This window comes from Mobula hypostoma, chromosome 7 (assembly GCF_963921235.1).
Source record: "Mobula hypostoma chromosome 7, sMobHyp1.1, whole genome shotgun sequence".
Lineage (NCBI taxonomy): Eukaryota > Metazoa > Chordata > Chondrichthyes > Myliobatiformes > Myliobatidae > Mobula > Mobula hypostoma.
The window spans coordinates 56,258,130-56,330,218 of NC_086103.1; the positions used below are offsets into that span (position 1 = coordinate 56,258,130).

At 42.1% G+C, this 72,089-nt stretch overlaps 1 protein-coding gene across 2 annotated transcripts; it reads right to left on the reverse strand.

Moving 5' to 3' along the window:
• Positions 1-9,947: 9,947 nt before the first annotated feature.
• simc1 (SUMO interacting motifs containing 1) lies at positions 9,948-48,886 on the reverse strand. 2 transcript variants are annotated; one of them, XM_063053466.1, is made up of 10 exons: positions 48,556-48,886; positions 29,249-30,262; positions 20,126-20,391; positions 17,750-17,819; positions 16,724-16,884; positions 15,189-15,308; positions 14,357-14,485; positions 14,080-14,236; positions 12,061-12,148; positions 9,948-10,759 (listed from the first exon to the last, which is right to left on the reverse strand). In XM_063053466.1, the coding sequence occupies exons 1-10, from the start codon at positions 48,727-48,729 to the stop codon at positions 10,536-10,538; spliced, it is 2,403 nt and encodes an 800-aa protein (XP_062909536.1). In that variant the 5' UTR covers positions 48,730-48,886; the 3' UTR covers positions 9,948-10,535. The 2 variants fall into 2 exon arrangements, with proteins under 2 accessions (XP_062909536.1, XP_062909537.1); XM_063053467.1 differs by lacking the exon at positions 48,556-48,886 and adding an exon at positions 48,381-48,546.
• Positions 48,887-72,089: the final 23,203 nt, after the last annotated feature.

Below are 72,089 nucleotides of genomic sequence, written 5' to 3' on the forward strand. Positions count from 1 at the left end.
TCCTATATAGCTGCAACATTACCTCTTGGCTTCTCAAGTCAATCCCATGATTGATGAAGGCCAGTGCCTTCTTAACCAGAGAGTCAACCTGTGCAGCAGCCTTGAGTGTCCTATGAACTTGGACCCCAAGATCCCTACACACTGCCAAGAGTCTTACCATTAAATCTATATTCTGCCATCATATTTGACCTACCAAAATAAATCACCTCACACTTACCTAAGTTGAACTCTGCCACTTCTCAGCCCATTTTTGCATCCTATCAATGACCTGCTGTAACCTCTGACAACCCTCCACACTATCAACAACACCTCCAACCTTTGTGTCAGCAGCAAATTTACTAACTCATCCCTCCACTTCTTCATCCAGGTCATTTATAAAAATCACAAAGGGTAGAGGTCCCAGAATAGATCCCCGAGGCACACAACTGGTCACCGACTTCCATGCAGAATATGACCCATCTACAACCACTCTTTGCCTTCTGCGGGCAAGCCAGTTCTGGACCCACAAAGCAATTTCCCCTTGGATCCCATGCCTCCTTACTTTCTCAATAAGTCTTGCATGGGGTACCTTGTCAAATGCCTTGCTGAAATCTACTACATCTACTGCTCTACCATCATCAATGTGTTTAGTCATATCCTCAAAAAATTCAATCAGGTTCGTAAGGATGACCTGCCTTTCACAAAGCCATGCTGACTATTCCTAATCATATTATGCTTCTCCAATTGTTCATAAATCCTGCCTCTCAGGATATTTTCTGATCCCACCCAGCTCTCCCAAATCTTCCATCACAACCCACTGGGAAGAAAGTTACAACACGTACCAAAACAATTCTGATTGGCTGACACAATATTGCTATGTTGGACAAAATGGCTCTCTATCTTTAGCTGAAGTCAAAACAGTCTTACTAACAGGAAACTGCAGAGAACTGCTAAAATAAAAATACCTCACAGCATAGCAGTAGAAATTTTAACCAGGGCATTACATTCTCTCCCAACCAAAAATTCTAATGTCCTCATGAATTTAGAACTTATTAAAAGCATTATTAATAACACAGTATTCAAATTAATCTTCTGATTTCAGGAGCCCCAATCTATTTGTAAATGGAAGTAACATATCTCACTATTGGGATGGACGTAACACTTTTTCCCCAGTGCAACATATGCCTGCCTACCAGGGGATATCCTGACTCTCTGACACCTTATCCTATCTTTAGGGTCAGGCACTCCTTGTGATTATTTCTGTTTACTTGGCGATGCCTCCCAGTGTTTCATTCATACCTTCTGGCAACTCAGTCCCCCTTGCCCCATGACTGAACTTAGCTTCCTTCAGTTTAAGCAGCCGAACATCTTCATCCTCTGTGGGTGCTAACCGGCAAGACCTCTCTTGGAAAGCAGTGTTCTCTGTTACTCTCCTTGCTCCTCCAGGATGTAATGTGACAGGTTTAGACTGGGTGTACCACACAGTTCCTCATTTATGCTTATCATTCTGCTTAGGAAGAACTCAACACCTTCTCAAAAGCAGCTCTGAACCCCCGGTGAATGGACAAGTTTTTCTCCATTTCTCTTCTTGCATGCTCCCATGAGCCTTCTTACAATGGGAGTACTTGTTCCCACAAGGATGGAAGCTTCACCCTTTTCAACCAGATCCGGGCAAACCAGAACTAGTGTATCAATGGTCTCAGTTACTCCAACATCTGCTTCTGAAATCTTCACTTTAAATGGCAAGCAACCATCGCATGAGTAATCAGCAGTACTAAGCCCCCAAATCTCAGGGGCACTGAGTGGTGTCAATGGTAAATGTGTCAAATAATCTTTGTTAAAGGATCTGTTAAGTAACTTGAGAACTGTGTCAAGTATGGCTGAAGCACAAACACCTTAGATCCATATGGCTACATCAGAGCTTGGTGATGTATTCCCACTAAACCCTTGGGAATAGTGATTTGCACTTTTGTGTTTCCCTTGATACACTGTTTGGAATATATTCTCTGAGATGCCAGCCTATTCCTTTACTGGGCCTCTTCATTGTTTTGCTTATTTTCTCTCTGTTTTATTAATGGCTGAGTTACTCTTCAAAGATTTTCCTGTCCCTCACAGTCTCACTTGAAACGTCCATCTTCTCCACAGTTGTAACAGAAAATACCAGTCGCCTCTCCAGACACAAGACCCATTTCAGCAGCATTCCTCTGCTTAGTAAGTCCTACAGGTGGGTTGGATTTCTCAGTGTAAGTGTTTATATTTAGCATCCATCGAGTCAGCTCAGCTAGAAGGCTTTTCACCTCATTCCTCAAAAGCTCTATCTCTGTGGCATCAGGTGTCACTTTAGCAACGAAGGGTACCACTGAGACATTAACTAGGCATTTGGAAATGTTCCACTTCCCAATCATGTTTTCCTCCTAACTTCTCCGAGTAACTCAGTAAAAGATGGAGGAAGATGCATCCTGCGCGTTATTTGAATATGTAGACCAATGATGTCACGTGATAGCACAACCTTCACAACTTGCTCCATCCTCATGCAATTTCAGACAGTTGATGGCCCCCTTTGTAGCAGTTTCTCCAACCTGAAAAGGTAGGCAGAATCTTCTCTCCTTCCTCCTGAAATGTGCGCCTAAACTTCATCACAAGATCGGCTGAACTTTCAGTAGTGACAAAAGCATCTTCCAGAGCTCGCATGTAGTTAGCTGACATGGACTGTCCTGGATAATGGACTACCTGACTGGCAGACCACAGTTTGTGTTGCTCCACAGCTGTGTGTCAGACATGGCTATAAGCAGCACTGGGGTCATATTGGCTCCCTTCCTGCTTACCCTGTATACCTCAGACTTTCGATACAACATTGAGCCATGTCATCTGCAGAAATTCTCTCAGCAATAGCTGGGTGTATAAAGGGAAAACATGAGGAAGAACATAATGCCCTGGTGGAGGACTTTGTTGAATGGTGCAAGCAGACTCATCTGCAGCTCAACATCAGTAAGACAAAGGAGATGGTGATGGACTTTAGGATAAATAAGCCTGCATTGCTTCCTTCTACTGTTGATGGTGAAGATGTGCATGTGGTGAGGATCTACAAGTACCTGGTGGAGAACCTAGATAGCAGACTTGAGCAGAGCACAAACTCAGAGGCCGTGTACAAGAAGGGCCAGAGCTGCTTCTATTTCTTGAGGAGACTGAGGTCCTTTGGAGTATGCAGGCCTCTCCTTCATATGTTCTACCAGTCTGTGGTTACCAGTACAGTCTTCTATGTGGTGGTGTGCTGAGATAATGGCATCAACACAGATGGTGCAAACAGGCTCAATAAGCTGAGTAGAAAGGCTGGCACTGTTATAGGAGTCAAACTGGACATACTGGAGGTGGACCCTATGGAAAATCCTGGCAATCCTGGACAATGTTTCTCACCCTCTGCTGCCACCTTGGTTGAACAGAGGAGCATTTTTAGCAATAGACTATGACAACTGCACTGCTCCAAAGAGCACTATATGAGATCATTCTTACCTTTGGCCATTAGGCTCTATAATGAGTCAACCTATAGCCAGGAGGACCATAAGACATAGGAGCAGAATTAGGCCATCTGGCCCATCGAGTCTGCTCCACCAGTCATGGCTGATCCTTTTTTCTCTCTCCTTCTCAACTCCAGTTCCCAGCCTTCTCCCCGTAACCTTTGATGCCATGTCCAATCAAGAACCTATCAATCTCTGTCTTAAATAGACCCAACGACCTGGCCTCTGCAGCTGCATGTGGCATCAAATTCCACAAATTCACCATTCTTTGGCTAGAGAATTTTTCTGCATCTGTTTTGTAAGGGTGCCCCTCTATCCTGAGCTGTGTCCTCTTGTCCCAGACTCTCCCACAATGGGAAACTTCCTTTTCACATCTACTCTGTCTAGGCCTTTCAACATTCAAAAGATTTCAATGAGATCCTCCCTTATCCTTCTGAATTCCAGTGAGTATAGACCCAGAGCCATCAAATGTTCCCCGTATGATAACCCTTTCATTCCTGGAATCATCCTTGTGAACCTCCTCTGGACCCTCTCCAATGCCAGCACATCTTTTCTAAGATGAGGGGCCCAAAACTGTTCACAATACTCAAGGTGAGGCTTCAATACCTTATAAAGCCTCAGCATCACATCCCTGCTCTTGTATTCTAGACCTCTTGAAATGAATGCTAACTTGGCATTTGCCTTCCTCACCACCAACTCAAACTACAAGTTAACCTTTAGGGTCTTCTGCACAAGGACTCCCAAGTCCCTTTGCATCTCAGATTTTTGGATTTTCTCCTCGCTTATAAAATAGTCCGCACATTTATTTCTAGTACCAATGTGCATGACTATGCATTTTCCAACATTGTATTTCATTTGCCACTTTCTTAGCTATATTCTCCTAATCTGTCTAAGTCCTTCTGCATCCTACCTGTTTCCTCAACACTACCTGCCCCTCCACCAATCTCCATATCATCTGCAAACTTGGCAACAAAGCCATCTATTCCATCGTCTAAATAATTTATATACAGCATAAAAAGAAGTGGTCCCAACACAGACCCCTGCGGAACACAACTGGTCACTGGCAGCCAACCAGAAAAGGATTCTTTTATTTCCACTTGCTGCCTCCTACCAATCAGCCAATGCCCTAATCATGTTAGTAACTTTCCTGTAATACCATGGGCTTTTAACTTAGTAAGCAGCCTCATGTGTGGCACCTTGTCAAAGGCCTTCCGAAAATCCAAATATACAACATCCACTGCATCCCCTTTATCTATCCTAATTGTAATAATCTCAAAGAATTCCAACAGGTTTCTCAGGCCAGAATTTTCCCTGAAGGAAACCATGCTGACTTTGTCCTATGTCACCAAGTACTCCATCACCTCATCCTTAGCAATTGACTCCAACATCTTCCCAACCACTGAGGAGAGACTAACTGGTTTATAATTTCCTTTCTGCTAACTTCCTCCTTTCTTAAAGAGTGGAGTGACATTTGCAATTTTCCAGTCCTCTGGAACCATGCCAGAGTCCAATGATTTTTGAAAGATTATCTCTAATGCTACCTCTTTCAGAACCCTAGGGTGAAGCTCATCTGGTCAGGGTGACTGATGTACCTTCAGGTCTTTTAGCTTTTTGAGCACCTTCTCTTTTGTAATAGTAACTGAACTCACTTCTCTTCCCTCACACACTACATCATCAGGCATACTGCTAGTATCTTCCACAGTGAAGACTGATGCAAAATACTCATTCAGTTCATCACCCATCTCCTTGTCGCCTGTTATTATTTCTTCTGCCTCATTTTCTAGCGGTCCTTTGTTCACTCTCATTTCTCTTTTATTTTTAACATACTTGAAAAAAAAACTATCCATTTTGATATATTCATATTTCATATTTTTCCTTCTAATGATTTTTTTTAGTTGCTCTCTGTAGGTTTTCCCAGTAACTTTTGCTTTGTTGTATGTCCTCTATTTTGCTTTTGCAATAGCTTTGACTTCCCTTGTCAGCCATGGTTGTACTATTTTACTATTTGAGTATTTCTTCACTTTTGGAATACATATTTCCTGCACCTTCATTTATCCCAGAAATGCACACCATTGCTGCTCTGCTGATATCTCTGCCAGCAGCTCCTTTCAAATTACTTTGGCCAACTCCTCTCTCATACCACTGTAATTTTTTCCCTTACTCTACTGAAATACTGCTACATCAGACTTGACTTTCTCCCCATCAAATTTCAAGTTGAACTCAATCATATTGTGATTACTTGTTCCTAATGTTTCTTTTACCTTAAGCTCCCTAATTGCCTCTGGTTCATTACATAACACCCAATCCAGTATAGCTGATCCCCTAGTAGGCTCAATGACAACTGCTCTAAAAAGCCATCTCTTGGGCATTCAACATACTCACTCTTGAGATCCCAATAGACCTGCATGTTAAAATCTCCCATGACTACCATAGCATTGCCCTTTTGACTTGCCTTTTCTATTTCCTGTCATAATCTGTGGTCCACCTCCCAGCCACTGTTGGGAGGCCTGTATATAACTCCTATCAACATCCTTTTAGCCTTGCAGTTTCTTAATTCAACTCACAAAGATTCAACATCTTCCAATCCTGTGTCACATCTTTCCAATGAATTGATGCCATTCTCTACCAGAAGAGCCATACCACCCACTCTGTCTACCTTCCTATCCCTCCGATATAATGTGTAGCCTTGGACATTCAGCCACGATTCAGTGATGGCCATAACATCATACCTGGCAGAGGATGCGATGACCCCCTTCCTGTTAGACTGTTTGAGGTAACTTTGTGTTTAAAAATTCTTTCTTACTTCTCTTCTAATATTTGTATATTTATATATCTGTGCACTTGAAATGCTACTGTGACACAGTAATTTCCTTTGGGATCAATAAAGTATCTATCCATTCAATGGGTTTTCTGCCTTGAGGAACCTCACTATATCAGTTGCTGGATCCTCGAAACTCTCTACCAGTCTGTTTGTTTATATTATCTGAGTACTGTCATTCATCCAGTAACTGAGGTGTCTGCTCAGCCGAAGACTCGGATTCTTCTTCCCCATTCAGTGTTGGCTTGACTCCAAAGAACATTCTCAGCCTACGATAACTTTGGCTCTCTGCTTTTATCAATCAGTAATAGCCAAAACCAGCTCAGAACTTAAATCAACAGCTGAAGGACTTATTAGACTTCTCACAGCAGACAACTCTTTTCTACACTTTGCAGAAATGAGAACAACAAGTCCTTAAAGTCTTCACCCTCAGCTATGTTTCCCCCTTCTCTATAGATGTGGACAGGCCATAGCTCTGCCTCTCCAGGTGCCCTTATCCTATCGGGCAGCATGACTTCAGTCACATCACTGGTAGTCTGGACCAACACAACATCTGTACCAGCTGATAGGCAAAAATGGTGTTCTTCAGGAATTCGGACATCAGAACATAAGCATTACCTGTGGATACCCTCTTTGTATCTCACCAGACCTTAATCCCTGCAGCAGCCATAATAAAGTACCTTAATTATGGACCACACTTTCCGCAAACACTAGTTTAAGCATTGGCTTAAACACACAAATAAACTGCTTAATCAATTCTTATACGGCATTCAAGACCAGGGGAGCCCCCACAAATGCAATCCACTCACTGGGTTTCGTACACAAACTTGGCTGGTTAGTTAGCTCTAACAACCACATGACTCAGTGGTGAGGACATTGTCGATAAGTAACACACAGTTAGGCTCGGTATCATATGGGTGTAAGCAAACAGGAAAGTTAGGATGTTCCAATTAAGGAACACTGACTGTAGCAAATGCAGTGTAAATACTGCAACATACACAACTATCGGTTGCCAAGAAATGTCAGATCATACGCTGGCATAAAATTATAAAGGAAATTATTTACAATTTTTTCAACTTCATCAGTTAACAGGAAAAGAAAAAAGATAAATTACAGTTAAACCAGTCCAATGTGTACATAAGTGTTAGAGCTCATTTCTGAAATAGTTGGGTGTATCGCTGTACTCAGGCACCGACCTCACGCTCTGCATGAAGGACACTAGCCAAGAGTTCAAACTTCCCTCAAAGACCATCTTGAATGAACCGGCTAACTCAGGAATGTAGGCACTTCTTCCTTGGAACCATTCATCTTCACAATCCACTTCTTACAACAGGGCCTCTCCTTCGAGCAGCATTCTGCAGGTAACTTCCCTTGTGCCCCAGTCTGCAGCTCCTGACAGAAGACCCCAAACCAGACTACTGTCTTCTGGAAATCTGATCCCGCCCAGCTCTCCCAAAACTTCCCTCGTATCCCACTGCAAGGAAAGTTACAACACATACAAGACAATCCTGATTGACTGACACTACAATCCTAAATTGTACAAAATGACTATTATCTTTACCCAAAGCCAAAACACTCTTACTAATGGGACACACTGCTTTTGTAGAAAGCTGCTAAAATAAAAATACCTTACAGCATTCTAACCAGGGCATTACATATAAAAAGTATGAGAAATACTTTTATTCAGAATTTTTGTATTCAATGAATAACAAAGAAGCTCTTAATCCATACATGTTCAGCTAACTTTAAAATATTGTAGTGCAATATTATCTTACAGTAGAACCTTCATCATCTGCCATTGCAGGGGTTCCACCTACCCCATCATACAATGGAAACTAGTGGATGAATAATGAATATTTGACTTTTACGGACATTAATATTCATGTACATTGGCTTGAATACAAGTAATATTTCGAACTTGTTGACGATTATGAAAAGAACCCTTAAAATATAAATAAATTATCTGGATGAAAGTAAGTATGCCAATAATAGTGTGGTTTTATACACAGAAGACCGGACGAAGGACACAATGGGATATAGATCAGTTGCAAATATAGCTGGAAAAAAGGAAGATGGGAGTTAAACCTGGCCAAATGCGAGGTGTCGCACTTTGAGAAATTTATATGTGAAGAGACAGTACACTGTTAAGGGATTTTGTGCCCAAGTGCGTAGCTGGGTGAGTGGGCAGATGCAGTTTAATGTGGATAAATGTGAAGTTATCCACTTTGGTGGTAAGAACAGGAAGGCAGATTATTATCTAAATGGAGTCAAGTTAGGAAAAGGGGAAGCACAACGAGATCCAGGTGTTCTTGTACATCAGTCACTGAAAGCAAGCATGCAAGTACAGCAGGCAGTGAAGAAAGCTAATGGCATGCTGGCCTACATATCAAGGGGAATTGAGTATAAGAGCAAAGAGGTCCTTCTGCAGTTGTACAGGGCCCTGGTGAGACCACACCTGGAGTACTGTGTGCAGTTTTGGTCTCCAAATTTGAGGAAGGACATTCTTGCTATTGAGGGAGTGCAGCGGAGGTTCACAAGGTTAATTCCCGGGATGGCGGGACTGTCATATGTTGAAAGATTGGAGTGACTGGGCTTGTATACTGTGGAATTTAGAAGGCTGAGAGGGGATCTTATTGAAACATATAAGATTATTAAGGGATTGGACACGCTGGAGGCAGGAAGCATGTTCCCGCTGATGGGTGAGTTCAGAACCAGAGGCCATAGTTTAAGAATAAGGGGTCGGCCATTTAGAACGGAGCAGAGGAAAAACTTTTTCACCCAGTGAGTGGTGGATATATGGAATGCTGTGCCCCAGAAGGCTGTGGAGGCCAAGTCTGTGGATGATTTCAAGAAAGAGATGGATAGAGCTCTTAAAGATAGCGGAATCAAAGGTTATGGGGATAAGGCAGGAACTGGATACTGATTGCAGATGATCAGCCATGATCACAGTGAATGGCAGCGCTGGCTCGAAGGGCCAAATGGCCTACTCCTGCACCTATTGTCTATTGTCCCTGAAGGCAGCTACACATGTCGATTTTAGGGTGATAAAGAAGGCACAATGGCATGCTTGCTTTTACTTGCTGAGAAATTCAGTTCAAGCATTGGGAAGTTATGATGAAGCTTTATAAAATTCTAGTAGACTGCACGTGGGTTATTTCAGACAGCTGTTGTTGCCCCATCATAGGAAAGATGTGGCCGTTTTGGGGAGATTGCAGAGAAAGGTTTACTCGGAAGCTGCCTGGATTAAAAGGCATGTGCTATAGGGAGAGTTTGGGCAAACTTAGGTTGTTTGCTCCTACAGAGTGATTTTTCCCCTCCTGTTCCTGATTTGCACCCACACTACCTCAGTAGACAATCTGTCATGACGTCCTCCCTTTCTGCAGCTAGGCCACACTTTCAACACATCCCACTGACTGCAATTCTGACCTGTCAACTATCTTTCGCACAGCCTCTCTACATGCTGCATCTACCTGTGTACCAACTGCCCCATCCTCTGACCTACCTGTGGTTCGCACCTCCTGCCAAACTAGTTTAAACTTGTACAATTATCTCACAGTTATCAATTTTTAAAAGAGACATGGTGGAATATCAATAAATCACTTTTGCATTCATAAAAATTAGACAATATAAACACAGTAGGTATACAATTTTAACTGCATCAAACTTTCAATAAAATTCTTCCTTTAAAAAAGTAGAGAAACTCATTGAGCTACAGAAATAATCAGAGTCAAACAGAAAACCATAAATCCAAGCATCATATGATACATGATATGTAATAACCACTGTTTGAACAAATCAACCCTGAATTTGAGTTTCAGATCACGCAAACACAAAAGATCCCCTCTCACTATGACATTGCACATATAAATTCCGTTTTAATTTATTGAAGAAACCTGAAAATAACTGACAATTCTGTATGTCACCTGGATTTTAAAACACACAAGGGTAAAACCAGTAAGGCAAGTCAACTTTGGAGGTAATCCCAGTCTTTTGATTCTGAATAAAGTAAGGAAAATAAAGCCACAGTAGACATTTTTATAATATATTTAACAAATAGGTATGTGTCTCATTGGGAGAAACCTTAATGACATGTTTTGAAAATAAATTAAAAAATGGAGATCCAAAATTTCAGTGCATCATGTTGTGCAGGAAATGATAGCTGGTTAAAGGAAATCACAGTTTCTATTGTATAAAAAAGTCTTTTCAAAATCAATGTTAAAAAATTATGTTCTATTTGCTGCACAAAGCAGCAGACCCCTCAGTAGACCGATCTGTTCTTCTAACTGAGGTTTCAATGGTCTTCCCACATCACTGAATACTCGGCTGTAGAATTCCTCCATATCTTTCAAAACTTCTTTCTCAGTGATTACATCATGTGTTGTGAGCACTGGAGGAATATCAGATAGAACATATTTCAACCGCTCTGTGATTGAAATTCTCAGGTGACCTAAGGAACACATTCAAGATATATTACAGAAATATTTCAGCAGAACAATACTCAAGACAAACAATAATGGAGAATAAATACAAGTATCAAATATTAACTTTTTCTGGCTACTCACCACCCTTTCAAAATTGAACCACGTCCACAAAGAATTGAAATGAATTTAGAATGACTGGGAAGAATCATATGTAACATACCAATACATCATGATTGCCGTCTCAAATTATTCAGGGCACAATCAACATTTCCCATTGATTAATTGTTGGATATCATCCAAAAGGTCAATAGGAAAATATTAACTAAACCTCTCAGTTTCCTTTGCTGCCTCCAACACTTAAAGTTCAATGAATCAAATAAAAGATGCAAGGCTTATACATGAAGGAAGCACCCGTTTGTTGTTTTCTAAATAGGCACCATGCAAAATAATCTAAGCGAGTACTGGATAAAGAACCTACTACTTCACGGTGTAGTTGAGGAAGCTAGGTAGTTACATAGATGATAAGAAATATACTCTTGGTTTAAAGAAACTTCTTCTGAATTATTGGATTATAAGTAACTTATACTTTTTAACAATAGTTCTCATTTTCTCTGGAAGTAAAATATTATCCCCAACTACATTATCCCAGTTTTGGCTGATTGCCTCCAAATTCAGTGAGGGAATCTGAAAATGAGACATGGATGTTACTGGACTCTGCACTTACTTTATACTTTTACACAGAAAACAAAATATTTGTTTTACACATTCAAAAAAAGAGCCTAAATTCTAGTTCTGACCTATTGAATTTAAATACAAATTTGTTAAGCTACTGCTTGTTACACCACCATAAAATAGTTCTTATAAAAACTAATCTAAATTCTAGAAGTATTTTCCAGCCTACACAGGTGCAGAGATTTTGTGTCTTTGTCTTATTCTACCAATATGTATAACAATAGAGGCCCTTTGGCCCATCAGGTCCATGTTAGCTACTGGAAGCATTCAATTTATTTCCCCTACACTCACATATTATTCTCTTTCACATATTCTCATCCCTTTTGAGTATTTTTGCCATTTAGTTACACTAAGGGGTAATTTATAGTTGCTAACTAAATTAACATCTCACTGGAATTAGGAAGGAAATTAAAACGGACCTTGAGGGGAAAGTGTAATCTCCACAGAGAAAGCATTCAAGGTCAAGATTGAACCTGGTTACCCAAACCTGTGAAGCACTTCCTCTGTGCCACTGCCCCAAGACGCCAAGGGTTTAGTGTTTACATAAGTGTCAGCTACACAATAAATAGAAACTGTAAGAAACAAAACTACTTACGTTTTGTCACCTCTTGATAGCTTAGAAGCAATAAACAAAGAAGGTGGACAAATTCATCCCAATATTGCCATTTGCTTGAATGATGGTCCTGAGAAAATTAACATTAATGTTGAATACCCAAAGTTTGCTTTAGAATTATTTCTCACTTGTGTAACCTGAAGTTGTTTTTCCACATCACAGATCCAGGAAGAGGCCACTTATACCCAATAGCCTGCTTTTGCATTTAATTAGTCTTGCCTGTTTCTGTTATTTTCTATATTCCCTTCATATCCTCACTTAACAGAAACAATCTCATTCCTAAACACTCCAACTGCCCAGAATCTACACTATTTTAGAGAAAGGAAGTTCTCAATTTCTCCTATTGTTTTGTGTTTAAATGAGCTTCAAAAGTTCACTCATCTTCAGTATTGCATTTCACCATTACAGAAATCAGTCTGGCTATATCTCATCAATCATATCTTAAACACCAAAAACAAGTTAATCTTCTATCTCCTATATTCAATTAAGTTTATGCAACTAGTCTTTACATTTTCATCCTTTCAGTTCTGATACCTACTGAATGAACCAGTGTGGCACCCACTCTACTCTCAAGATATCTGAGGCACTTTGCTTCAAATGGCTATGAATTTTAATGTTCACAGAAATGTCAAACTGGTTAACAACGTGAGACTGTCAGAAACAAAACTCTATGTGATAGAGGTATTCATTATTCAACAAGAAAGAATACTTATATCAGCTTCAAAGGGAAATTTTGCGTAATTAAGCAAATGTTTCTAACATAAAGACAAACATTGTAGCTTTTTTGGTTGCTTTTTAGTACCTGTCCACTGGATGTTACAGCAAAGAAGAGAACCCCTTGGGCACAATGCAGCCATCCCGATGTAGTATTGAATTCAATAACTCAAGATAAATTATTTACTCTGTTTGTATCAGAATTGGGCAGTGCGACAAATAATGTTTTAATTTTCCTCCGTTTACTAGCTGCCTGAATTTATGTACATCTCCTATATTTGTTAGCACTTACATTCTTTTTCAGTGCCCCTTCTCTCTCTCTAATTATTCTTATTAATCCATCAACCAGAGATATACCCTTTATCCTATCTATCCCTCTCCAACATCTCTGTAACGTAAAACTATCTTAATTTCCATTTCTGGCAACATTTCTTGACCTGAAACATAACTCTGATTTTCATTCTGCAAATGATGTTTAGTTCATTAAGTGTTTCCAGCATTTTCAGGTATTGTTATTGGAATTTAATCACTAGTATGCTTTGTATCTGATTATGACTCTGCAATTCCTAGTTTCTATTTAGAAAATGCTCCATTTATTTTCTTGACTCCAAACTTGCTGAACTTACAATGAAATCTACATGCTACAGTTCTGGTTACCTTATCAACCTCTTTCCTTTTGCAACATTCTGGTCCCATCTGCACTATTTTCTGCCCCATCCAACGTAGAAAAATTAGGATTTACATGCAAACGTTAATTCCTCATCAAATGGTATACCAAAATAAGTAACAAAGGCTACACTTACAATGTAAGCACGATTTTTAAAACAGCAGCTTTTAACTAATTAAAAAGTACATACCACTTATTTAAAATTTGCATTAATACATAGATTGCTGTTACGTTGCTTATAAAACCATAGTCACACAGCATACAAACAGGTCTTCCAGCCCAACTCATCCACACCAACTGTGTTGCCCAGTAAACTAGTCCCATCTGGCTGCATTTGTCCATGTGGCCCAAGGTACCCCATGTGCTTTTTTAAAATCTCTCATCTCTGGTCCTAAACCTTTGCCCTTTTGTTTCTAGCACCCTCTCACTGGGAAAAAGACTGTTTTCACCCTGTCTATGCCCCTCATGATTTTACATACCTCAATCCCCTATTTTCCAGCGAATAAAATTCTAGTTTATGCAACCACTCCTTGTAAATTGGGCTGCCAAATATTAAGTGTTGTTTAAAAAAACAAACAAAATTAAAAAAAAAATAAAACTGAGGAAAAAAGTGTACTTACATCAGTGTCCAAGGGAAATTTTGCATATTTAAGAAAATGTAGCACTTTTCCCAGTGACATTGGCAGAGCATTTTGTTTTTTAGTGCAATGGTCGAAGAGAAATTCTAGCAACTTGCAGCGTAGGAGTTGGCTCTCCATACTTGTTAACAACGTTAATCTTCAAGGTGTAGGGAAAAATACAAGTTACATTTAAACAGTCAACAGATACAGCCTATAATGCTAACTGTTTGTATCATTTTCAAATTGTTAATTAATATAAATAAGTTTCTTTGTTTACCTGTGTGATCTTTCAGAAATATAAATGAAGTGTTGAAATATTGCTTCTGCAATTTTATTTGAGCTGCAGGTTGGTGACCTGTCTACTTCTACAGCCAAAGTAAGCATCTTCTGAAGAAGACAAATAACTCTGGAGATTCAAGCAGTACAAGTGACAAGCACTGATTAGATTCAGATAAGGTACAGAGCCACGTCACAATTTGTGTCCTTAAAATTTCTCATTAATTACATTGATATTTCAGTACTGAAGCCTTCATATAATAAACACATCTTTCAATGTGCTAGCAAAATTTCTGAGGTTTTAGTACATATTCTATGTAAATATGCAATTTGAATTCTTAACATATCACTTTATTAAATGAACCATGCACACATCAACTGCAGCACAAAATTAAAAGTGCTGCTGATTCCCACACATTCACATTCAAGGCACATCAAATGAAAGATGATTATTAAATGACTCAAGTAATGTCGGCTATACAACGAGAGTTCCAAATTACATATGAATAGAAGACATGCTAGTAATTGGGCAGAGTTACTGCTCCTTCAAATAATTGGAATCAGATATGTGTCTGCACTGAGAAGTACCAGAATTAGGAACCATTCAAACCGACCCCTTTCTTGCATCAACTATAACATAATTTAGTGAAGGTGTGATTTCAGACTTCCTTCAGATGCCACTTATTTCAATTTTTTTTCCATCATTTTGGTCCATATCTCATCAGCGGCTTAAGTTACTATAATGTCTAAAATTTTCTATTTTATGTCCATCACAAACCTACAAGCTCATTAATATGAGTAACAACATATTGAGACATTTTACTGAAATTTACTTTGGATTCCTAGTGTCCACCACCGGATGGTTATTAGATGCTGATGATGTGGGGCTATTTTCCTCTTGAATTTCTTCAGAGTCCTTGGAGATAGTATCAATAAGCCATTTAATGACACTCCTGCCATAGAAAACAACAATATTTTAATTTATCGTTATTCATTTGCTGAATATGAAAAACAGAACATTAACTTGTTAGGAAACCTGACTGAGATTAGATGCAGAATGTTTTAAGTAATTAATTCTCTTTCTCAAGTAAAGTAATCATAAACTCCCATTTTTAAAGGCAGGGTTCTAATTTCCTTTTATTGTTAATTGCCTAGCTTAGATTTCCTGAGGAAATGGAAAGGAACCATTTAGATAAGATATAGAGTTATTCAGCTCTACCTTCCTAAGAAGTTTTATGGATGACATCACGTTTTATGCTGATGGCCATGTTTGATATATTTTAATGAGCAGTACAGTTATAATCACAGATCTACAACTACTGCAACAACAGGGATTTTTAAAAACTCATTTTTAGGATTTACTGTCCATCGGTGGTTACACTGAGATGTTTCGATACAACTAAGAACTTTGTTTTAATGGATAGTAAGGATGTGTGAGTTGGAGTTACATATACAGATTTCCTTTTGTAAACAACAGGAGTAGCTGGATTTTAATGACAATCATATATGTTTTAAAATAGTTTGAGTAAACTATTTTATTCCAAACTCAATTTAAACATTCAAATTATCAGTGTGATAATCAATGCACATTTTCCTGATTATTAGTTCAGGTCTCTGAATTAATATCGCCTATGTTACTGCAACCTGACATGGATGTTTAGGTTTGACGCTAACCTTTTGTACTTGAAAGGAAAGACTTAAGGTGAAAATCTGAAAAGACAGGTTGGTATTCGGTAAAGTAAAATGAGTTTCTTAGTGTATTACAAAGGCTAGTTCTACTGAAAGATCATTATTCAAAATATTGACTCAATTTCTTTCTCTGTAGATGCTGCTGTATATTTTCAACATTTATTGCTTTTTTTTGTCCAGACTTCTAGTACATTTTTGTTTTTCAAACTATGAAAAGTTGCCTTTAAACTCACGAGAGAGCATAGGCCATCAACTTTTTGCTGTTGATGTTTCTGTAGCAGGCAATTTTTTTTTTTACGAGGTCGAGTTGCTAGCTTGACACTCAACCCAGCACGGATGGAAAGTGGACACGGAAGCCAGCTGCATTTAAACTCGGGACCTTCCACCCCAAAGTCCAGCGCTGATGCCACTACGCCACCAGCCAGCCAAACTAAGGACTAACTTAAATAGATCATTTTTCTACATCTTCAGGATGCTGTAGTTCATTTTGAGAGTTAATTGACATCAATACATCCAAACTTCAGAAATGAATATGATGTGCAGATGCTATTATGTCATGCATTTAACACTTGCTGATGGATCTACCAATGTACTTAAAAATATGAGTCTGTCAACAAATTACTGTTTTCCTGGTAATAAAATGAATAACTGTAGATTTGAAGAGGCTAAGGGCAAATACCTTACATTCGAAAATTTATCATCACAGGATAGAACAGACTTGGCTATGGATTTTTGGGGCATGTCATGTTTCAGTTGAAAATCATCTTCAAGAGTTTGAACGACATACTGCAGAAACAACAGTTGATTACTTCTGGCCAGTGAATCATTCTTGTGATGGCCCTTGAAATGCACAGACACAGGATTAGATAAGGACAAAGTTAAATGCATTTATTTTTGTTCACTGGCTCAAAAATAGTACATTGTACTTATTTTTACTTTTGCCTTCAAACTAAAGAATGCTATCAACCTTGATAAATCAAATTGTAGCTCCCTCTATTATAGAATATAGAGATTTCTGTGAACAGTGGCCCTTCCATTCTCATGATACCACCCAGCAGGTAACTTTAATTTGAAAACCAGAATAACGAAGTCACTAATATAGTTGATTGCAAATGGGTATATTTTTTTGAGGAATTCTTTTTAGTATAAGTCAGAATTCCAAAGATTCAAAGTACATTTATTATCAAAATATGTATGTAGTATACAACCATGAAATCTGTCATTCTGCAGACTGCCACGGAACAAAGAAACACCATGGAACCCGTTCAGAGAAAACATCGAACACCCCATGTGAGGTCCATGCAGACCACAAGGCCCCGTTCAAGCTAACGCCATTTTTCAGCTTTCGACCTACAACCAAAACCTTTCCAGTCCACATACCTGTCCAAACATCTTTTAAAAGTTGTTATTGTATTTCCCTCATCTAATTTTTCTGGCAGCTTATTCCACATACATTGTCCCCTTTGTGTACCCTTTCCCCACTTACAATGGCAGAGATTTTACTCTTACTGAAGAAAGAAACATCTTCACTTCAATCTTAGCAGCAATTCAGCATCTCATCTATGTAACATCCAGAGGTTATAAAAATGAAGGAGGTATGAAGTGTACAAAAAATGTAAAATAAATTTAAAAATTGCTAAACTCTTCTTCTTTCTAACATTTTAACAATAATAATTGTCATTTTTAAAGAAGCTATCTAAATTACCTTATTCTCCACATGATAAGCCAGTAGTTCCCAATCCCACTGCACTGTGGAAATATTTGCAGGATGTAGCCTATTTAAATATAATGAAGCATTTATCAGATCTCATTTTATTAAACAGTCAATTGGTCAATCACTAAACACATACTTTGTAACTTGCAACAGCTCATGCAGTAAGCTCACAGCAGTCAATTGATTTTTTTCCCCCTCAGACGCTGAGGAAGAGACTAGTTTCAATATTTTTGCTGAATTTAGCTAGCTGATTTTGGGAAGCTGAAGACAAGGCACGGTTTTGCATTCTACCTTATAACCTTTGTGTAAGAAAAGGAATTCTGCTCATTATTGACACCCCAATGATGTTTGATGGAAAGCGACATTATGGCTGAAGTCAGAAGAGCACAAGACAATCTCCTGTTCAAAAACTGTCTTTGTAATGAGGGTCAGGAGACTGCTTGCCTTCTTAACCACTTTTTGGACTTGTCTGCTAACTTTTTTGAATCCTGCACAAGAATACCCAGATCTCTCTGAACTTCACTCATTTTCAATCTTTCTCATGTAGGTAACAATCTATCTCTTGATTCCTCTTAATGAATTGTATGATGCCACACTTGCCCACAGGTAAACTCCATTTGCCAAGTTTTTCCCCAACCATTTAATCTATCTATCTCCTGCTGTAAAAATAAAATCACAATGTTTTCGCAACATGTCCTTCAATCTACTTTCACATCATCAGCAAACTTGGAAACAGATGAAGCAAAATAAGTAAGAAAAGGTCCCTTTAGGCTGTTCTGCCATTCATCAAGATCAAGAGTTATAATTTGCCTCAATTGTATTTTCAGGGCACTCTCCATCTCCTTCATTCCTTTAGTATCATTCAAACATAAAAAGAGTACAGCACAGGAATAGGCTCTTTGATCCAGTATGCCTGCAATGGCCACAGTGCCAAATTAAACTAATCCTGCACGTGGTCAAGATCCATCTATCCGTGTCTGTTCATATACCTGTCTAAATTCCTCCTGCGTGTTGCTGTCTTATCAGTTTCTACCACCTCCCCCAGGCGCTGTGTTCCAAGTATCCGAAATGTTGACAGTTTACTCTTTTCCACAGAGAAGGGTCTCGGCCCAAAACGTTGACCGTTTACTCCTTTCCACAGATGCCTGACTTGCCGACTTTGTGTTTGTGATATTACCACTGATACTGTGGAGTTTCTTTGAGGGATGCCTACCATGAAGAAGTTCAAATCTTTCCTTCGGGGGCGGGGGACAGAAGGAAGGGTTCAGTGAAACCCTCTCTCACTGCTCCCCCTGTGATCTCTGCTGCCCTCTGACTCACCTATATCGTATCATCTTGCACTTCTTCCTCCTCTCCCCCCATCTTCTTACTCAGACTTCTCTTCCTTTCCAGTCCTGATGAAGGGTCTTGCCTGAAACATCGACTGTTTACTCTTTGCCATGGAAGGCATTGAGTTTATCTGGAAGCGAAGCCCTGTTGTCGTCTATGTTGAAATGAGAGGGGATGGACTGCTTCTTGTTTGGTGTCGTTATCATGCAGTATCTCAGACACTTGAATATGATTGGCCGTTGGTGGTATGTAAACTGCAGTCAAGATCGCAGATGAGAACTCCCTTGGTAAATAGAATGGACTGCATTTTATCATTAGGTGTTCAAGGTCAGGGGACCATGAGTGTCACAAAACTGCCACATCAGAGCGCCACATCAGAGCACCACGGAGTGTTTATCATGAAACACACACCTCCACCTTTTGCCCTTAAAGAATCAGTAGTTCGGCCCAACCTGTGTATTGAGCAGCCGATGATTGTCATATCTGGCATGCTGGCAGTAAGCCATATCTTGGTAAAACACAGAACACAGCAAGTTCTCATTTCCCTTTGATACATCAATCTTGCACTCAGGTCCTCAATTTTGTTCTCTAGTGACTACACATTTGCCAACAAGATGCTGGGTGGGGCGGGGAGGGGGGTTCTCATTCCGGTGTTTCAGCCAAGTTTGTCCAACCTTTTATTACAGCTAATACAATTTACTTAAGGTAATATTCTAGTGATCCTTCTCTTAGTGTGGTGAACAAAACTCTCATTATAAAATGATGGCCCTAGTTGTAGACACATCAGGCAGGAGCCTGTACGAATTTTCAAATTTTCAGTGAGTTCTTCTATCATTTTTCTGAACTCCAGAGAATACAGAATAAAAAATATGCTTTAATACTGGTACCTTTTTTTGGTAACTTCCAACTTGGTCAGAAAACACTACATTATTAGTGAATCAACCAGTGCCAATGTGTAAACAATGCTGGACATCTGTTCACAAACAACAGAATGATACTACATAAACTTTGATCTAAAAAAAACAAATTAGTACATACTGTTGGATCTTCATTAAGGTCATATAAGCAGACATAATAGTGCTGGAGGATTCATTGCTCAGTAGTATCTTCTTGATTGTATACTGCACAACTTTATGAGGCGGATAATGGTGAGGGGATACAAAATCCATCAGAAACTGAAGGGTCCCTTGGGAAAAGTTTTCATCAATGGTGCTGTTTATCATACTGCACTGTCTCTGAGAGATCAACTCTGGTTCCTTTGAATTATTTAGACAAGCTGTCGATGAATGAGAATTTTGATTTACCTGGTGTAGAGGAAAAACAAACATTGAACTAATTCATCAAGAAAAGCATGGTAGTTGCCAAGTTAATTTGAACTATTTGAAGCACCGACCTTCTGGTTTGTGGTATTGCTGCATTGTGCTGATTAGGGTGGTGATACTGACTAGGAAGGTCAAAAAGGCCACAAAGTCTATGCAAAACATAAAGACTACATATCACAGTTGGTAATGAGTCAGCTGATCTCACTAGGAGTGCTCTGATAGACCACAAGTTAGGCAAGCAAATCAGCCAGAGTTCATTTATCCTCTAGGCTGCCTTTTTGACACTGAGGCGAGGAGAAAAAAGGGGTTTGGCTTGGAGGCCTGAATTTTCAAACAGAAGCTGGTCTATAATTAAGGTTTATATTTGAGTGGTGGACGTAGGGGGAAAGTACCAGATTGTGTCAGGATGGAAGGATAACCCAAGCCAGGCATCAGTGCTTTCAGGAACAGCCTAAACTAGTAAGAAAAATTTTGAAATATTAAAATTAAGAAAAAATTCTGCAAATTGCCATTTACACTAGAAAATTCAGTGTTAATTATAGCAAAGATTGATAATCTAGTATCCTCAAGACTTTGGTGGTGATGGAGAAGCAGATTTTCTAGACTATTGGATACTACTCCAATTATACCTCATCACACTTTTACTATTATATGTAGAAAAAATGTTCTGTAGAGCCTGGTAAGTTTAAAGAAAGCAAACAAAATGGGGCCCCAGTGAATTTAGAGGGAGCATAGGAAACAGCCTGGTGAGCCAAACGCCAAACCAATGGAATTTTCTAACAGTTATGTAGTGGATTACTAGCATTTTTCTGTATAAATACTTCTACCTCTTCTCATTATCTTCTTCTCTTTACATTACTTCGGCTACATGGGCCAGAAATTACTCCTAAATCTCTGTCAACTCTGTGACCAGTTTAGTTGTTTAGAGGCTGGTCAGCTACATATTGATTTTCTGTATTAATATTTCTCCTGCTACAAACCCAAGAGCATACAATGTCTGCTAAAGGCAACCCTGGACAGAATGGGAACTCAGTATGTGTTATATTGTGTGAACAGAGAAGCTGACCTTAAGTCAATAGTCAGTCAGCCATTCTAACTGTCTCAAGCTTTGATATATAAGTGCAAAGCTTTCATGTATGCATTACAATATACATTACAATGCTCTGGTTTTGCAAAGAACACTACAATTTAAAAATGTAGCAAATCTTTAAAGACATTTTACTTAGCATTCATTGATCTGCAATGGCAATATCACACTCCATGATAATCTAAAATAATGAAGAAAAAAAATAATTTAGGTTGTATCTCAAGTACTCTCCAAGAGCACAACTAATACCTTGTCAGGAGGTGAATGCAGGGTGGCAAATCTGTGCAATGCATTGCCACAGACAGCTGAGGAAGCTATGTCACTGGGTATATTTAAAGTGGAAGTTGATAGGTTTTTGATTAGTAAAGGCATCAAAGGTTACGGGCAGAAGACAGGAGAGGGATAATAAATTAGCCATGATGGACTGGTGGAGCAGACTTGACGGATTGATTGGCCTAATTCTGCTCCTGTGTCCTCTGGCCTCGTGGTCCACCTATGTTGATAAGTACCAATACATCATACCTCAAAAATAAATGACAGAGCTCTTACTTAAAATATATAGACCCAGAAATTCATCTGTACAACTGCAGGAAAACCAATAATGAAAATTGCACATCCAATTTTACCTATGCTTCTGAGAGAGCTAACATCGATCATTCACATCAAATGGTATTCTTGATGTGAGATTTTCCTGCACGCAGTGCCATTTCTCTGCTGCTCAACTTACCCAAGTGATTTAAATGATAGTGTCCAACATTCACATCCAGTGACATTTTCAACCGTGTGACTGGTGCTGTTCGTGCAGAGGCAGACTCACGCTCAAACAGAACAGTATTAAAAGAGACATACACCCCTCTCCCACAGTTATAGGCAGATTGTTGTGTAAGTCTTATCTCAAGTAGAATGAACCAGACTAGAATTCCAGTCACCCCCAGGAGGTTTTGACAGGTTTCACCTCAAAATTAACTGAACAAAAATGCCTGAAGAAGTACTGCAAAAAGGAGTTGTGGTGGCGTGCTCATTAGATCAGGAATGAGGAGAGAAACTGGAAAGTCGCTTGACAAAAAAGTGGGACTAGATACTTTTTCCAGCTTTCCTTAAGAGCGCTGACCACTGTAGTTTTTAAAAGAAGTATAGCACAAAACAAACAACCCCTAGGGAGTGTTGACAAGGAATGAGTTTGAGCTTCAATACAATAATTGAAGAGCTATGGCACCAGGATGTGGTGCTGGAACGTGTGCTGACACATGTGGGCTGCCTCCAGCACTCGAGTCATAGAATACTGCAGCACTGAAGCAGGCCCTTTGCTCCATCTAGTCTATGCTGCAACATTAATCTGCCTGGACCCATTGACCTGCACCTGGACCTTAGCCCTCTACACCCTGCTCCTCCATGTCCCTATCCAAATTTCTCTTACATCTTGAAATTGACCCTGCACCCACCACTTCCACTGGCACTTGTTCCAAACTCATCACCCTTTGAGTGAAGAAGCTCCCCCTCATGTTCCCCTTAAACATTTCAACTTACACCCTTAACACATGACCTCTAGTTGTAGTCTCACCCAGCCTCAGTGTAAAAAGCTTACTTGCATTTTCCCTATCTATATCCTTATAATTTTGTATAGCTCTATCAAATCTCCCCTCAATCTTCCAAATTCTAGGGAAAAAAGTTCTAATCTATTTCACCTTTCCTATACCTCAGGTCTTTCCAACATCCTTGTGAATTTTCTCTGCACTCCTTCAATCTTATTTACAGTTTTCCCGTAGGTAGTTGACTAAAACTGCACACAAATACTCCAACACCAGGAATTCTGCAGATGCTGGAAATTCAAGCAACGCACATCAAAGTTGCTGGTGAACGCAGCAGGCCAGGCAGCATCTCTAGGAAGAGGTACAGTCCACTGGTCTTGGCCCGAAACGTCGACTGTACCTCTTCCTAGAGATGCTGCCTGGCCTGCTGCGTTCACCAGCAACTTTGATGTGTGTTGCACAAATACTCCAAATTAGGCATCACCAACATCTTAAACAATTTCAACATAACATCCTAACTCCTACACTCTGTGCGTTGATTTATGACCACTGCGTCAAAAGCTTTCCTTATGACCCCAGCTATCTGTGACGCCAATTTCAAGGAATTATGGATCTGTATTCCCAGAGCCTTCGGTTCTACCACACTCCTCAGTGCCCTACTGCTCACCGTGCAAGTCTTACCCTGGTTTGTACTCCCAAATTTCAACGTTTCACACTTGTCTGCATTAAATTCCATCTGCCATTTTTCAGGCTGGTCCAGTGCAACCTTTGATAGTCTTCCTCACTGTCCACTACACCCCTAAATCTTGGTGTCACCCATAAATTTGCTGACCCAGTTTACCAGACTATCATCCAGATTGCTGATATAGATGATAAGCAATGACAGACTCAGCACCAATTCCTGCGGCACTCTACTAGTCACAGGTTTCCAGTTGTAGTGAACTACAACTTCAGCTTTCTGGTTTCTCCCATAAAGCCTATGTTTAATCCAATTTACTACCTCGTCTTGAATGCCAAGCAACTGAACCTCCCTGACCAAACCCCATGCAGGACCTTGTCGAAAGCTTTGCTAAAGTCTATGCAGACAACATCCACTGTCTTACCTTCATCAACTTTCCTGGTAACTTCCTCAACTAACTATAAGATTGGTTGGACACAGTCCATGCACAAAGCCCTAAACAGATCCTGTCTATCCAAATACTTTTATATCCAGTCCCTTATAATTCCTTCCAATAACTTACCCACTACTGATGTCAGGCTCACCGGCCTATAATTTCCTGGCTTAATCTTGGAGCCCGTCCTACAATTCCACAGCACTGCAGCCGATGATTCAAATCCTTCTGCTACTGTCCGTGCAGTTTCTGCACTAGCCTCCCACAGGGTCCAAGGGAACACCTTGTCTGGCCCTGGGCATTTATCCACCCAAATTTGCCTCAGGACAGCAAACCTTCTCCTCTGAAATATGTATAGGGTTCATTACTTTGCTGCTGCTTTGCTTCCTTTCTATATACTCTGTGTCTGTCTCCCCAGTAAACACAGATGCAAAAAAATCCATTTATGATCTCCCCATCTCTTTCAGCTACATGCATATATTACTATTCTGATCTTCCAGAGTACCAATTCTGTTCCATGCAATCCTTTGGCTCTTAACATATCTGTAGAAACCCCTAGTATTCTCCTTCACCTTGTCTGATAGAGCAACCCTATTCCTCCTTTTAGCCTTCCTGATTTCCTTCCTAAGTGTTCTCTTGCATTTCTTATACTGTTCAAGTCCCTAATTTGTTCCTACCTGCCCACACCTGCAATGCAAACAAGAGAAAATCTGCAGATGCTGGAAATCTGAGCAACACACACAAAATGCAGGAGGAATTCAGCAGGTTAGGCAGCATCTATGGAAAAAAGTACAGTCGACATTTTGGGCCAAAACTCTGGCAGGACTGGAGAGAAAAAAGGGCTGAGGAGTAGACTTGAAAGGTGGGGGGGGGGGGGGGAGAGAAACACCAGGTGATAGGTGAAACTTGGAGGGGAAGGGATGAAGCAAAGAGCTAGGAAGTTGATTGGTGAAAGAGACAGAAGGCCATGGAAGAAAGAATAAAAGGTGTGGGGGGGGAGCAACATGGGTAGGCAAGGAGATAATATGAGAGAGGGACAAGGGGATGGGAAATAGTGAAGCGGGGGAGGCATGACTGGAAGTTCGAAAAATTGAAGTTCATGCCATCAGGTTGGAGGCTACCCAAATGGAATATAAGGTGTTGTTCCTCCAGCCTAAGTGTGGCCTTAACCCGACAGTGGAGGCGGCTATGGATGAACATATCAGAATGGGAATGGGAAGTGGAATTAAAATGGGAGGCCATTGGGAGATCCCAATTGTTCTGGCGGATGGAGCATAGATGCTTGGTGAAGCGGTCTCCCAATCTACATTGGGCCTCACTGATATACAAGAGGTTACACAGGGAGCACTGAACACAGTATATGATCCCAAAAGACTCACAGCTGAAGTGTCCGCAGGAATCGCTCCCGACGTGACTCCCTTGTCCATTTGTCCCCCCCACTGATCTCCCTCCTGGTACTTATCCTTGCAAACGGAACAAGTGCTACACCTGTCCCTACACCTCCTCTCTCACTACCATTCAGGACCCCGAACAGTCCTTCCAGGTGAGGCGACACTTCACTTGTGAGTCTGTTGAGGTCATATATTGCATTCGGTGCTCTCGGTGTGGGCTCTTGTACATCGGTGAGACCTGATGTAGATTCTGAGACCGCTTCGCCAAGCATCTACGCTCCATCTGCCAGAACAAACGGGATCCTCCCCCCGCCCCCATTTTTTATTTCTTCCATGGTCTTCTGCCTCCTTGACCAATCAACTTCCTAGCTCTTTGATTTATCTTTCCCCCTCCAAGTTTCACCTATCCTCTGGCGTTTTTCTCTTTCCCTTCCCCCCACCTTTCAAATCTACTCCTCAGCGTTTTTTCCTCCAGTCCTACTGATGGATTTTGGCCTGAAACGTCGACTGTACTTTTCTCCATAGATGCTACCTGGCCTGCTGAGTTCCTTTAGCATTTGTGTGTGTTACACCTGTTATGCGCCTCTTTTTTTTCTTAACCAGGGCCTCAATTATCTCTCAGAAGGTTCCTTAAACCTATTACCCTTGCTTTTCTTCTGATAGGAACATATAAACTGTACTCTCAAAATTTCATTTTGAAAGACTCCCTACTTACCAAGTACACCTTTGTCAGAAAACAACCCTGTCCCAATTCACACTTGCTAGATCCTTTCTGATACTTCAGAATGAGCCTTTCTCCATTTTCAAATCTCATCCCAAGTCCTAGACCGATCCTTTTTCATAACTACCTTGGAACTAATGGCATTGTAGATTAGTTATTAGTTATTACTAGATACAAGGTGTTCCTCTACACAAACTTCTGTCACTTGCCCTGTCTCATTTCCTAATAGAAGATTTAGTGCCATGCTCTCTCCAGTTCATTAGACTAATTTTCTGAGCTGCGTTTATTTCAATGCAAAGAATATTGTAGGAAAGGTGGATAAGCTTAGGGCATGAATCAGCATGTGGAATTATGATATTGTAGCTATTTGTGAGACTTGGTTGCAGGAGGGACAGGATTGGTAGCATAATGTTCTAGGGTTCCATTGTTTTAGATATGATAGAGCGGGTTGCGTGATATTACTAGTTAGGGAAAATGTCATGGCATTGCTCAGTCTGGACAGGCTAGAGCACTTGTCTGGTGAGGCTTTATGGATAGAATTGGGATGTAAGAAAGGTATGGCCACATTAATGGAATTATATTATAGATCACCTCCAACAGTCCGTGGGATTTAGGGGAGCAAATTTGTAGAGAGATTATAGACTATTACAAGAAGTATAAGTTTGTGATAGTAGGTGATTTTAACTTTCCACATATTGACTGGGACTCCCAAGCTGTAATAGGATGAGATAGAAAAGAGTTTGTCAGACGTGTTCAGGAGGTTTCCTCGATCAGTACTTAGAAGTTCTAAGTACTGATCGAGGAAACCTCCTGAACACGTCTGACAAACTCTTTTCTATCTCATCCTATTACAGCTTGGGAGTCCCAGTCAATATGTGGAAAGTTAAAATCACCTACTATCACAAACTTATACTTCTTGTAATAGTCTATAATCTCTCTACAAATTTGCTCCCCTAAATCCCACGGACTGTTGGAGGTGATCTATAATATAATTCCATTAATGTGGCCATACCTTTCTTACATCCCAATTCTATCCATAAAGCCTCACCAGACAAGTGCTCTAGCCTGTCCAGACTGAGCAATGCCATGACATTTTCCCTAACTAGTAATATCACGCAACCCGCTCTATCATATCTAAAACAATGGAACCCTAGAACATTATGCTACCAATCCTGTCCCTCCTGCAACCAAGTCTCACAAATAGCTACAATATCATAATTCCACATGCTGATTCATGCCCTAAGCTTATCCACCTTTCCTACAATATTCTTTGCATTGAAATAAACGCAGCTCAGAAAATTAGTCTAACCACGTTCAAACTTTTGATTGCTGACATGTACGTAATTTCACAGCATGTTTCTCCACAATCTGTTCTGGTGCTCTGGTTCCCATTCTTCGCTCAATTCTAGTTTAAACGCCCTCCCACCGCCCCCATCCCAGCAGCACTAGCAAACTTCCCCGGTAGGACATCAGTCCCCCTCCAGTTCGGGTGCAAACTGCCCCTTCTGTATGGATCCTACCTTCTCTGGAAGAGAGACCAATAATCCAGAAAGATGAAGCTCTTCCCCCTGCTCCATCTCCTTAGCCACGTGTTAGATGAATGATCTTCTTACTTCTGGCCTCACTAGCATGTGGCATGGGAAGCAATCCTGAGAACACAACCCTGGTATGTCCTGTCTTTTAATTTAGCATTTAACTCCCTCAACTCAAATTGAGGACCTCATCATCCTGCCTACCCATGTCATTGGAATCAATGTGGACCTTCACCCTCCCACTTAAGAATGGATGCTGTGGACTCAATCTGAGGTGTCCCTGATCCACATCCTTAGGTTGTGCTGGTTGTTAATGCAAACAACGTACTTCACTGAACATCTCAATTTACATGTGATAAATAAGTGCATCTGAAGGTTTCTTGGGAACTTGGGAGGATCTGATGAGTGCTGAGGTGGGTGTCTTGTGCAGGACGGTGGATAGGAGAGGTGTCTACAAGAGCATGAGTATTCGATATGAATGTCTGCACTGTTTTGGAGCCATACGATGCAGCTAATCGTTCATTCCAGGTGTAAATGCAAAAGCTACATTTGTGGAGTGATCCCTACTTTACTGTTGAAATGTTTTGGTTCTTCCGCAACGCAGGAGTGAGCTGCAAAGTGGCATATCCACTGTATGGCAGATTATGAAGCAATGTTTCTGATTATGAGACTGATTTTGATTCTGAGAACTGAGAAGGCACTTGTGTAATCACCTAATTCCAGCTTGGCCTCAGCTCAAGTAAACAATCATGCATGTTGTTGTTATCCAACTTAACTATTACATGCATGTCTTGCTCGCTACTCAAAACTAGAGGTCCTCAAAAGCCCAAGACCTAATCAGAGGTTAAAGGGTAGTACGGAGATGATTTGGAGTTACAGCAACATTCACATCTGAACTACTGATTTGATGCGTATACAGATTCACAGGAGAGTTCAAACGTAACCTAAATTCCAGGCCAAACCGCAGTCAAAAACCATCACCAATATAATTTACTGCCTGACTGAATGGGTCCAACAGCTTGGTGATATAAGTAAAGAAGATTAAACTTATTGAAATGACAATACTTTGACAGATCTCATCATGATCCACTTAGCAAAATTAAACCAGGTATGTTAGAAGGAGAGATGTCACTCTATCTTTTGTAAAGATATGCCGGGTAGATAAACTGGTCATTGTAAAGTGCCCCGTGATTAAATTAGGATTAAATCTGAGTCGTTGGGGGTGCTGGGCAGTGCAGCTTGAAAGGCTGGAAGGATCTATTCCACATTGTATCTCTAAATAAATAAATAAATAGTGTAATGGGGTTAGTGGCTCAAGTAATCAGATAGTCATAATCAAAAGGCTTGACTTACAAACCTCCTTTTGAATCTGTGCTTGCTTCTAAAACAATGCCATAAATGCATAGATTCATACACGTTATACTTTGTTTTATCCTTAGTGGTCATATTTTATCATACAGGTCTCACCTTGTGCCATTTTTCATTTCTAAGATGCCTAACAAACAAGTGCTGAACTGGTACTCCCATGAAATAGTGAAATTTTTTCAACAATTCTTTGTCCACAGAGCAATTTGGACTTGCTTCCTTAGCTTCATTTGAAGTCAGTAAATGGCTTTCAGATTTATTTGGTGATAGATCCTGATCATCACACTGATCCAAAGCCAAGGGACTGTCATGTGCTTTGTTTTCAATTGGTAAAGAACATAAATCACTTTCACTTTTTTGATCCTCACTTGGAGACTGCTGCCAAGATTTCATTGCTGGCATATTTAGATTGGAAGCAAAATGGTAAGTATTCACTTTAAGATCCTCAGTGTTCTGAGGTATCAATGGTGGTACATCTTCAATATCCACACTTAAGCTTGCTTCAAGTTCATCAACTGTGAGATCAGTTTCCTGAGGGCTGCTGTTAAGATCTTCCAAAAGACCTCCATTACTACTTGGTGATGAATATGGAACGACTACATCAGGGAAAAATGTTTCCAGAGATTCTACATCACTATTTATACTGGTGTCTGTAGCTGAATCTACACTGCAAACAGAGCTGCTACTTAATTGACTTGAAGTTCTACAGAAGTCCCCATCTTTTTCAGTGATGTGAGAATCCCAGATTTCATCAACACCAATGAAGTCTAGTTCTGGCAAAGGGTCTTCATTAGAAAGCTTACTGGAAATAGGTAACGATGAAATCTCTTCAGTTGTGAATTCAGCTGTTAGAAGGGGAGGAACTTTGAGGTCAGGTTTTTCCCTGTCCTTTATCGAATCAGTCTGTAACCCAGGGGACAGGTGTCCTCCATTACCATTCATCAGATCTTCATCAGAATCCAGCATAAAATGATTCAAGTTGTTGGAAACAGGAATCTGTGGGCTTTGCTCTGCTTGGTAATAGTTAGTTGAATCGACCCAAATACTCCCCATATCTTTAGTGCTGTTCACTTGATTCTGCACTTCATTCTCATCCCCTGTCAAATCGATATTTTCCTGAAAGCAGAGAAAACAAGAAATGTCCAATTATTTTACTTTGAATTTTAGAAATCTATTCTTTGAAGCAGGATTATCCTCAAAACAATATTTCCATATAGTCTGGAAATTTTTTGCACTGTGAACATCAGATAAAATTCTTTGAATCAATTACTCAGTGATGTGAGGCATCACAAATCCAATGAAGATATGGCTTACTGCGCCCACTGTGTCATTCTGAATTGAGCATGAAAAGAATCTAGATGCTAATTTTCTGTTGCTATTTGAGGAGAGGGGCATTATGACTGTGAGGGCAGTTTGCTGTTCTCGGTGTCGGATGTGGGAGGCCCTGGAGTCTCCAAGCCTCCCGGACGTCTACATCTGCGCCAAGTGCATCGAGATGCAGCTCCTAAGGGACCGCGTTACGGAACTGGAGCTGCAGCTCGATGACCTTCGTCTGGTCAGGGAGAGCGAGGAGGTGATAGAGAGGAGTGGAAAGCAGGTGGTCACACCGGGGCCACGGGAGGCAGACCAGTGGGCCACGGGTAGGAGGGGGAAGGGGAAGAGTCAGGTAATAGAGAGTACCCCGGTGGCTGTGCCCCTTAACAACAGGTACTCCTGTTTGAGTACTGTTGGGGGGGACAGCTTACCCGGGGGAAGTGACAGTGGCCGTGCCTCCGGCACAGAGTCTGGCCCTGTAGCTCAGAAGGGTAGGGCAAGGAAGAGGAGGGCAGTTGTGATAGGGGACTCGATAGTAAGGGGGTCAGATAGGCGATTCTGTGGACGCAGTCCAGAGACCCGGATGGTAGTTTGCCTCCCTGGTGCCAGGGTCCGGGATATTTCTGATCGTGTCCAAGATATCCTGAAGTGGGAGGGTGAGGAGCCAGAGGTTGTGGTACATATAGGTACCAATGACATAGGTAGGAAAAAGGGATGAGGTCCTGAAAGGAGAATATAGGGAGCTAGGAAGGGAGTTAAGAAAAAGGACCGCAAAGGTAGTAATCTCGGGATTACTGCCTGTGCCACGCGACAGTGAGAGTAGGAATGCGATGAGGTGGAGGATAAATGCGTGGCTGAGGGATTGGAGCAGGGGGCAGGGATTCAAGTTTTTGGATCATTGGGACCTCTTTTGGCGCAGGCGTGACCTGTACAAAAAGGACGGGTTACACTTGAATCCTAGGGGGACCAATATCCTGGCAGGGAGATCAGCGGGGGCTACTGAGGTGACTTTAAACTAGAATGGTTGGGGGGTGGGAATCAAATTAAAGAGGCTAGGCGTGAGGAGGTTAGTTCACAACAGAGGGATGGGAACCAGTGCAGAGAGACAGAGGGGTGTAAAGTGAGCGTAGAAGCAAAAAGTACAAAGGAGAAAAGTAAAAGTGGCAGGCCGACAAATCCAGGGCAAGCATTAAAAAGGGCCACTTTTCAACATAATTGTACAAGGGCTAAGAGAGTTGTAAAAGAGCGCCTGAAGGCTTTATGTGTCAATGCAAGGAGCATTCGTAATAAGGTGGATGAATTGAAAGTGCAGATTGTTATTAATGATTATGATATAGTTGGGATCACAGAGACATGGCTCCAGGGTGACCAGGGATGGGAGCTCAACGTTCAGGGATATTCAATATTCAGGAGGGATAGACATGAAGGAAGGGGAGGTGGGGTGGCGTTGCTGGTTAAAGAAGAGATTAACGCAATAGAAAGGAAGGACATAAGCCGGGAAGATGTGGAATCGATATGGGTAGAGCTGCGTAACACTAAGGGGCAGAAGACGCTGGTGGGAGTTGTGTACAGGCCACCTAACAGTAGTAGTGAGGTCGGAGATGGTATTAAACAGGAAATTAGAAATGTGTGCAATAAAGGAACAGCAGTTATAATGGGTGACTTCAATCTACATGTAGACTGGGTGAACCAAATTGGTAAAGGTGCTGAGGAAGAGGATTTCTTGGAATGTATGCGGGATGGTTTTTTGAACCAACATGTCGAGGAACCCCAACTAGAGAGCAGGCTATTCTGGACTGGGTTTTGAGCAATGAGGAAGGGTTAATTAGCGATCTTGTCGTGAGAGGCCCCTTGGGTAAGAGTGACCATAATATGGTGGAATTCTTCATTAATATGGAGAGTGACATAGTTAATTCAGAAACAAAGGTTCTGAACTTAAAGAGGGGTAACTTTGAAGGTATGAGACGTGAATTAGCTAAGATCGACTGGCAAATGACACTTAAAGGATTGACGGTGGATATGCAATGGCAAGCATTTAAAGGTTGCATGGATGAACTACAACAATTGTTCATCCCAGTTTGGCAAAAGAATAAATCAAGGAAGGTAGTGCACCCGTGGCTGACAAGAGAAATTAGGGATAGTATCAATTCCAAAGTAGCAGCATACAAATTAGCCAGAGAAAGTGGCTCACCTGAGGACTGGGAGAAATTCAGAGTTCAGCAGAGGAGGACAAAGGGCTTAATTAGGAAGGGGAAAAAAGATTATGAGAGAAAACTGGCAGAGAACATAAAAACGGACTGTAAAAGCTTTTATAGATATGTAAAAAGGAAAAGACTGGTAAAGACAAATGTAGGTCCCCTGCAGACAGAAACAGGTGAATTGATTATGGGGAGCAAGGACATGGCAGACCAATTGAATAATTACTTTGGTTCTGTCTTCACTAAGGAGGACATAAATAATCTTCCAGAAATAGTAAGGGACAGAGGGTCCAGTGAGATGGAGGAACTGAGTGAAATACATGTTAGTAGGGAAGTGGTGTTAGGTAAATTGAAGGGATTGAAGGCAGATAAATCCCCAGGGCCAGATGGTCTGCATCCTAGAGTGCTTAAGGAAGTAGCCCAAGAAATAGTGGATGCATTAGTGATAATTTTTCAAAACTCGTTAGATTCTGTAGTCCAGAATTTAACGAGTTTTGAAAAATTATCACTAATGCATCCACTATTTCTTGGGCTACTTCCTTAAGCACTCTAGGATGCAGACCAATGTAACCCCACTTTTTAAAAAAGGAGGGAGAGAGAAACCGGGGAATTATAGACCGGTTAGCCTAACGTCGGTGGTGGGGAAACTGCTGGAGTCAGTTATCAAGGATGTGATAACAGCACATTTGGAAAGCGGTGAAATGATCGGACAAAGTCAGCATGGATTTGTGAAAGGAAAATCATGTCTGGCGAATCTCATAGAATTTTTTGAGGATGTAACTAGTAGAGTGGATAGGGGAGAACCAGTGGATGTGGTATATTTGGATTTTCAAAAGGCTTTTGACAAGGTCCCACACAGGAGATTAGTGTGCAAACTTAAAGCACACGGTATTGGGGGTAAGGTATTGGTGTGGGTGGAGAATTGGTTAGCAGACAGGAAGCAAAGAGTGGGAATAAACGGGACCTTTTCAGAATGGCAGGCGGTGACTAGTGGGGTACCGCAAGGCTCAGTGCTGGGACCCCAGTTGTTTACAATATATATTAATGACTTGGATGAGGGAATTAAATGCAGCATCTCCAAGTTTGCGGATGACACGAAGCTGGGTGGCAGTGTTAGCAGTGAGGAGGATGCTAAGAGGATGCAGGGTGACTTGGATAGGTTGGGTGAGTGGGCAAACTCATGGCAGATGCAATTTAATGTGGATAAATGTGAAGTTATCCACTTTGGTGGCAAAAATAGGAAAACAGATTATTATCTGAATGGTGGCCGATTAGGAAAAGGGGAGGTGCAACGAGACCTGGGTGTCATTATACACCAGTCATTGAAAGTGGGCATGCAGGTACAGCAGGTGATGAAAAAGGCGAATGGTATGCTGGCATTTATAGCGAGAGGATTCGAGTACAGGAGCAGGGAGGTACTACTGCAGTTGTACAAGGCCTTGGTGAGACCACACCTGGAGTATTGTGTGCAGTTTTGGTCCCCTAATCTGAGGAAAGACATCTTTGCCATAGAGGGAGTACAAAGAAGGTTCACCAGATTGATTCCTGGGATGGCAGGACTTTCATATGAAGAAAGACTGGATGAACTGGGCTTGTACTCGTTGGAATTTAGAAGATTGAGGGGGGATCTGATTGAAACGTATAAGATCCTAAAGGGATTGGACAGGCTAGATGCAAGAAGATTGTTCCCGATGTTGGGGAAGTCCAGAACGAGGGGTCACAGTTTGAGGATAGAGGGGAAGCCTTTTAGGACCGAGATTAGGAAAAACTTCTTCACACAGAGAGTGGTGAATCTGTGGAATTCTCTGCCACAGCAAACTGTTGAGGCCAGTTCATTGGCTATGTTTAAGAGGGAGTTAGATATGGCCCTTGTGGCTACAGGGGTCAGGGGGTATGGAGGGAAGGCTGGGGCAGGGTTCTGAGTTGGATGATCAGCCATGATCATAATAAATGGCGGTGCAGGCTCGAAGGGCCGAATGGCCTACTCCTGCACCTATTTTCTATGTTTCTATGTTTCTAATTCCTCAGAATAACATTAACACAGCATTTTTGGTGATAGTATTTGTTATAAATGATTAGGAATATAAAGAAGTACAGGCAGTCCCAGGTTACTCAAGGGTTATTCCTTAGAATTATCTGTCTGCTATTTTCTCAGCAAGTTAGGAAAGTCCATTTTCAATAAGCCGTATCATATCATTCAGCATACACTTGCTATCTATATACTACTAAAATACTTGTGCTCTGTTTGTGACCTCCAATTAGCCCAAACGGTGCAGTACAGCGGCACTTTTTTAATGACTAAATTGACTTAAAATGCGCAAACTTACAGAATGCATGCAAAGTTCAAGGTTATATATTCGTATAAAATTGCTCACCCCTCAATCAACAGGCCCCGCTTTTCACAACCCGAGCTGATTCCAGCTTTAACGGAAACAGCGACGAGACACCACGACACATGCACACGGCCACCCTCAGCAGCGCCTCACGATGCTCACAGAGGCGATTCCACCTCTCACACAAACCGCGACGCGACAGGATGCACGTGCACTGCCAGCCTGAGCAGCGCCTCAGACTCATAGCAGCGACACCAACCGCAGCAAAAGGGCAGGGCTATCTATCATGTCCATCTAGGAGAGCACCAACCACAGCATCAAGAAAAATCAGCATCCTGGAGGCGCTTTGCTATGACTATAGTACAGCTACTAGGACTTGATATTTCAATCCCTATGGTAAGTTGGCACTCTCGATGTTGGCAGTGGGCTTGGAGTGGTGACAAGGAGGGAGGGTAGGTACGTCATTGGGGTCATCAGGTGGGCACTCTCCTTCTTTAACGTTTCATTGATAAGCCCACGACGTCTCCAGAGGGCTCAACGGTGCTACCTGGCAACCCAGATACACCCCCGTCAGTTACATACCCTCCCAAGGCCAAATCATGGAGAATGCATTGCTTTATTTGGAGAAACCACTATTCCAGCATGGTCAACTGTATATGGCTTTAAGCTGGGGAAAAAGAAATGAAAACGTTAAGAGTATTCTTGAAGGGTGGCAGATTAACCAGAAATGTTGCCATCAAAAGTGTCCTTCATTAAACGAGGAGGAGCTATATTTGTCTTGCTACGTGTCTTTCTTCTTTAATAAACTGAGTTTTTCTTCTTTAATTTCCAAAGCTCATCACATCAGACCGCACTAGCTTTCTCTGAGAGGGTGCCCCAACGGGTCACCGGGTTGTCTCATAATACTTCCGTTCAACTGATTATTCACTCTAACACGACCCATAAACTAATCCTGTCAGATGCATGTGTTTGTGTTCTAAAAATCAGTATTTTTGTCACAGATAGTTGGTGAGAAATAAGCAGTAAGACAATCCGAACTGCTTTGTTCTCTGCAGTTTCAAGCACTCAAGCTCGGAGATACCAGAAACAGCCAGGAGTGGAAATTAAATTATCTCATTACTTCAGCATGAAGAATTTGAAGACACCGACGATTACCATGAACGTTACAATGAAATGAAGAAACGGAGGATGCAATTGTTGAAAGCATTGTATGAAGACTGTCCACTGCTTAGGTGTCTGCACTGATTTTGTTCATTTACAGTCAAACAAAAGAACATGACAATGTACACAGGATGAATTCATCAATAACTATTTGGAACTAATACAAGCAACACACTCATAATGCTAGAGGAACTCAGCAGGCCAGGCAGCATCTATGGAAAAGAGTAAGGGCTGGAGAAGGGGGAATCTGACAGGAGAGGACAGAAGGCCATGGAAGAAAGAGAAGGGGGAGGAACATTAGAGGAGGTGATGGGCAGGTGAGGAGATAAGGTGAGAGAGGGAAATGGGGAATGGTAAAGTGTAGGGGATTACCGGAAGTTTGAGAAATCGATTTTCATGCCATCAGGTTGGAAAGCTACCCAGATGGAGCACAAGGTGTTGCTCCTCCAACCCGAGTGTGGCCTGATTGCAGCAATAGAGGAAGCCATGGACTGAAATGTTGGAATAGAGAGTGGAATTAAAATAGGTGGCCACTGGGAGATCCCACTTTTTTTTTGGCAGTTGGAGGGTAGGTGCTCGGAGACACGATCTCCCAATCAATATCGGGTTCCACTGATATACAGGAAGCCACACCAGGAGCACTAGCTACAGAACACGACGAAGAGAGATGACATGGATGCAATGAGAGATGAGGACATCAATACAATAGCTATCACTAAAGAAGAAGGGCTGAGCAAACTTGTGGGCCTAAAGATAGACAAGTCCCCTGGTCCTGACAGAGAACATGCCAGGGTACTGAAAGAAATGGTAGAGGTTATAGTTGAGACTTTGGTGATAATTTACCAAAATTCCCTGGACTCTGGGCAGATCCTGGTGGATTGGAAGAAGGCAAATGTTACACCACTGTTCAAAAAAGGATGCAGACAAAAGGCAGGTAACTATAGACCATTTAGTTCAACATCTGTCGTAGGGAAAATGCTTGATGCTATCATTAAAGAAGAAACAGCGGGGCATCTGGAAAGAAATGGATCCATCAGGCAGGTGCAGCATGGATTCAGCAAAGGCAGGTCCTGTTGACAAACTTACTGGAGTTCTTTGAGGATATAACAAGCGCAGTGGATGGAGGAGAACAGATGGACATTATTTACTTGGATTTCCAGAAGATGTTCCATAAGGTGCCATATAAAAGACTTATCCACAGGATAAGGATGCATAGAATTGGGAGTGATGTATTGGCATGGATAGAGGATTGGTTAACCAATACAAAGCAGAGAGTTGGGATACATGGGTGTTTCTCTGGTTGGCAATCAGTAGTGAGCGGTTTGCCACAGGGGTCAGTGCTGGGCCCGCAACTGTTCACGATATACATTAACGATCTGGAAGTGCAGTGTATCTAAGTTTGCTGATGACACTAAATGGAATAGAAAAGAAAATTGTGCAGATGATACAGAGAGTCTGCAGAGAGATATAGATAAGTGAATGAACAAGGGCCCGACAGATGGAATAAAATGTTGGTAAATGCGAGGTCATTTACTTTGAAAGGAAAAATGGAAGATCAGATTATTATTTAAGGGATTAAAAATTGCAGCATATTGCTGTGCAGAGGGACTTGGGAGTGCTTGTGCATGATTCACATGAGGTTGGTTTGCAGGTGCAGCTGGCTATCAAGAAGGCAAAAGGAATGTTGGCCTTCATTGCTAGAGGGATTGAACTTAAGAGCAGGGAGGTTATGCTGCAACTGTACAGGGTACTGGTGAGGCCACACTCTGGTCTCCATACTTGAGCAAGGATATACTGACTTTGGAGGCGATGCAGAGGAGGTTCACCAAGTTGATTCTAAAGATGAGGGGGTTAGACTATGAAGAGAGAGTCACCTGGAACTGTAGTCACTGAAATCCAGAGGAATGAAAGGAGATATTATAGACAATAGATGCAGGTGTAGGCCATTCAGCCCTTCAAGCCAGCACAGCCATTCACTATGATCATGGCTGATCATCCACAATTAGTACCCTTTTCCTGCCTTCTCCCCATATCCCTTGACTCCGCTATCTTTAAGAGCTCCATCTAACTCTTTCTTGAAAGAATCCAAAGAATTCGCCTCCACTGCCTTCTGAGGCAGAGCATTCCACAGAACCACAACCCTCTGTGTGAAAAAGTTTTTCCTCAACTCGGTTCTAAATGGTCTACCCCTTATTCTTAAACTGTGGCCTCTGGTTCTGGACTCCCCCAACATCGGGAACATCTATCCTGCCCCTAGCGTGTCCAATCTCTTAATAATCTTATATGTTTCAATCAGATCCCCTCTCATCCTTCTAAATTCCAGTGTATACAAGCCCATTCGCTCCAATCTTTCGACATATGACAGTCCTGCCATCCCGGGAATTAACCTCGTGAACCTACGCTGCACTCCCTCAACAGTTAGAATGTCCTTCCTCAAATTTGGAGACCAAAACTGTACACAATACTCCAGGTGTGGTCGCACCAGGGCCCTGTACAATTGCAGAAGGACCTCTTTGCTCCTATACTCAACTCCCCTTGTTATGAAGGCCAACATGCCATTAGCTTTCTTCACTGCCTGCTGTACCTGTATGCTTACTTTCAGTGACTGATGAACAAGGACACCTAGGTCTCGTTGTACTTCCCCTTTTCCTAACTTGACATCATTCAGATAGTAATCTGCCTTCCTGTTCTTCCCACCAAAGTGGATAACCTCACATTTATCCACATTAAACTGCATCTGCCATGCATCTGCCCACTCACCCAACCTGTCCAAGTCACCCTGCATTCTTGTAACATCCTCCTCACATTTCACACTGCCACCCAGCTTTGTGTCGTCTGCAAATTTGCTAATGTTACTTTTAGTCCCTTTATCTAAATCATTAATATATATTGTAAATAGCTGCGGTCCCAGCACCAAGCCTTGCGGTGCCCCAATAGTCACTGCCTGCCATTCTGAAAAGGACCAATTAATCTCTACTCTTTGTTTCCTGCCTGTCAATCAATTTTCTATCCATGTCAGTACCCTACCCCCAATATCATTTGCTCTAATTTAGCCCACTAACCTCCTATGCGGGACCTTATCAAAAGCTTTCTGAAAGTCCAGGTACACTACATCCACCGGCTCTCCATTGTCCATTTTCATAGTTACATTCTCAAAAAATTCCAGAAGATTAGTCAAGCATGATTTCCCCTTCGTAAATCCATGCTGACTCGGACCTATCCTGCTACTGCTATCCAAATATGTCGCTATTTCATCTTTTATAATTGATTCCAGCATCTTCCCCACCACTGATGTCAGACTAACTGGTCTATAATTGTCTGTTTTCTCCCTCCCTCCTTTCTTAAAAAGTAGAATAACATTAGCTACCCTCCAATCCGCAGGAACTGATCCTGAATCTATAGAACATTGGAAAATGATTACCAATGCGTCCACGATTTCTACAGCCACCTCCTTAAGTACCCTGGGATGCAGACCGTCAGGCCCTGGGGATTTATCAGCCTTCAGTCCTATCAGTTTACCCAACACCATTTTCTGCCTGATGCGAATTTCCTTCAGTTCCTCTGTTACCCTAGGTCCTCTGGCCACTATTACATCTGGGAGATCGTTTGTGTCTTCCCTAGTGATGACAGATCCAAAGTACCTGTTCAGCTCGTCTGCCATTTCCTGTTCCCCATAATAATTTCACCCGTTTCTGTCTTCAAGGGCCCAACTTTGGTCTTAACTAATTTTTTCCTCTTCACATATGTAAAGAAGCTTTATATTTTTGGCTAGCTTACCTTCGTACCTCATCTTTTCCCCCTGTATTGCCTTTTTAGTTATCTTCTGTTGCTCCTTAAAAGTCTCCCAATCCTCTGGCTTCCCGCTCATCCTTGCTATGTTATACTTCCTCTTTTTAATTTTTATACTGTCCTTGATTTCCCTTGGCATCCATGGTCACCCCTTACTCCCCTTAGAATCTTTCTTCTCTTTGGAATGAACTGATCCTGCACCTACTGTATTATTCCCAGAAATACCTGCCATTGTTGTTCCACTGTCATCCCTGCTAGGGTACCTTTCCAGTCAACTTTGGCCAGCTCCTCCCTCATGGGTCCATAGTCCCCTTTGTTCAACTATAATACTGACACTTCCGATCTTCCCTTCTCCCTCTCAAATTGTAGATTAAAACTTATCATATTATGGTCACTACCTCCTAATGGCTCCTTTACCTCGAGTTCCCTTATCAACTCTGGTTCATTACAATATAAATCGGATAGCTATATGGACAGGACAGAAAAGGAATGGAGGATTATGGGTTGAGTGCAGGTCAGTGGGACTAGGTGAGAGTAAGAGTTCGGCATGGACTAGAAGGGTCGAGATGGCCTGTTTCCGTGCTGTAATTGTGATATGGTTATTACACAACACTAATATTATTGAAACATATAAAATTAAGAAAGAGATAGATAAGATAGAGACAGGAAAGTTGTTTGCACTGGTAGGTGAGACTAGAACTAGGGGACATAGCCTCAAAATTCGGGGGGGGGGGGGGAGTTAAATTTAGGACAGAGATAAGGAGGAACTGCTTTTCCCAAAGAGAGGTAAATCTGTGGAATTCTCTGCCCAATGAAGCAGTGGAGGCTACCTCAGTAAATATATTTAAGACAAGGTTGGACATATTTTTGCATAGTAGGGGAATTAAGGGTTATGGGGAAAAGGCAGGGAGATGAAGAGGAGTCCATGGCCAGATCAGCCATGATCTTATTGAATGGCAGAGCAGGCTCGACAGTCCAGATGGTCTACTCCTCTCCTATTTCTTCTGTTCTTAACAGACTCACAGCTGAATATAGTTTTATAGTACTGCAAAGGTAATTTGTCCTGTTTTCATTTAAATACATACATTGCTACTCAGTTAAATGATAATGTCTTTTTTATACCTTAACTATTTCCAACAAACTTCAGCTATTTGAGGCAGCCGCTCAGTTGGGCCAAAATATACTGGTTCTGATGTGTCGCAGTTAACGGAAATCCACTGTATTTGGCTGCCCGTGGAGACACTCTTAAGCCTGATTTATACTTGTGTGTACAGGCTACGCTGTAGGCCTGATTTATACTTCTGCGTAGCCCTACGCCATAGTGAGCATGCATTGTTGAGCCTGTCTCGATCTGCAATTCACCGCCAAAATGCTAGTTGGCGGTGGGGTTTCTACGCCACTGTGCTGAGTTTCTTCGTGAGAGACATGGACAAGGAAATGTACTTCAAATATTTTCGGATGTTGGCAGGTAGATTTGACGATTTGTTTCATCGTCTCCAACCATTTATTTCACATCAGTGTACAGACATGGAGGAGAAAAGCAACTGGAAATGCGTAAGAGGAAATGCGATGCTACCAAGCGGACCAATCACAGATGTTGTGGTCTGCGTCGCCACGACGTGTCAGTTACTTTTTTGGGAGGTGCACGTCACCCTACGGCATAGGATACGCGGTACCTACAGCGTACATTTGACGTAGAAGTATAAATCAGGCTTTATTCTTAGCCAGAATTGCTGTATTTTCCTCTAATTTTACCCAGAGAGTATTCTGTAGTACATACCTAGCCAATATACAGTGGCATGCAAAAGTTTGGACACCCCTAGTCAAAATTCCTGTTACTGCGAATAGCTAAGCGAGTAAACGATAAACTGATTTCCAAAAGGCATAAAGTTAAAGATGACACATTTCTTTAATAGTTTAAGCAAGATTTCTATTTTATTTCCATCTTTTACAGTTTCAAAATAACAAAAAAGGAAAAGGGCCCGAAGCAAAAGCTTGGATGGCAGTACTTAGTAACACCCCTTTTGGCACGTAACACAGCTTGTAAACACTTTCTGTAGTCAGCTAAGAGTATTTCAATTCTTGTTTGGGGGATTTTCACCCAGTCTTTCTTGCAAAAGGCTTCTAGTTCTGTGAGATTCTTGGGCTGTCTTGCATGCACTGCTCTTTTGAGGTCTATCCACAGATTCTCAATGATGTATAGGTCGGGGGACCATGGCAAAACCTTCAGCTTGTATCTCTTGAGGTAGTCCATTGTGGATTTTGAGGTGTGTTTAGGATCATTATCCTGTTGGAGAAGCCATCCTCTTTTTATCATCGGGTTTTTTATAGACGGTGTGATGTTTGCTTCCAGAATTTGCTGGTATTTAATTGAATTCATTCTTCCCTCTACCAGTGAAATGTTCCCCATGCCACTGGCTGCAACACAAGCCCAAAGTATGATCGATCCATCCCCCATGCTTAACAGTTGGAGAGGGATTCTTTTCATGAAATTCTGCACCCTTTTTTCTCCAAACATAGCTTTGCTGATTGCGACCAAAAAGTTCTATTCAGAAGGTTCAAAGGAACATCTAAACAAGCCTGATGCATTTTGGAAACAAGTCCTGTGGACTGATGAAGTTAAAAGAGAACTCTTTGGCCTTTTGGAAATCAGTTCATCTTTTACTCGATTAGCTATTCACAGTAACAAATTTTGACCGGGGTGCCCAAACTTTTGCATGCCACTGTATCGCTGGCATCTTATTATAATTACAAATGGAATCAAAGAACTGTAACTCCATTTCATTCTAAATATAAATTACAATTGGCTTTTGTGAGGTCATAGCTTACAGTTTAAAACCAGTACTTTTTGTTTATATTCAACAACTTGAAGAGATAAAAATCAACTTCCCTGAAAGCTTGCGCAAACAAAACTATGTTTTCATGTGATCTTCATACAATCTGCATGAGTAATAAGAAAATATTGTTGATACTGAAAATAGGGAAATCGATCAGAAAATATCATTAATATTGACCAGTGATGTAAGAAATACTGTTTTAGGTTAATGACCTTCTTTCGCATCAGAACCGGAACGTGTTAATGATCAGATATCTGCATAGGTACTGAATCCTGTTCTCATTTTAGGTAAAAACAGTTCCACCAACTTTTGTTCTAATTTCCCTTGCTTTTGCATAGAAACACACAATTTAGGAATACAAATAGGCCATTCTGCCCTTCTGATGTGGCATATCATTTAATATGATCATGGCTGATCATCCACTTCAGTATCCAGTTCCCTTTTTTCTCACCAGGGTAACTATACTGCTATTTCCTAACTTTTGTTATTCCCTTACAGGGGATTGTGATTTCTCTGTATTTCTTTCAACCTGCTATCCTGTGTTTTGGGGCACAAAGTAACATCTGTTTTGGGATGCTAAGCACTGTATTATTGAAAACCTTCATTCAGGGCACAAGGGTAACCAATCTTCTAGTCACCAATAATTTCAGTTCTGTCCCAACCATACCTGGATTAAACTCAAAGAAGAGCAAGTCATCCTTCAGTAACACATCTTTCCAAGTTCAACAATGAGCTCATTAATATCAAAGCAAGTGATATATTTTATCAGCTGGCGACTACTGTTAATTGAGAACAACTTGGTTCCACTTCAGTTCAGTTGTTTCTGAGGTGATTGATGATGGGATGCGTTCTTTGGTTCCATCATTTGGCCTCATTCATCAGCTTCTAATGATCTTTTCGCAAATAGTTCAGACATGAGTAACATGCCTTTACCACCCATTGTCACACGAGAGCAACACCATCTTTGCCTTCGGGATTCTCATGGGTCAATGATAATCTTGTATTTCTCCCCATCCTCCTGTTCCCTACAAATAAATGCATTTCCAAGTTCTGATGAAAGACCAAGGAATAAAACATTAATCCTGTTTCTCTATGCATGGTGCCTAACCTACTAAATACTTGCAATAACTTGCGTTTCTGTTCATGCCATGTATGATGGTTGATCCAGCTCTTTGGAAAGGGCACAAAATTTCCACTGTGACTTCCGATGAAGGGAATCCATAATGATTCAGAGAGTTGTTTTGACAGGTACTGGGGGTTGGGGAGAACCCTGCAGAAAGGTTCTTCTACAAATCCCATTCATATCACCTCTTGACATCTTTTACTCATCTCTGTATGCCATCTTGCACCTACATCAACCTAGCTATTTAAATTTCCCTACTTTCTTTCAAAACAGTCACTTAATTTTCCTGTTCCTCTTCAACAGCTTTCTTTGACTTGTAGTTATCTGGAATGCTTCTAACCTAAATCTTTTCTAACCATGAGTTACATTGATATTGTCCAAAGGCAGTGCTGCAAAAAGGCGGCATCCATCATAAAGGACCCTCACCATCTCGGACATGCCCTCTTCTGGATACCACCGTCATGGTGGAGGTACAGGAGCTTGAAGACCCACTCTCAACGTTTTAGGTACAGCTTCTTCCCCTTTGCCTCTCCATGAACACCACCTTGTTATTTCTCTTTCGCAATATTGATCTTTCGTAACAGTTAGTAATTTTTGTGTATTACACTGTACCGCTGTTGCAAAACAACAAATTTCATGACATATATCAGTCATAATAAAGCTGATGCTGATGCTACCTCACATCACACTTGGAATGTATTCCTAGAAATTCTTGGAGTACCAGTTGAAAAGGGGACACAACGTATGGCGTTCTCAATAGTAGAGTGAGTATGAATAATTCAGTAAACTGGCAAATTGCAAAGTTTTAATGGCTTTTTTTGGAGTATATTTGAACACTTTATAGGAGAGCAGCATGTGAATACTATTGTATCAACTTTCACTCTAGAACTCACTGATTAAAACAAATGAATACAGATAAGACAATTTCATCTCTAGATTTTTTGAAACTCTTCTTCAAAGGGCAGTGGGAAAAGTCTTTGAATATTTTTAAGGCAGAAGTAGGAGGCGAAATGTACAGTGGGAAGGTGGAAAGCAGAATTGTGGAAATAAGTTGAAGTTATTTAATTGAACTTATCAATATAATATTTGATTTTCTTCTGCTTAATTATCTTTTAGGGCAACACAGTGCTGCAGTTGAAAGAGCCACTGCCTTATAGTACCAGAGTCTTGGTTCAGTCCTTATCTTGGGGCTGTCTATGTTCAGTTTGAGTTTTCACTGTGATCACATGCTCCAATTTCCTCCCACTTCCTAAATTTGATAGGTTAGTTGATCTCTGTAACTTGTACAGTGTGTTGGGTGAAGGACAGAATCATGCATGAGTTGTTCTGAGAGAATGGAGAATAAAAACAAATGGTACTAACATAGGATTAATTTAAATATGTGACCGACATTCAGCGCAAACTTGGTTGGCCAAAAGGCTTGTTTCTTTGCTGTCAACTTTTATGACCATCAACCACATGACTATCCATCAAACACCTCCACCATTTTCTCTCTCCGTTACCATCGGGTACGAGATACAGAAGCCTTAGAACCACACCTACAGGCTCAGGGACAGTTACTGCCCTACAATCACACCTACAGGTTCAGTGACAGTTACTGCCCTACAACCACACCTACAGGCTCAGGGCAGTTACTGCCCTACAACCACACCTACAGGCTCAGGGCAGTTATTGCCCTACAATCACACCTACAGGCGCAGGGCAGTTATTGCCCTACAATCACGCCAGCTGGTTCAGGGGCAGTTATTGCCCTACAATCACACCTGCAGGTTCAGGGGCAGTTATTGCCCTACAACCACACCTACAGGCTCAGGGCAGTTATTGCCCTACAATCACACCTACAGGCTCAGGGCAGTTATTGCCCTACAATCACACCTACAGGCTCAGGGCAGTTATTGCCCTACAATCACACCTACAGGCTCAGGGCAGTTATTGCCCTACAATCACACCTACAGGCTCAGGGCAGTTATTGCCCTACAATCACACCTACAGGCTCAGGGCAGTTATTGCCCTACAATCACACCTACAGGCTCAGGGCAGTTATTGCCCTACAACGACACCTACAGGGTCATGGACAGTTACTGCCCTACAATCACACCTACAGGTTCAGGGACAGTTACTGCCCTACAACCACACCTACAGGCTCAGGGCAGTTATTGCCCTACAATCACACCTATAGGCTCAGGGCAGTTATTGCCCTACAATCACACCTACAGGCTCAGGGCAGTTATTGCCCTACAACGACACCTACAGGGTCATGGACAGTTACTGCCCTACAACCACACCTGCAGGTTCAGGGACAGTTAGCGCCCTATAACCACAAGTCTCCTGTAGCGGTAAAAAAAATTATCCAAAATCAAAAGAAAACAATGGCGGCCAGCCTGCAACCCCAAACGGAGTTGTTATTCTTGTGCGGCATTCCCACAGCTCCAATAATTGCTTCAAAGAGTCAAAGTCTCTACTTCGATCCTTCATTGGCAACTAGTGAACATACAATTAAGTATTATTGAGCATTATCTCAGTGGTCAGCAACGATATGACCTCTGCTATCTCAAGCTACAAACTGCTGCGAAATAAGCATGAAAACACAGGTTATGCACTTTGCTTTTACCATGCCACACTCAGGTGATGAGTCACCACCTCCTGAACTGGCTCTGCTCTGAACTGATTCTATGACCTATAGACTCACTTTCAAGGACTGTTTACCACCCATATTCGCAGTATGATTTCTTCTTGCACAGGTTGTTTTCTCTTGCACGTTGGGTGTTTGTCAGTCTCTGTACTTTTCCTGTAAAATTCTATTGTATTTCATTTTCCCCTGTAAATGCCCGCAGAAAACTATCTCAAGGTAGTATATGAACTGTAATAATAAACTTAGTTTGAACCTTGACTATACAACCACAACTGGTTGTTTAACTCGGGTCTACTTGGTTTGTCCATTTATGACAACAATTCTGTTTATTTCAGGGCTCAGGAAGTTACAGTGACAGTGAAAAACAGAGAGTGAAGAACATAAAAGAAAGGCTGTGTCTAAGGCAAAAACAAAATTGATTAGGTAACAACAGAGATGATAGGACACGGGAAGAGGAATGCTGAGACCTGTCAAAGGGACTTCAATCTGTAACATTATTTCTCTTTCTCAGGCTCTCAGCCCCCTGCTCTACTCACTTTACACCCAGGACTGTGTGGCTAAGCACAGCTCCAAGGCCATGTTCAAGTTTGCTGATGACATCACTGTTGTTGGCTGAATCAAAGGGGGTGATGAATCGCCATTTGGGAGTGAGATTGAAAATCTGAGTGAGTGGTGCCACAACAACACCCTCTCACTCAATGTCAGGAAGACCAAGGGGCTGTTTACTGACTTCAGGAGGAGGAAACCAGAGAACCATGAGCCAGTCCTCATCAGAGGTGGGGAACATTAAATTCCTCTGTGTTACTATTTCAGAGGACCTATCTTGGGATCGGCACTTACAAAGAAAGCATGGCAGTGCCTCTACTTCCTTAGATTGGCGTGACATCTAAAACTCTGACAAACTTCTATACATGTGTAGTGGACAGTATATTGACTGGCTGCGTCATAGCCTGGTATGGAAACACTAATGCCCTTGAATGGAACATCCTACAAAAATTAGTGGATACGGCCCAGTCCATCATGAGTAAAGCTCTCCCTACCACTGAATACATCTACGTGAAACAGAATTTCAGGAAAGCAGCATCCGTCATCAGGGACCCCAACCACCCAGAATATGCTCTATTCTCGCTGCTGTCATCAGCAAGGTACAGGTGCTTCAGGACTCACACCAACAGGTCCAGGAACTGTTATTACCCCTCAACTATCAAGCTTTTGAGCCAAAAGGGGATTACTTCATTAGCCTCATCATTGAAATGTTCTCACAACCAATGGACTCACTTTCAAAGACATTCAATTCAAGTCAAGTCACTTTTTATTGTCATTTCGACCATAACTGCTGGTATAGCGCACAATAAAAACGAGACATTTTTCAGGACCATGATCCAGGACATTCATCTCGTGTTCTTGATACTTATTGCTTACTTATTTGTTACTATTACTCTATTTTTGTACTTGCACAGTTTTTTGTCTTTTCCACACTGGTTGAACATCCAACTTGGTGTGGTCTTTCAATTCCGTTATGGTTATCATTCAATGGATTTATAAGATACACCCACAAGAAAATAAATCTCAGGATTGAATATGGTGACACTTTGATAGTAAATTTACTTCGAACTCTACCTGACCTGCTGTGTTTCCAGCATTTTTTCTTTTTATTTCAAGATTCCCAGTGTCCGCAACTTTTTGAACTAAAGGATTGGCGATGGGTCTCAAAGATTTAAAAACAAAGGGTTAGAAAGATATGAGCAATTCTGTACTAATAAGTGCAACACAAAACAAACCAGTGACTGTATACCACAACTGGGGAATGCTAGGAATCCTCCAAAGCCTGGTCTCCATTGTCTGACCTTCTTCCCCGCTTCCTCGCCGGGTGGGTACTACTTTGTGACGTCACAAGCGCAGCAGACTGTTGCCAGCATCCAACATCGCGTCAAACTCCCCATCACAGCTACTAAACACAAACAGCCACTTCCGCTTTGTTTTTAATCCCTGGGTCAGTCACCAACCCCGGCTCACACTCACCCCGAAGGAGCAGCCTGGCTGCTGGAGCCCCTGATAGCGGCTTCCCTCCGAGCAGTCATGCTGGGAGCGGCATAATTCGCAGCTTTCGGTCTTCAAGTCCTGGGCCGGGGTTGTCACCCCGACTATTTCCACGTCCGAGTCCGAGTCTGAGGTGATCTCAATCACGTCCTCCATGACTCCTCCGTTCTGCCACTTCAAAAGTGCCGTCGGCAAGGTTCCATTCGAGCTTTGGCTGCGCGGTTTTTCCCCGATAGCGAGAGATACTTGCGAAATGGACGAGAAACGGTGACTCGGCCGTAGACTACCAAGAAGCCTGCCGCCATGTTTGAGACTGGCAGAGCTGTCACCACCTACTCGCTAGCGCCCCCTGCAGCCAAGCCCAGTGCTGCGCCTGTGCCCCACCCTGTGCACTGCACTACTGAATGGAAAGACACAGACCAGTGTTCTCAATCTTGGTTCTCTTCGGAGCCGAAACATCTCGTGTTGAACCCCCACTCTGGGGAATTAAGTGCACAAGTTTTAGACAGGAAAATCTACAATCCGAACCTTGCTGCAATACCAGAAGTATCATCTTTCAGATAAGATATTAAATTGGCGCCCACAGTTACCAAGTAGTTTATGTAATCTTTGCTCAGAATTTCATCTTTTGGAGTTCAGGCATCATTCTGGTAAGTTCACTCCCTGCAAGGCCAATATTTAATTCCTGAGCTGGATACTCCAGATATGGTCCAACCAGAGTTTTATACATTTTTTTCTCCTCTCCTGTACTCCAGTCTGCTGCATAGTGTCTCGTTAGACTTGGTTATTTTTTCTATACCTTTCTTGACAATTTAAATATGTGTTCACAAACTCTCATGTGTTTGTTTCTGGCTTCAATTATTCACAAAGTACAGGGATGTATCTTCAAGGCAACATGACCCAATTTCCTGGACATAATTCTGAGGAAGTACTACACAAGCAATTATATAATTCAGGTCCACCTGATTTGCCATTACAAAGACCTGCTTGCACCAGGGATTGGACAGGCAGCTCAACATTCTAGCTTTTGTTGATTTACTCCTGACGTAAAGGGGAGTCGGAGACTTTGCTCCTGCTGTTTCCAAAAAAGATTTATCAATTAAAACCAAAGGCCAAGTTTATGTATTTTTTCTTGTCACTAACAAATAATGGTTTCATTAAGACACAGTATAGGAAACTATCTAGAGACTTAACAATTGTTTCCTGGTGACATATAATTTAATGACAAATTTAATAAAAGCTAATTTAAGTAATCGTTGGTATTTAAAAATTCTGAAACCTGAAAGTCCAAAATATCCAGAGTAAAAAAAAAGTTTTTATCATTAACTCTTCCTCTTCCTCAGCAAAGTATCTTGCACTTTCAAAGATAATTTAATCACCTCATTATTTTAAAGCCTCTCCTTTACCTTTCCATCCACTGTTCCAACTCCTTCTTACTAACTGTAGGCTTGCTTTATTTTTAACATAACACATCATTCTACAGGCATCTTTCATTGTACATCTCCCTTCTGTGTGCATGTGTTTATACATGTGTGTGTGGGATAAGGGAAGAAAGCAAATTAGGGGACCAATGCGTTGAGCTGCAAGCTGGAATCTGCTACGGCAGCAATATGTCTTAAAAAACTTGACAGATTTTTGAGAAGGTGGTAAAGGTGCTTAATGAGGGTAAGACAGTGGACATTGTCTACATGAACCTTAGTAAGGCATTTGATAAGGTTCCTCATGGTAAGTTGATTCAGAAGACAATGATGCATGAAATAAGGGAGGCATAGTAACGTAGTGGTTAGCAGAATGCTTTACAGTACCAGTAACCCTGGTTCAATTCCCCCTGCTGCCTGTAAGGAGTTGTATGTTCTCCCTGTGACTACATAGGTTTCCTCTGGGTGCTCTAGTTTCCTCCCACAGTCTAAAGATGTTGGAAAGGCTAATTAATCATTGCAAATTGTCCCTTGATTAGGCTAGGATTAAATTGGGGGATTGCTGGGTCGACTCCACGCTATATCTCAATAAATAAATCCATGGTAAATTGCAAGTTTGGATTTGGAATTGCAAGCGCCCATTGAAGAGAGGGCGTAGGGGTGGGAGGTTGTTATTCTGGCTGCAGGTCTACGATCAGTAGTGTTCCGCGAGCATTGACTCTGGGGTTTCTGTCATTTGTGATATGTATCAATGACTTTATGAAAATGGAGAAGGGTGGATTAGCAGGTTTGTAGATAACACCAAGACTGGTGGAATTATAGACAATATAAAGGACTGTAAGATGTAGATAGTTACGGATACGGGCAGAGAGGTGGGAGATGGAGTTTAATCCAGACAAATGTGAGGTGTTGCACTTTGGGAGGTGAAAGGTGAAATTATGCATTAATGGTAGACCCCTTAATGGTATTAATGTACAGAGGGATCTTGGGATCCAGGACCATAGTTCACTGAATGTGGCTATGCAACTGGAAAAGGTGGTAATGGAAACATTGGGATTTTTGCCTTTATTGTTAGGAGTGCTGCGTATAGTGTGCCTCGATATCTACCCTAGCATTCCCTAACCTCTACCTACCAAATGTTAAGCAGAGAGGCTGTTCCAAAAATTTGAACAAGTCTTTAGAAACGCAGCTCCTTTCATGTGCCTGTCGGCTCTTTCCCTGCAGGCTGATTGCAGCTTAATCACATTCCTTAGTCTTCAGCCCTTCATTCTGTGATCGCTGAAACTCTTCCCAGGAGCACCCACAGGCTCTCTCGTCGATGTACAGGAAGGGGTTGGGGTGGCCTCTACGTAAATGTCTGCAAGGACCTCTCCCCGGTGGCACCCCTTTCCGAACTGTCCGGTCGACCCCCTGGCCCAAATGCTGAAAGGGTCCAGCTCCTCAGACTGGGGGTGACTGCTTTCAGATGCCGTGTGCTATCTGAAATGCCATCGAATTGGTGGAACTTGCTGCCTCTGCTTTAACTTAAAAATCCTTCCCATCTTTTTTCCAATATTTTCCTATTCTATGCATTTAAACTAATCATCTACCTCCAGCAACCAGCCTTCTTTACAGAGTACCATCATCATCACACTTTAGCAGGCTATTCATGGTTTTCCAACACGCTCTCAGTGTCTTCTGCCAAGCTTTCAGTGTTTTTTGCCTTTGTGTTTCCTCCGGGTATGTTTTCGTCAGCTGTGATCAGGTCTGACATGGCTGGCTGGTGTTCCTCTCTTAGGTTCTCTGTAATTACATGGTTACTGGGTACACTTGGTTCCCCGCTCTGTCTGTGGGAGCAACAAGAGGGTGAGTTGTATGCTTTAACCTGACTCCAGTGTTTCCACTGGCTGCCTCGCCGAGTCTGTACACAGACACACGTATCATTGGTTAAGAGTACCGTCTGTGGTCCTATCCACCTGGGGGCAAACCCCGGCCTTTCCGGAAGCACCGTCACCCTGACTTGGTCGCCGGGCTGTGGAAGGCCTATCCCCTTTCCCACTGGCCTCTCTGATCAGCGATTCGCTGCTGTTGTTTCACTCGGTCTTTCAACACTTTAAATTGGTTACAAAGGTCTTTCACATATTGTGTCATTCTATTCCTGTAAGCCCCAGGCTCCCCGCAACCCCTAATTACCCCACAGGGGAGTCACATTGCTTGCCCCATCAATAATTCGTAGGGGCTGAGACCCAACGTGCGGTTCAGGGTTGCGCGCAATCTCATCAGGATTCCTGGTAATACATCAACCCATGTCTTTCCTGTCTCAGCTATAGCTTTGGCTAATGCATTCTTGTTTGTTCGGTTCATCCTTTCCATCATCCCTGAACTCTGGGGGTGGTAGGGTACGTGGAACCGTTGTCGAATCCCTCGCAGTTGGCACATTTCCTTCATCACTTTCCCTGTGAAATGTGCTCCCTGATCTGAATCCACCTGAACTGGGTTCCCCACCTTGGGAGGATTTCCTGAACTAGCATCCATGCAGCGGTGGGGGCGGTGCAGTCCCTTGTTGGGAAAGCCTCTACCCACCGGGTGAAGTGATCCATAATTACTAGACAGTAGCTTTGCCCCCTGCTTTTTGGCAGGGGCCCTGTGAAGTCTATCTGGATGTTTTCCCAGGGTCCCCTCGGCCGAGGCTGATTTGCCAGCTGTAGCTTTCTGCCCTTACCAGGGTTATGCTGGGCACAAATGGTACAACGGTGGCAGAATTTCTCAACATCCCCGCCCATCCCTGGCCACCACCAGTCCTGCCGGAGGGTGGTGATCATGCTCTGCCTTCCCTGATGCATCGCCCCATGATATAACTTTAGTAGTATCTGTCTAATACAGGGTGGGGCCACCGTGACTCCCCATGTGTCCAGCACCCATCTGGTCCCTCCTTTGCTCCTTTTCTCCTCCATTTTTCCTTCTCTTCTGCCTCGACCTCTTCATATAATTTTACTAAGCTGGCTTCTGTCGTTTCCTCCTGCACACTTGCAATTTCAATTGCCTCTTGTTCCTCTGCTGCCTTATTCACAGTAATGTCTGCCCTCGGAGGGACTGGACAAACTTTATGTTCTGGAATGGCCGCAGTCTCTCTGATTATCCCCTGGTGTTTTTGTTCCTTCGCTATACCCTGAACAGTGGTCAGTGCGTCAGTTTTTATAGAGTACTGCTTGTGGGGCTTATATAGACCCTCCTCTATTTTAACTGAGTTTATCTTTACCCAACCACAATCTTGCTTGTGTGTAGCCCACACTGCTGGGAACTGCTGACAAAGTAACCCATAGACACTATCCTGGTTCCAGTCTCTGGTGATCGGGGCAGCTGCGACTATGCTAGCCAGGTTGTGTATTCTGTTGGTTGTGCGCGTTCGCTGCCCCTGACTTGTCCATATTATTTCTCCCTTTCCCGAATCTACAACAGCTCCTGCTTCCCTTAGGATGTCTATTCCAAGGATAGTGTCCTCAATATTTGGACAGACCCAGAAATACAATGGAAGCTGCACTCCCCCGATTTCTAGTATTTGAGACTCGCTGCTTTCTGTTTTCACTGTTTTTCCTTCTACACCCCTGATATAACTGGCCTGTTCTGTTGTTGGCAAGGGTAGGTCTGTTATTGATACCGATGCCCCTGTGTCCACCAACATACTGCATTGCCATCCCCCTAACATTGCTGTTGTGTACAACCGCGGGTCACCAGCACTGACAGTGGGGTCCGCCGCCACATCTTTTCCTGACCTAGGAGCCGTCTTTACTCACTCTGTGATCTGATCGACAGTCAGACTGGGCACCGGTGGGTGAGAGATTGCGTGTCTACTGTGACGTTCACCTGTTTTTCTTTCCTCTGTTTTGGACACTGCCTCCAACCATGTCCCAATAGGCCGCACCTGTAGCATATCAACTCCTTTACCCTCCCACATCTATTCCAGCAATTCCTTGCTTCGTGCCCTGGCTGCCGGCAAGCAAAACAAACCCTCTGGGACATCACAGCAGCTGCATCCACTATAGCCACTTTACGTTCTCTCTTGCACTTTCTTTGGTCTATCTTATTGACCCACAAAACTATCGCAGAGCAGGTCGACCCCACCGTTATGCCTAAATCTAAGACTTCCTGGTGGGCTGAGCTCACTTTTCAGGAAGACTATGTCATCCCTCCCTGGATTATCCAACCCTGAAAATTCTTTATATGCTCGGTATTTACGTTCTGCATAATTCATGGCTGTTCATCAGCTTTTTGAATCACTGCCGTTATTGTTCCCCAGTTGCTCTCACCTCCCCCCAGTCGCTGCCTCACTTCCCCTTTAAAAAAGCGATATTTTTCTTCATTACTGGCGTTCCCGATAGTTGCCCAGGTACCATCCTGCACCCCTTTGGCCATCCTGTCCCACATATCCCTAGGGCATTTCACTTTTACCAACACGTTTATATCTTTACGGTGCCCCTGGTGAATTTCAACCATTTCCTCAAGCTTACGCCAGAATTCTGAATTCCCACATGTGACTTTAAGTGAGGGCAACTCTGACAAAATGCTCTATTTCTCCCCAGGTCTGAAGGGTTTATGAATGGTTGTAATCACTGTCAAGGGCTGGCTTGGATCATCAGAGTTCTCAATCTGACATTGCCTGATCTCAATAGGTGCTATCCTGGCAGATATATCCGGGTAAAACCAGTCTCTGAGATATCCCCACACTACGCAGAATATAAAAGATGGGTACCAGTTAAACAGCACATACTTTAAATTGCAAAATATATACTCCACAATCTGCCACTTTTGAGCACCTGAAGTCATGAGTACCTGCTGTATTCCTTTGCATCACACTTGCAAAACGTATACACTAAAATACGGCTCCCCGAACGAGTATTCACGTCCCCATTCTGGCGTCCCGAACCATCGGTAACCACCCTTCGCAACTGGTGGCTCCATCTCACCAAGTTAACACGCAGTTTCCTCAGTTACATAAACACACTACTTTTATATCTACCAGTTCCGCTCTCCGCGTTCACAATACCTCGAGTCCCCGTGTACCACCGACCCGAACAGATCCAAGTGTGAGTGCTATTTTAGAAAATACTCACCAACTTAGACTGTTGAGATCGCTGGCCACATGATGGGTCACGAAGGTATCCCACTCCTGACACCAAATGTTGTTGTGTGAATGAAATCACTGGAGAGAGAGTTACTGGTAGATAAAAAGCAGCTTTTTTATTCAACAAAACAAGGTACAGCAGGCATCATCATACCGAGACACTTTCGGTGGAAAGGTCTGCTGGCCCAGTGTGGGGCTCAATATTTATTTGCTAAACACAAAAGGACAATGCATATTTACAAAGTATAGACAATGCTTTCTTTTGAGGCTACATACAATCTTCAAATCTTCTGATTACATCCATCCCACTGGTGCCAGCAGCGTCTGGGCTGGTAGTCACAGCTTTTAGGAAATGCATTATTGCAAATGGACTGGGATTCTGGTATTCACAGCTTTCAGGAAATGCATTGTTACAAATTCATCTGAAAGTCAGCTTTCACTTCAGCTGACTGGAGGTTGCCAACCTGAAACTTCTTCCCTGGAGCTCCTCCTGTCTTTGGCTTGGGTTTGAAATGGAGACTGAGTTTGCAGCAGACAAGACGATGGTCCGTATGACACTCTGCGCTGGGCATCACTCGGGTGAGTAAGACGTCCGGAAGGTCTCTCTGGCACACCAAGATGTAGTCTATGAGGTGCCAATGCTTGGACCGAGGATGCATCCAGGTTGTCTTCAGACTGTCTTTCTGCTGGAAAATGGTGTTAGTGATGGCGAGTTGCTGCTCCGCGCAAAACTCTAACAGAAGGCGCCCGTTGTCGTTGCAGTTTCCAACTCCATGTTTGCCAAGTACTCCTTTCCGGGCTTCTGAATCTTGACCTACTCTGGCATTGAAGTCGCCAAGGATGAAGACCTTGTCGTCTGCAGGGGCGTATCATACGAGGTTGCGCAGATCAGTGTAAAACTTGTCCTTTTCTGCAGGTTCCGCTTAAAGAGTGGGGGCGTACACACTGAAGAGTGTGACTTGCTGCTTGGTTCGAAGTGGGAGGCGCATGGAGATGATGCGGTTGGAGTGACCCATTGGCAGTTTTTCAGGTTTGGAGGCAATGGAGTTCCTGACCATAAAGCCAACGCCAGAAAGGCGTCTCTCAGTCTCTGGCTTGCCCGACCAGTAGAGGGTGTAGCCGGCGCCATGTTCTTGAAGGTTGCCTTCCTCTGGGAAGCGGACTTCACTGGGAGCAGCGATGTTGACATTCAGTCTTGAAAGTTCATGTGTAACGAGAGCGGATCGTCGTTCTGGGCGACCACTGTCCGCTGTATCGAGAATGGTTTCGATGTTCCAGCATGTGTGCTTTAGTCCTTGCACTCCTTGTGAGGCAGGTGTGTACCTTTTCTTTTTTGTTGTTGTTTGACCGCATTTGAGGATGCCCCGTTGACCGCGGCTAGCCAACTGGGGGAAATGGAAACGAGCTTTGGTTAGGCCACCTTTTCTAGCCCCTCTCCGTGTGGAGCAAGCAGTGCTGTCCCTAGAGAAGGCTGCTTGGTCGTTCAGGGTGCTGCCGAATGATACCATTGTCGCTGGGGTCAACATCAGAAGACCAATACATCTGAACCGCCTGCATGCAGGATCGGAACTGCGGCTTCCAGTGTCATCTTCCACCTGCCGTTTTCGCCCTTTTCCCATCGCTGCAGGGCTTGATGAATGGTCGGGGAGGACGGTCGTAGATGTGGGCGTGTCCTTCAGCCTGTGCAATGATATTTTAGGTGGAGTGCATGTGCGCGGTACTGACCCCACCCTTTACACACGGGGTTCATCTGCCATAGCCCAGCAAGCTGGGATGGTGACAGCGAGGTCCTTGGGTCGTAGGATTTATGTCGGAGTGACCTTCTCCTAGATGGAAGGCCTGACAAAGCCAACGAGCCCCACCTGCCCGGGTTTGGATTCAGAGTTGTCCTTCTCTTAGGCTGGCTGCCAACCATGGCTAACGAGCCCAGCCTACCCGTCCAGTTATACTGCCGGACACTCGGTCGTGCCATGACGTAGCAAGCTCGGTGGAAACGGGGGGCACCGACGAGAAGGTGTTGCTACGGACACGGTAATGTAGGAGAGGCCATTTGCAGTGGCCTCCTGCCTAGCAGGCCAGACAGTGACCATGTGGCGATCACTACACTGGGAAAGGAGAAGCGATGTATTGCGCGTTCACTTTCCCTGGGTGAGCAGGACGTCAGGCTCAGATCCCAGTTTTCCCACAGTCTCCTCTCCAGAAGTGCTTTGAAATTACCTAAAAACCACCATCCTGAAAATCTCTGAAGAAGTCCTAGGGTTTTCCACAAAGAAGAAGGAGGACTGGTTCGATGAAAATAACCAGGAGATCCAAGAATTGCAGGCGAAGAAGAGATCCGCCCACCAGGTGCACCTTGCTCAGCCGTCTTGTCCTGATAAGAAAGCAGCCTAGTATGCAGCAACCTCCAGCACAAGTTTTGAGAGATTCAGAACGTGTGGTGGACCAACCTCGCAAAGAGAACTCAGCTTTGCGCAGACACCGGTGACTATAGAGGGTTTTATGAAGCCCTGAGAGCAGTGTGTGGCCCTTCGCACCAGCTCCAGAGTCCCTTGTGCAGTGCAGACTGTCAGGTGCTCTTCACAGACAAGGCATCCATCCTGAACTGGTGGTCAGAACATTTCCAGAATCTCTTCAGCGCCAACCGTATGGTCCAAGACTCAGCAATTCATCGCATCCCATAACAGCCAGAGAAAACAGAACTGGACAAGATTCCAACCCTAGAAGAGACAGTCAAGGCCATAGAGCTACATGAAGATCATAGAAACATAGAAACATAGAAAATAGGTGCAGGAGTAGGCCATTCGGCCCTTCGAGCCTGCACCGCCATTTATTATGATCATGGCTGATCATCCAACTCAGAACCCAGCCTTCCCTCCATACCCCCTGACCCCTGTAGCCACAAGGGCCATATCTAACTCCCTCTTAAACATAGCTAATGAACTGGCCTCAACAGTTTGCTGTGGCAGAGAATTCCACAGATTCACCACTCTCTGTGTGAAGAAGTTTTTCCTAATCTCGGTCCTAAAAGGCTTCCCCTCTATCCTCAAACTGCGACCCCTCGTTCTGGACCTCCCCAACATCGGGAACAATCTTCCCGCATCTAGCCTGTCCAATCCCTTTAGGATCTTATACGTTTCAATCAGATCCCCCCTCAATCTTCTAAATTCCAACGAGTACAAGCCCAGTTCATCCAGTCTTTCTTCATATGAAAGACCTGCCATCCCAGGAATCAATCTGGTGAACCTCAGTGTGGCCAAGTCAGACACAACAATGACCTCTCAGAACCCTTCCCAATAGGCAACGGAGTAAAGCAAGGCTGTGTCCTCACGCCGACTCTCTTCATCATCTTCTTCAGCATGATGCTCGAAAGGGCCACAGAAGACCTTGATGACGAGGACGGTGTCTACATCTGATACCTCACCGATGGCAGCCTGTTCAACCTGAGGTGATCACAATCTCACACCAAGACACTGAAGCAACTCATTGGAGAGCTACTCTTCGCAGACGATGCTGCCCTTGTTGCCCATACATAACTGTATTATCTAAGCACTTAAATCAAAAATGAAAATTGTGCTTCACTTAGAAGAGACAAATAAAACTCTTAAAGAAAAGTTTAAGCAAACTCATTTTCTAATACCCCTCTATCAGACTGAAAATGGCACATGTACACCAGAGGCCACTTTATTAGACACAATTGTACATCTGCTCGTTAATGCAAATATCAAATCGGCCAATCATCCAATTGTTAATGCAAATATCAAATCGGCCAATCATGTGGTAGCAACTCAAAGCATAAAAGCATGCAGACATGGTCAAGAAGTTCAATTCATTCATGTGTAGTGAGGAGAGACATGCAAAACAATTGTTGAGCAGCATGAGTTGGTGCGCCAGAGCTGGGGTAGGAAAGAGGGGAGAAAGTGATGAAAGAGATGAAAGTTGTGAATGGGAGATTGTGTTGAGTATAGGGGACGTATGGAGGAAGGTGAATGACAGGCTTCTGGAAAACAGTAAAAGGTGGTGATTTGAGGATTGTCGTTATTTATCATCCAGTGAAGATAGCAGGACACAATGTATAAATAAAAGAAGGAAGGAAGAGTTTAAGGTACTACTGAGTTTTGAGTGTGGGCTTGTTTCTGATACCAGTCTGATTAGATTAACTAAGGGTTTGAAAAAAAACATTAGGCTATATTGTGGGTGCAAGATGTTCAAAAGATGGGGCGCTCTTAGTGTTTTGTAAAAATGTGGGGTTGAAAGCTATGAGATGAAGGAAGTAACATCAAGGAATTGTATTGAATAGCAGTGGCTTTGGGGAATAATCACAGGAGAGTTTCTAGATGTATTCATAAACAAAGTTAAGAAATAGTTGGGCAAGTTGTTTACACTAATCATTTAATAGGGTTTTCTGAAAAGAACAGATAGTTTACTGGTGTTGATTAAATTTGATGGGAAGAATTTATTGGACAGGGTTAATTTAGGTTATGATTTATATGGTTTGAGTCCATGTGCCCCCTCTAAGAGGCTTTCAGTGCCAGAAGTTAAGTCATGTAGCAGCTGTGTGTAGGGGTAAAAAACAGTGTGATAGATATGGTGGAAAACATGACTATAGTAATTGTGGAGAAGGCATTAGGCCAAAATATATCTCTGCTTATGCAGGGTGTCCTGTACATAAGAGAACTCGGGAAGTGCAATGTTTTTGGGTGGAAAATGGCATATCATGTGCAGAGGCTTTTCCGAAAGTACATAATACTGTGTTAATTGGACCTATTAATATCCAGAAAATGGATAGATTAAGGTTAGTGTGTAAAGTGCCTGATCTGTTGATTGTACATGTCTCTTTTTGTTGATTGTCAATAAACTAAAATCTGTTACTTTCATGATAGAGGTAGTAACTTGTACAGCACAACCTAAAAGTAGGACAAAAAAAATAATATTAGAAGCAGCAGAAAAACATCTAGAGATAAGTTTGTAAGTCTGGAAGTTATTAATGATGCTTTACATGGAGCAGCAAATACTATTCAGACTTCAAAGGAGGGTTATTAATGATTTTTCTGATCTTCCAATGGAATGCTTGAGAATTGTTAGCTAATGGTCAAGAATTTACCAAATAGACCTGATATTATATGTGTACAGGAAACCTAGTTGAAATCTTGTCCAAGTTATTAATGCAAGGTTGCGTTGATATGATGTGGCCGGAAAATTGGTAAGAGGAAGAGTGGTCACACATAGACATTTGGCAATTATGGTTGAATTTGGGGAAAGGATAGTAAATTACAGATAATAATTTTTATAACCCCTGTGAAAGGGTATTTCCTTATCTATTGGAAAGCGTGGGTGGAAATGAGGAAAATTAAGGTTACATGGTGTTGTAATGTGAGCATTACTAAAAGTAAGTTAATATTAATAAGGATAATGGGGGCGGGGGTTGACTTCCATTCTTTTTACTTCCGGTGTGCTTTGTATGTAGTGTTCCTGCCATGCCATACGAGTTGTGAAAGCCTCTGTATATACATAACGGTTTTGACGTTCGAGATAAAGTTGCCTCTTCGGGCATGAAGTTGTCGAGTGTGCCTTTTTCAAAGTAAAAGTGACCACATATTTTTGGTGACGAGGTGAACTGGTTTTGTGGACGTATCAGCACGTTTCAAATGGGAGCAGCTGTGCCGATAAGGAGACTCGCGTTCGGATGGCTACGTTTGGGACTATTGGTGAATTTGTGGAGTTAACGGAGGACTGGCCGAAGTATGAGGAAAGGTTGGGACACTTTTTCTGTGCTAATGGAATTACTGAGGAGGCTAAGAAGCACTCTATTCTCCTGAGTGTGTGTGGGGCAAAGACTTACAAGCTAATAAGGAATTTAGCCTCACTGAGGAAACCAGGGGACAATCCATATGATGAACTGGTCAAGCTCGTGGGGAACCACTACAATCCGAAACCTTCTGTGATAGTCCAACGGTGTAAGTTTCACAGCCGTTTCAGGAAGCCAGGTCAGTCTGTGGCCAATTTCGTGGCCGAGCTTCGGCAGCTGTCAGAGCATTGTGATTTTGGAGTGGTGTTGAATGACATGCTCCGTGATAGATTGGTATGCAGCATTAATAATGATGGCACACAACGCCGCCTGTTTGGGGAAACCCTGCCGTTGACTTTCAAGAAATCCTTAGGGGTTGCCCAAGGCATGGAGATGGCTGCTAATAATGTCAAGGATATCTAGAAAAGACATGGGGGGGGGGGGGCGCGGTCGCAGTCAGCAGCAGTGCACCAAGTCAGGAGGGAGACTGGTAAACAGGCAAAGCAGGTGGAATATTTTCGGTGTGGAGGGACGCACTATGCAAATGATTGCAAATTCAATGACTGTGTCTGCCATGCTTGTAGTAAAAAGGGACACTTAGCTAAAAAGTGCAGAAGTTCAAAGGGTAAGATGAAGCCTGGGCAGGGGAATGCTCAACAGGATCAGACAGCCACACACCATCTAGAAGAAGCAGATGAAGAGGCAGCGTGTGCCTACAACATGTTTGCAGTGGAAACAAATGAGGAACCACCTGAACCATATTATGCCACAGTCACTGTCAGGGGAAAGGACATTAAATTTGTGATTGATTCAGGGGCTACTGCATCAGTCATTAGTGAGGAGACCTCCAGGAGGACATGGGGGTCCAACCTGCCTCCCATTAGACCGTCAAAGCTCAAACTCAGGACTATGTGCACCTGTGTCATGATACCGGCTCAGAGGCAGACAGTTCTATGGAGTTTCCATTTGTGAGACAGACTACAGTGGGAGCATGTCCACCAGTGACTTTGCCAGAGGGAGAGATGCTGGCAGAGGGGTCGGGGCCTCCTGTAGAGGATGGACATTCTCACATGGACACACAGACCCCTCTCATGCCCCCAACACCAGACCCACCCAAAACACCCTCACTAGCAGTGCGCAGATCACAGCACACTCGTAAACCTCCTGACAGACTGAATCTTTGACGGGACAGTTGTTTTTTTCTGTTGTTGTTAGATTGAATGTTGAATCGGTCATGTTTTCCAGATGTTTTGTATTGGTAAACTGTTGCTGAGATACTAGTATAAGTTTTCAGGGTATGCAAGTTAATAACACCACTGTTTTTACTTCCTAGTTTTTTACATTTGGAGGATGTTGGATTTTTAAAGGGGGAGGAGTGTTGTAATGTGAGCATTATTAAAAGTAAGTTAATACTAATTAGGATAATGGGGGGGGGGGTTAGTTCTGTTCTTTTTACTTCCGGTGTGCTTTGTATATAGTGTTCCTGCCATGCTGTACGGGTTGTGAAAGCCTCTGTATATACATTACAGTTTTGACATTCGAAATAAAGTTGTTTCTTTGGGCATGAAGTTGTCGAGTGTGCCTTTTTCAAAATAGAAGTTACCACACATGGTGTGGGGATTTTAATGCTCAGTCCCTCCACACCCCTGTTCCCATTTGGATTATCAGGAGATTTTATTTCCTTTTTAAGCAGGGGCCCAACTCTGCTGCCATCCAGCACACACTTACACCCTGTCTGAATGGCCACCCACTCCCCAACTCACAGACACTCTCATCCTGTACTGGTCACTTTCCAGCTTTAATTACTCCTGTTTCACATATTTATGACTTGTTCTATTATAATAAAGCTCATGATAAAATGGCGGAGCAGACTCGATGGGCCGAATGGCCGACTTCTGCTCCTTTGTCTTGTCTTATGGTCTAATAGTGCCATTAACATTCTATTGTATTTCACAGACATGAACCTTGCACTTTATGTCAACCTGTCGATCTTTAGGGCATGCCACTCAGGCATGTGTTAATTTTGTATTTTGACTCTATGTGCTGGATTGTAATTATATATGGTGTATATGATTATATACAGTATACTGAGTTTTGTACTGTGCTCCAGAGATCCAATGTTTCATTTAGCTGTATACATGTGCATGGTTGAATGTTAATGAACATGAAATTGAACCAGCTCCCATCCTTCCCACTGTCTCTTCCCACCTTGGGCCCTTCCCACTGTCTTTTTTTTCTGGTACATTGATTTGTATTAGTGTGACTACCTGCTCTGTGCAGAATGTGTAAAATTTCATCACCTTTGCTCCCAATTTCCATGGTGAGTTCTATCCCTCTCCCTCTTGAATTCCCGTTCACTGCCAAATATCCACGGACAGACCTTGAACTCTTTCAGCTACCTTAACTATAATTCCTCCCATTCTGCTTCCTGCAAGAACCCCACTCTCTGTTACTGTGTCTTTGTATGTCTTCTGATGACATTTTCCACAGCAGAATTCCTAAGTTGTCTTTTACTCTCATGGTGGCTTCCCCTCTTCCATACTATACGACATGACTCTCAGTCACTTCTGTTCCGCTTCTCATCCTCACCAACTACCCTTCCACCTTGAGCAAGAATAGAGTTTCCTTTTTCTTCATCTTCCACTCCATTAGCCTCTACATCCAATATGTCATCCTCTATTTCTTGCCTACTTCTATTTGATGCTACCAATAGACACAAATTTATTTTTCAGCATTCCGAAGGAACCATTCCCTACCTGACTTCCTGGTTCACTCTGTCATCTCCATCAGTATGCACTCCTATTCTTGACACTTGCGCTCACGCAACCCCTGCCTAGGGAATGAAAACAGTTGGCCTTTTACTACTTCCCTTTGCACCTTAATGGATACAAATTTTCTTCGGCAAAGCTGCCATTCACTTGGACTTCCGCCAATGTAGAGCACTAAATACGGTGTTCAGTGTGTTTGCAATGTTGGAGAAATGAATGCAGCTTGGAAGTCTGCTTTCCAGAACATCTTGATTCAGAGTCTATAAGGTGACCTGGGCTGTCACTTTAATCCACATTCCACTTTCACTCTAATTTCTCTGACTTGCACTGTTTTATGCCCAACATAAAACAGCAGCTGATCTTCTGACTAAGCAGATAACAACTTAACATTCAATACTGAATTTATCATTTTCTGACAACCAATCCTCCCGGTTTGTGTCTGAATCAGCTGAGACATTCACTCACCATAGATGCTCCCTAAATTTCTGAGTATTTCAAGTATTTTCTGTTTTTATTTCAGGTTTCCAGCAGCGCTACCCTAGCACTGATTTATTTCTCTCATGCATCTCCTTCAGATGATCAACTGCAATTTGTTTCTCATTGGAAATTGTGCTCCATGTATGTAAAGTCCTAATTAAAACACAGAGAATACTGTGACTGACATCTTATTAAAACACACAGTATGTTGGTTCTGAAAGAATTCAGTATTGACTTGTTAGAATGATATTTGGAATTTGAAGAATAACTTCTAAGGAAACATTACATAGATTAGGATTATATTCCCTTAAATTTCGACGATTGTGTAATTTGATTTAAGTTTTTAAGATTAAGGTAACTGAGTGAAAACAGTACATGGAGAAAAACTATTTTTGCGAATCAATGAGTTCTAGAATAGTGAAATTAATCTAAGAAGTTAGAGACAGGGCTTTCATGAATGACCAAGTCAGGTTAAAATTCTAGAACTGGTATATTATTGATAAACAAAAGTATGGGAAAAGATGTGTACATGGAGTTACTGTATGCAGGTCACAGATCAGCAGTGATCTTATTGAATGGAAGGATAAAGTAGCCCAATTCCAGTTCGTTATATTTCTAAAGAAAAAACTGAAAGAAGTGCTTTCTAGAAATGCATGTATTTGAGAGAATTTGGGTTGAACCCAATGTCAAATACTATAACTTGTTGGTTTGGTTTTTGCTTGCAGGATAACATTTTGCATTGTCTACTGTATAAGACTTGAGCTTGAATTTCTTCATGTACAGGACAAGTCAATTACGCTAGGAGAGGTTGATGGTAATGAAGAGGTGGCTTAAATTTGCATTGCACCTTTGACTGACATTATTCCCTCTAGATAGTTCTTAGAAATAAAAACAAATCAGCCAGAATGCAAACTCCTTAAATGAACAAAATACTTTTGATATTATTGGCAACTGTTGAACAAACTAATGACAAGAGATTATGATGAGTATTTTTATAACAATTAATTACTCTTTCAAATTATAGAAATTATTTTAAAATGATTCAGTAGAAAATGAACTTTATAGTTATATTCAGGATATATAAAAATAGAACATGCCATGAAGAGTAGAAAATACATTATTTGATGTGTTAAAGGTTGCTATTCTTAAATTCTAACCTTGTTCAGAGTTTTAGATTTAAGAGGAAGTGGTATCGTAAGCTAACTTGTCATTCAGTTAGCATAAATTCTAACTGAAATTTCCACCATAACTTGAAACACTCAGCCTTGAGTGCAGTGGTAAATATGCCACTGACCTCTATAGGGGCTGCAGCCAGAATGTTGAGAAGGCCAAGGTATCAGCCTGAACAAATACTCCTGCAAATGGCAGTAGCATTAGCCAATGAGGCTGAGAGAACATTCTGCTGTAGATGTCATTATTTCAGTTTACCACACTGTTTGCCTGCCTTTTCACTAAAAACTACACCAAAGTACACCCCAGAGGTTTGCATCTGTCACTAGCATCTGGTTTCAGTGTACAGCAAGTCAAATCCTTGCAGCTTATAATGATAACCAATAAGCACCTGATGTTGTCTCTTTTTAGCCAGCAAATATCTCTTGGAAAATCAACTCTATGACAGCAGTTACTTGAAGTAAACTAACTGTTTAATATGCCAAATTATTTAATAATTATTATCAACTGTTAGCTTAAATTTAATTATTTTGGTTATTTTATTAAAGAATTGTACCTACGCATTGACTCACCAGAAAAGTGCCTGTTTTTGTTTAGTTAAAAGAAGTTAAGCTTAGCATAAATTCCAGATTGTCTGTTATGTATTCATGGAGCAAGAATGACAACAGGGTAGTACGATGAGACGTTTTTATTTGGTCATACTGTGTGTTAGCCATGGTACACACTGGGCAATGTACCGAAAGCATTGTACCTGGACCGCCGAGACAGAAAACATGCGCACCTCCGAGCGCACACGAAAAGTGCCTCCAGTGTGTAGGAGGCCCAATTGATTCACCGTGCCATCAATAGGTCGCATGCGTGCTTGCCACATTTTCGCAATCGGTCTGATACAGTTCATACCCCCTCTCTGTAGACAGTAACCACAAAGGAAAGCAGTAAGTTCAGAGGTTCATTAATGTCAATGTATACAACTCTGAAATTCTTCTTCTCCAGAGAGCCACAAAACTAAGAAAGAAAAGAATGGCACCATGATCATCAACCCTAAAATCCCTCCTCTCCACACAAAAAATGAACAAAAACGGAACCGGCACACCATCTCCAAATACTCCTCCCCCACACAGAAAGATCAGGTGAAAAACACAGAATACAAAAAAAGACTGGAGAAAAAAAAGTCCACATCCAAAATGCAGAAAATATCCTTCTATGTAGCAGAGTGATCTCACCAACGATTAAAAAGCAATTCCCGTTCTCTGGAAATAGAGCAATCAGTGAGGTCAACTGAGTATAGTTAAGAAATGTCTATCCTGTTTGCTTCTGGTCAACTGGCCGGCAGTCCCTCGTGGGCAGCAGCAGGGGACAGTTTCTCTCTCTGTGCCTTCCTGGTTAGATGACTGAGGGCAATGGGCTGTGAAACTCCCCTTCTCTTGAACAACCTTCCATTGGGTTATCTGCTAGGACACTGGTTTCATTAGCAAAGGATGCTTCTGTAACTTCCCTGGGATCCCATCATTTTGCTGGTGTGCATTATCAAAATATTGCCTGACAATTTGTCTGTCAGTTCAAGTTCTGCTACTTGACTGTGACAATGCAGGCTCTCTTTTAGCCAGGGAGTGGTAAATCTGTGGAATGTTGTGCCCCAGACTGCAGTGGAGGCCAAGTCCATGGGTATATTGAAGGTGGAAGTTGATTGTTTCCTGATTGGTCAGGGCATGAAAGGATATGGTGAGAAGCAAGATGTATGGAGTTGAGTGGGATCCGGGATCAGCCATGATGGAATGGTGGAGCAGACTCGATGGGCTGAATGACCTAAATCTGCTCCTATGTCTTATAGTCTAACAGTCGGCGGCTAGTTTTCTTCCTGTGAGGTGTGCTTGTAGATTTCCTCTGGCATCAAACATTTGTGGCCTTGTGTGCATATTGTATTTGTGTTCCATGGCCTCTTGCCTGCCATAAATTCAGTCCTGGATGGCCAGCTGTACGAGATCTAATCTGCTGTGTAAAGTGTGTTTAAACATTAATTCAATGGGCAATGCACTTGGAAATTCGTTTGGGTTAACCTGGTAATGGAAAAGGAAATTATTAATTTCATAATCGTCACCTTCGTTTACTTGGAAAGGCCTCATTTCACCATTTGCACTGCTCAATCTGCCAGGCTAATTGATGCGGTGTGATGAGGAGCCATTGTTAGCTGCCTAATCCCATCCTCATTGTCAACTGTTACACAGTAAGAACAACAACTGAGTTGTAGGATTAAAAATTTTTTTACTGTCATGTCAGCCACATTACATGCTCTGCAACTTTCAGTGCAGGAGTGACGAACTGGGCTTGCCATGACAGAAAACGTGCACACTTGAAAGCCTGGGCAATAAGAGTGCTGCCCGCGTGTAGGAGGTCCAATCAATTCACTGATCGATCAATGGGCTGCATGTGCACTTGCCACATTGTCACAGTATGGTTCAGTGTCCCCCACAGAAGACTATGGATCGGGTGCTAGGAGATGGGATTAATCATAGAATGGTGCCTGCTGGTCATTCTGGATGAGTTGGGCTGAAGGACATTCCATTTTGTACAACTCCATGATGATAACTCTACTCCAGGTGAGGTCTGACCAAGGTTTTATGAAATTGGAGCATACACTCTCAAATTCTGTATTTGATACCCTGTCCAATGAAGTCCAGTATTCCACTTTCCTTCCTAAACATATTATTTCCTGTGATACCACCTTCAAGGATCTGTGGACCTGTACTCTAATGTTCCTGATACTTCCTAACCCTGAAGATACGTTGCTTCTTGGGAAGTAGTTGCCTCTGAAGGGCTCTTTTCTAGTAGATCACTCTGATGATTGATATGTCTGTCTCCTATTCTGAGGTTCCTAACCCATACTGAATGTCTGTATCTATGCCTCCAATAACATATTTTCACAAATAAGCTATCTCTGCAATAAATGCTTAAGTGGAGCAGGGAAAACACTTGTTTTTAGCACATTCTGTATATCTTGGAAGATGGATAAGCAGTTTTCCATGGATTCTTCAGTTGCTTTGTTAAACCTACTAATAAGCAGAACAGTTTTAAAATAACTTAAGGCAACAAACCACTATCAGAATCAGGTTTATTATCACCGGCATGTGACGTGAAATTTGTTATCTTAGCAGCAGCAGCAGTTCAATGCAACAATGCAATGCACTACAGTAAGTTCCCAGTTTTTCTAGACTCTTTCACCATGGCTGCAAAGTAGTTGTCTGCTCCTATTTATGTCCTTGTAGATAAAAATGGACTGCAGGCAAATCAGTCGTGAAAATACTGGCAGCACACTTTACTGGAGGCATAGTTATGATGTTGACTGTCCATTAGATACATGCTTAATATTGGAAAAATTTAGGCAAAAGTGGATTGTTCGCAGAAGTGCTTGGTCCTGTTACACAATTTCACCCAGGAGTGTTCTACTTTGTTAGATTAACTTTTGCTGAAAGCAATCCAGTTTCTACGCTAATGCTTTCAAGCCAAAAATTTCTTATAAACAGATCATTTTCCCTCCTGAGACACCCCCATATTTATTTATGTTCCTGTCCTCACATGTTCAACTGAATTTTGCACTGCTTAAGTAAACATTTTACTTCAGTGATTGCACAAGCTTCGGTTCAGTAGTTACAGGCTTCAGAAGTGAAAAGTAATTGGTGACTTATTTGACCAATTTTCAAGTTTTATTCAATGACACAAATAAAAACATGTGGTATAGACGTCAATGCATTCAGGTAGAAGAACAAATAATGTTTTGACATTTTCATCTAAAAATCCTACTTTTCAGAGCCCATGTCCTAGAAGTTAATTAGTGTTGGCATACTATTACAAAGAAGAATTCAAAGTATCTCCCAAAATACTACTGTTTATTTTAATGTAGTAAGAGAAATGTATCTTAGAGAGCAAAGCATCAATGCGTCCATAATAAATGATCCTCACTCCCTCATGCTAGTTAAAAATTACTGATGCAGTACTACTAAAGGGGCAGGAAGCTTTCAGTCAGGTCATATGGACAGGGTGTTGCCAGGGATCAAAGAAAACAGCTTTATTATCTGGACAAAATGCATTGTCAGTATTTTTGACTAAAAGTAGCATCAGAGACATTTATGTAAATAAGTGAAGTGGGGCGATACGGTATAATAGTTATCTGTTAGTGATCTGGGTGGTGGAATTGATGGCTTTGTGGCCAAGGTTGTGGATGATACAAAGATAGGCGGAGAAAGAAGTAAAGTTCAAGAATGAGGGAGTCTGCAGAAGGGCATGAATATATTAAGAGAAGGGGCAAAGAAGTAGCAAATGGAATACAGTGTAGGGAAGTGTGTATATGGTAGAGGAATGAAGAGACTGTTTTGTAAACAGGGAGCAAATTCAGAAAATTGGAGGTGCAAAGGGACTTGAGCATCCCCGTGTGGGAATCCCTAAAGGTTAACTTGCAGGTTGAGTTAGTACTAAGGAAGGCAAATGCAATGTTATTGTTTATTTTGGGAGGACTAGAATATCAAAGCAAATATGTAATTCTGAAGCTTTATAAGGTATTGGTCAGATCGATATTCGGAATATTGTGGTCAGTTTTGGGACCCATAGCTAAGAAAGGATGTGATGGTATTGGAGAGGACTCAGAGGAAGTTTACTGTATGAGCATGATCCTGGAAAAAAGGGTTAATTTATCAGAAGTGATTCATGACTCTGTTCCTGTACCTGCTGGAGTTTAGAATAATGGGGGGAGGGGGGGTAACACTTCATTGAAAGGGCTATATACAATGAATATGGAGAGGATGTTTCCAATTTTGGGAGCGTCCAGAACCAGAAGGCATAGCTTCAGAATATAAGACTTCCCTTTACATCAGATGAGGAGGAATTTCTTTAGCCAGAGTGTGAATCTGTGGTATCAAACTCCACAGACAGTTGTGGAGGCAGAGGTTAATAAGTTTTTGATTAATAAGGGCCATCAAAAATTACAGGGAGAAGGCAGGAGAACGTGGTTGACAGGGGAAAATCAGCCATTAGGTCCAAGTAGCCTAATTCAGCTCCTATGTTTTACGGTCAATATTTCCCTGTCTAATTTTGGTAGTTTGAAAGGCAATAATAGCCAATAATTAGGTGTTTCACTCATTATAAGAGAGCAGAGACAGGGCAGTGAAAAGTCCACAAAGGAATCTCAGGGCAATCCAAATTTTGCTCAGCTGGATACAGATGCTGCACCTTGCAGACTTTTGTGAGCAGGAAACTGCCAGAGAAGCAGCATCAGATCTATGTGTACTGGCAGGCATCCTAATCACACCCTGGTTTATCAAAGCACTTCCTCTTCTCAACTCCTATCTTTGTCTCAGTCAGAACTCCACATGATGACCTGTGTCCTGTTGGAAAGGAAGTGGTGTAGTCCATGGCAAGGCTCAAAAGGACTCTAAATCACGGAGGACTGAAGCTAAAGGGATCTTGTGTGTCTAATTACCTGTACAGATCTGCCGATGCCACTGAGCCAACATAACGTAGCCCGTCAAAAAGAGTAAATTTTCTGGTTATGTGCTTATGAAAGATTCACACAATATTTAAAGATTTAAGTTGCAGTTCTTTGGACTCCCTTAAAAATTGAATGCTGACTCTACCTTTTCATCTTGACATTTTGTTACGTCTGGCAGTTGTTGAACTTGCATGGACTAATGAGAGGTGAACTGATGCCAAACAATGGAGGAATGTGCACAGGTTTACTTTGGAGGAAGTGGAGTGAGGATAGGTGAGAAGGAAAGCAGTTTGGAAATTAGAATCTGGATGGGTGAATTAATTTTGTCTATAAAATCTTGCATTAATGAGAACATGCTGAGAATTCCAGTCTGTAATGTATGCCTGTTACATTGTGTGCCTAGAGTAATTTTATTTTTCCCTCTTCCTCATTTTAAAGGCAGTATTCTGTCCCTGAATGTGCATCAGCACTTACAATTTTGTGTGAAGCACAACCTGAATCCAGTCTGGAGACCCAACTGCTGTGTATTCAAGGACCTCCAGGTCTGCATTTTCTTTTGGAGACATGGCTTCCTGTGAATTGCACCTCTGTGGTGATTCCCTCTTGTGCACATTAAGTTAAATCCCCTAAATCCTATTAATATTAATTTTAACTCTTAAATATAATTGTCTACCTTGCTGAAGTTGGGTTAAATGTGGAAGTCATTGGAGTTGGTCTTGAGTTAATGATGGGCTGTCTCCTTTAGTTGTTGCCTCCCAAACACATCCTCATCCAGCAGTAAAAACTATCCCTTGCAGCTTAATCGACTTTCAAATTGTTTGTTTTTAAAGAAATATTTGCTGAAGAAAGAACATCAGGACTTTTCTTTTCAGGAAATAAATGATGATGAGTGTTGTGAAATACTGCATGCCTGGTTCCTGTAGGGTTTACCTCTGCCCTATAGAGCACACGTAGAAATGCATCTTTATAGATACTTCAAACACGAGGGACAAAAAGACTTCAGCAGGAAATTGAGATTTCAATTCCCCCAAATGGTACTTTTGGATTAAAAAAAAATCATGACTTCTTTCAAAATCTATGATCTACTTCCTCTAATTATTACTTCCCATTGGAACTGTGAAGACATAAATTACATCAGAATAAATAGGAAAAGTTCAGGGGAGAAGCAGGAATATTTATTCTGGATTTCCAGGTTTACAGGTGGAGAACTAATGGAAGAGGTTGAGAATTTTCACGTCATGGAGACTTGTGTCTGTATTGATAACATGCCAATGGGAGGACGTGACAACAGTACCCCCACTAGAAGTGATTCTCCGTG

Excerpts from the sequence above, each read along its gene's own strand:
- simc1 (XM_063053466.1), bottom strand. The coding sequence starts at position 48,729 with ATGGAGGACGTGATTGAGATCACCTCAGACTCGGACTCGGACGTGGAA. Across the intron at positions 20,392-29,248 it reads GAAATGAAAAATGGCACAAG|GTAAATCAAAATTCTCATTC; the intron begins GTGAGACCTGTA and ends CCTCTACACCAG. Across the intron at positions 17,820-20,125 it reads ACCTTAATGAAGATCCAACA|GCTACATCCTGCAAATATTT; the intron begins GTATGTACTAAT and ends ATATTTAAATAG.